This window comes from Hibiscus syriacus, unplaced genomic scaffold (assembly GCF_006381635.1).
Source record: "Hibiscus syriacus cultivar Baekdansim isolate YM2019G1 unplaced genomic scaffold, ASM638163v2 tig00015426_pilon, whole genome shotgun sequence".
In the NCBI taxonomy this organism is placed as follows: domain Eukaryota; kingdom Viridiplantae; phylum Streptophyta; class Magnoliopsida; order Malvales; family Malvaceae; genus Hibiscus; species Hibiscus syriacus.
The window spans coordinates 577,173-649,101 of record NW_024062362.1 but is presented as its reverse complement, the minus strand read 5'-3'; the positions used below and the strand labels follow the sequence as shown (position 1 = coordinate 649,101).

The 71,929-nt window shown below is 34.2% G+C and overlaps 6 protein-coding genes and 1 pseudogene across 9 annotated transcripts; 3 read left to right on the top strand and 4 right to left on the bottom strand.

Moving 5' to 3' along the window:
• The first annotated feature begins 1,875 nt into the window (after positions 1-1,875).
• LOC120207856 (NAC domain-containing protein 62-like) lies at positions 1,876-4,915 on the top strand. 2 transcript variants are annotated; one of them, XM_039207274.1, is made up of 4 exons: positions 1,876-2,475; positions 3,292-3,591; positions 3,667-4,017; positions 4,229-4,915. In XM_039207274.1, the coding sequence occupies exons 1-4, from the start codon at positions 2,029-2,031 to the stop codon at positions 4,808-4,810; spliced, it is 1,680 nt and encodes a 559-aa protein (XP_039063205.1). In that variant the 5' UTR covers positions 1,876-2,028; the 3' UTR covers positions 4,811-4,915. The 2 variants fall into 2 exon arrangements, with proteins under 2 accessions (XP_039063205.1, XP_039063206.1); XM_039207275.1 differs by having other exon boundaries at positions 1,877-2,475; positions 3,667-3,960; positions 4,271-4,915.
• A 20,117-nt stretch (positions 4,916-25,032) lies between these two features.
• Positions 25,033-32,888, bottom strand: LOC120207855 (protein DOWNY MILDEW RESISTANCE 6-like). The gene is made up of 4 exons (XM_039207273.1): positions 32,610-32,888; positions 31,410-31,657; positions 26,230-26,554; positions 25,033-25,318 (listed from the first exon to the last, which is right to left on the bottom strand). Exons 1-4 carry the CDS (start codon positions 32,805-32,807, stop codon positions 25,076-25,078), a joined length of 1,014 nt encoding a protein of 337 aa, XP_039063204.1. The 5' UTR covers positions 32,808-32,888; the 3' UTR covers positions 25,033-25,075.
• Positions 32,889-40,650: 7,762 nt separating this feature from the next.
• LOC120207853 lies at positions 40,651-41,803 on the top strand (annotated as a pseudogene).
• Positions 41,804-41,992: 189 nt separating this feature from the next.
• LOC120207852 lies at positions 41,993-44,117 on the bottom strand. Its single transcript, XM_039207270.1, has 7 exons — positions 44,046-44,117; positions 43,849-43,959; positions 43,473-43,775; positions 43,287-43,385; positions 42,746-43,206; positions 42,609-42,641; positions 41,993-42,184 (listed from the first exon to the last, which is right to left on the bottom strand). Coding segments are annotated over exons 3-7 (879 nt in total). The 5' UTR covers positions 43,758-43,775; positions 43,849-43,959; positions 44,046-44,117; the 3' UTR covers positions 41,993-42,183.
• LOC120207820 lies at positions 43,913-46,442 on the bottom strand. The gene is made up of 8 exons (XM_039207243.1): positions 46,364-46,442; positions 46,054-46,287; positions 45,584-45,682; positions 45,207-45,386; positions 44,832-45,098; positions 44,312-44,497; positions 44,046-44,232; positions 43,913-43,959 (listed from the first exon to the last, which is right to left on the bottom strand). The coding sequence occupies exons 1-8, from the start codon at positions 46,409-46,411 to the stop codon at positions 43,913-43,915; spliced, it is 1,248 nt and encodes a 415-aa protein (XP_039063174.1). The 5' UTR covers positions 46,412-46,442.
• A 2,731-nt stretch (positions 46,443-49,173) lies between these two features.
• Positions 49,174-52,042, top strand: LOC120207851 (pyridoxal reductase, chloroplastic-like). Of its 2 annotated transcripts, none has more exons than XM_039207269.1 (8): positions 49,174-49,398; positions 49,486-49,714; positions 49,813-49,906; positions 50,009-50,132; positions 50,813-50,914; positions 51,054-51,205; positions 51,323-51,429; positions 51,494-51,612. In XM_039207269.1, coding segments are annotated over exons 1-8 (930 nt in total). In that variant the 5' UTR covers positions 49,174-49,278; the 3' UTR covers positions 51,496-51,612. The 2 variants fall into 2 exon arrangements, with proteins under 2 accessions (XP_039063200.1, XP_039063199.1); XM_039207268.1 differs by having other exon boundaries at positions 49,177-49,398; positions 51,323-51,416; positions 51,510-52,042.
• Positions 50,643-55,767, bottom strand: LOC120207854. 2 transcript variants are annotated; one of them, XR_005524245.1, is made up of 3 exons: positions 55,188-55,767; positions 54,051-54,211; positions 50,643-50,652 (listed from the first exon to the last, which is right to left on the bottom strand). XR_005524245.1 is itself a non-coding variant. In XM_039207272.1 (2 exons), exons 1-2 carry the CDS (start codon positions 55,559-55,561, stop codon positions 54,106-54,108), a joined length of 480 nt encoding a protein of 159 aa, XP_039063203.1. In that variant the 5' UTR covers positions 55,562-55,765; the 3' UTR covers positions 53,922-54,105. The 2 variants fall into 2 exon arrangements, 1 of the variants encoding a protein (XP_039063203.1); XM_039207272.1 differs by lacking the exon at positions 50,643-50,652 and having other exon boundaries at positions 53,922-54,211; positions 55,188-55,765.
• Positions 55,768-71,929: the final 16,162 nt, after the last annotated feature.

Sequence of the window (71,929 nt, the reverse complement as noted above, 5' to 3'; positions counted from 1 at the left end):
GTAAGAGCCAGGCCCAACCCAATATATGTGTCTGATGGGCTTTAGCCTAGGGCAGCATGTTTGAGGGGGGCATCAGTTTCTAGTGCTTATAGTGTGTATATATATATTTGACAAAAAAAAAAGCCCAAAACACCTGATCGGTCGATGGAAGGGTTGTAACCTTGTAGGTTTTAGTTTATATTAGTATTGATATTGTTTGACTATAATTTCTGTTACATTTTTGTTTTAAAAAAATTATTTATGTTTTGTCTATTATACGGTATAAGTATAGGGGCATAAAATTATTATCTCGCTCAGGGTATTAAAACTCATTGGACCGGTCCTGGTAAGGGCGACATCGATAAATTTTTTTGGTTGAATTTAAGAGTTAAAATTGATATTTTATTTAAAATTTAAGGTTTAAAATGATATTTTATCTAAATTTTAAGGTCTAATTAGTATTCTATCTAAAGTTCATAGATAGTATTAAAAATTAATATCTTTTGATTAATGTTTCACATCATCAAACTAATGAGAATTAACGAATCAATGATTAAAATATAGGGTAAATTACATAATTCCTCTCTGAATTTTACTTTCTATTATTTTACTCATTGTACTTTCAATTTTTCTAATTTATTCACCGAACTTTAGAATTGCTCTTGTTTTGATAATTTAGAATTATTTTTATTATTATTTAATATAAAATATTTAAAATATAAAATAAAAATAAAAGGTGATCAGACGCCACCGTTAGCCGCCGTCGATCGTCGTAAATAGTGGTCGTTCAGTCTCAAATTTCATGTGTCACTTCGCCTTGACACCTCAAGTCTAAATTCGACCTCCATTTTGTCAGAACTTATTCTGAAGTCTATGAATTGGAGAACGAAAGTGAGGAAGTCGAAATGTTTAAGCCGAGATTCACTGGTTTTGGGATATTTTTTGGTGAAACAACTATTAAATTCATTCAGGAGGTTGAGATGAATCGACCTATGAAATTTGGGATCGAACGGTCACCATCTACGGTGATGACGTACAACCACCTTTTTTTTATTTTATATTTTAAATTATTTTATGTTAAACACATCATATGAAAATAATAATAAAATAACTTAGAATGATCAAAATAAGAATAATTCGAAAGTTTAATGAGTAAATTAAAAAAATTAAAGTACAATAAATAATATAGGAGAGAGAGAGAATAAAATTTAGTGATAAATAATATATTTTACCCTAAAATGTAATAATTAATAATATATATAATTAAAATTTAATAAATCGATAATATAAATTATTTATATTTAATTTTTTTAAGTTGAGTGATTAAAAATATATAAGAAAATTTATAAATACAATAGTTTACCCTTATAATAAACGTAAGAGGAAATCTTGTATTTAGAGACATAATGGTAAAAGCATAAATAAATAATACGTGGAATATTAGGAAAAGCAGTCTTAATATACAATTAAAAAAATGTTACTGGTTTTGTTATTATTTTTTAATATTTTTGATAAAAAAATAGCTGAAAACATTATTATTTCTATCGGTTTTGTTATTATTGGACGCTTTATCGGTTTTGTTAACATATCCGATAAAACACTACCTAAAACGTTATTTTTTCTACTGATTTTGTTATTATTAGTAACTTATCGGAAATGTTAAAAAATATTAATATTTTAGAAAGAAATAATAATATTTCTACTTATACATATATATATATATATATATATTTCTAATAATTTTTTACCGAAAATATTAAAAAAATAATAATAAAATTAATAACGTCTTTTTTTTAATTATATATTAAAGTAAATGAAAATAAAAAATAAATAAAAGAATCGACGACGTACTTTCTATGCTCTTTCCTCCCTATCTACTCTGAACTGAGTCAGTGAATCGGCCATCTTCTTTCTTAATCCAAACTAATAATTCCCTTTTTGAATCTTCTCTTTTCCCCTTTTCTTTAATTCTTAGGGTTACCTGTTTAAAAAAACAATATTTTTTCTAAAAAATCTCGATTTTATATTCTTCTGTTAGCAACATTTGTCATGGCTGTTCTGTCACTGAATTCTCTACCCATCGGATTACGTTTCCGACCAACCGACGAGGAACTGATCGATTTTTATCTACGCTCCAAGATCAACGGGGAACGAAGCGATGAAGTTTGGGTCATTCGTGAAATCGATGTTTGTAAATGTGAGCCCTGGGATTTGCCTGATTTGTCTGCTATACAAAGTCGTGATCCTGAGTGGTTTTTCTTCTGTCCGCTCGACCGAAAGTACCCGAGCGGAAATAGGCTCAATAGGGCCACCGAGGCCGGTTACTGGAAGGCTACGGGTAAGGATCGCAAGATCAAGTCTGGGTCCAGCTTGATCGGCATGAAGAAAACTCTCGTCTTTTATACCGGCCGGGCTCCAAGGGGAAAGCGAACTAACTGGGTTATGCATGAGTATCGTACTACGCTCACTCAACTTGACGGCACCAAGCCTGGACAGGTTCTTCTTTCGAATCCAGTTTCCGTTTAGTGAACCCTGTTTTTTATTATGAGAATTGAAGATGAAAGGTCAATTTTGAATATGGGTAGTGGAATTTAGTTGAAATCATGAATTCCTTGACGTGGTTGATAGTCTGGTGCAAGATTTTCCGAGTCCGTTTGCATCGATTTCCCTTTCTAATTTGGTCGATGGCCTATTTTTCTCTTTTTAAAGTACACGATTATTTGTGTTAATGTATTTCTTTGGCCAGGTCAATTGTGATGATATGTTGAAGTAGTTGCTTTATTTGAATGTAGTGCTCATTAGGCTATAGTTAGGCAAATTTGATGATTTTGGGGGGAAAAGAACGGGGTGTTGGAATTTTTTTTTTAATTAGGGTGGAATGTACAGTGAGTGCATTGGAAGACGGTTGGACCACCTGCCGTTGTTTGGAAGACACGACGTCTTCCCAGGCTGCATGTAGTCTGAACGTCAACCTTAGCAGAGTATCAACTCAGAAGACCGAGTCTTTCAGGCATCTTTCTAAAGACGTCAGGTATCCCGACGGTCTTCCCAAAGATACGGCTTCTTTTAGGTTGATACTATGCTAAGGTTGGTGTTCAGACTACATGCAGCCTGGGGAAGGCCATGCCTTCCATACGTCGCCAGATTATCCGGCTGTCTTCCCCCTTATATTATTTATTCTACCCCTAGTTGAGAAAATAATTTTCCCTGCACCTATATGAGCCATTCCTTTTTCCCACTACATTATCTAAAAATTTTGCCGTTATAGTTATTTTCACATATTCGTTGATCTTGCATTCCCTCCTTGTGCAGAATCCATTTGTGATTTGTCGTCTATTTAAGAAACAAGATGATAGCATTGAAGATATAAATGAAGTTGATCCTGTTGCATCTTCTCCTACTGAAGATATGCAGTCTGAGTTAGAAGGGCCTCAAGACTCGCCTGCAGTGGAAGGGGTGGCCCAAAAATTTCCTAATAGCAATGGAACTTGTCCTGGGAGCCTGCCAAATGAAGTGATTTCTAGCACAGTTGCACCTACATTAGAGTGCGATATCAATGGCTCGAAAGCTTATGGCGTGTTGAGTCAAGGGAGGGGATTAGTGCCTGCAGAGGTTAGAAAAGGAAGCTGAATATGGATTTCAGATTTTTGTAATAATTGCTGTAGAACTTATGTTGTCCAATTTCAGGTTGATCCACTGGAAGAAGCTTTAAATCATTTTTATGTTCCCGTGGTGGAGCCACTGGATTTCGAACTCTTTTCTCCGTTGCACTCACAGATTGAAGCAGAGGGAGCACCTTGGATGTTAGGTCATGTTGGGAACAATTTCAGTGAAACGGAGTTGGAGCATGATATAAATGAAAATGAGGCCTCTATTTCTGATTTCTTGGATTCTATCCTAAACAATTCTGATGACAACTACAGTGTTGACTCTGGCAATCAGAAAAATTCAGCTCTTCAAAGTGAAATCCCCAAAGCCTTGGCCACTGTTATGGATGGAATATCATGCAGTAAATCAGAAGCTGAAGCCCAAATATTGGTGAGTGGCAGCCTTGGTCGTATCGTACTTGCTTCGCATTAAACCTCGTATGGTGTCGTGATTCATGCCAGTGTGGTTCACAATGGCTTACGAATTATGATGGCATGCATTACATGCATAATTTAATATTTTCATGTTCATGCATTAGGTCCAATTTTCATTCCGATTAATCTGTTATTTTCCTAAAATCGAGAGTTTTCCCTTGGAACAGCTTGGGACAGAAACTGCCAACGGAGCTCCTTTAGAGATTAAAGCCACTGCACAAGATTGCACGACCCCAACAAGCGAAGACGTTAGCTTTTCTGGTACTCTGCCATTGCAAAATGTGTTAAACCGTAAAGAAGAATCGAGCAATCATGCAAATGCAGATTGTAATCTTGATAATGCTATCACTGGAATCAGGATAAGGCCTCGTCCTGCTCGAAGTCGGCCAAACATTGAGAATTCTGTGATGCAGGGCAATGCCCCGAGAAGAATACGCCTGCAATGTAAACTTCAAGTTGGCACTCTTTACCCTCCTAATGCAATGAATAACTTTAGTGAAGGAAAAGATGAAGATTCAAAGCCAGTTGTGTCCATGGACAAACCCCAGGAAACATTCCTTTCTGAGTCGAGCGAAAAAAGTGTATTGAAGTCGAAAACCATTGTTTCAGTTTTTGAAGAGATTCCATCTCGTTGCTCGAAGAAGTTTTCCGCCAGTCGCCGGCATACGCCCTTTGGTGTTATCTTTTGGGTAACTGTGATATTCATCTTGCTTATAGTTTTGGTTAGCAAAATGAATCTTGCAGTTTGATGACCCCATATTTCGTCGTGTATAGTTGACATGCTTCATAGAATCCTATTTTTAAGAACCGAGGTGATGATTTTTAATAGTAACAATTATGTATGTAATAACACGAGTATATATGTTCAGTGTAATAGACAGAGCATCTGTTTATGCAGTATATATGACATTTGTTTCAGAGTTTTTGCATATTGCTTCAGAAAAGGCTGCCATTGAGGAACACTACTGGTAATATGATTTCATTGAGTACATAGTTTTATACTTTGCCTAAAACCATTCGTTTTCGAAGATTTACAGGAACATAAACTGACAGTTCTGAAACACAGATGGGAAAATAGTGAATTTGCAAGGGTATACTTCAGTGGAACGAGATTTAAAATTTAGAATTTAAAATTGTGAATTTGCAAAAGGAGAAAGAAATTTGTTACACCCTGAGATATACTTCGAAAATAGTATCTTCGTTTACTATTCATTTGAGGTCCCATACTTCTCAGATGGCCATAGTCCCACAATTAAACCTCTGTCAGTCTTACGTGTTGTATCAGAGTCGATCATGTTTTAACAACTATAAGCATCTTGTTTAAATCAACCTATAGATAGACATCGTCATCATAGGTCTGACACTAGCCATCCTATAGCCAAGGTATTTATACATTGAGAAAAAGCTTGAAGAGGGCCTCTCCACTTTCTTCTCTTGCTTAACCCTACATCTCCACCACCATATACTTTCAACTCTTTCATAAAGAAATATCGATGCGTTTGTTATTTAATCGGGTACTGTTTTTCGTTCAAATCAGAATAGATGAATTGCTAACAGTTAATGAGATAAACTTGTTACCATCAACAATTGGTACAATGAACATGTGATACCTTTTGACAGAAAAAAATCAATCGAGATGAAACCTTCCATCTCTCCCTCGACATCTAAAAGAATACAAACTGGTAAGAAGTTTATATACAAATTTATCATACAAGATCAACGGCAGAAAACTAACTTAGCTAATAATGTAACTAACCCGTAACTGCTCAACTAAAATACTAACTATAATAGCCCCCTCTCACCCGTAACTGCTTAACTAAAATACTAACTATAATAGCCCCCTCTCAAGATGGAGACTGGTGGATGTTGAGAAGTCCCATCTTGCTAATGAGAGAAGAAAACGTAGGCGAGTTAAGAGCCTTCGTAAAAATGTCGGCCAGCTGATTTTCAGATCGAACATGAAACAGTTTTAAGAAGCCTTGTCGAACTTTATCTCGAATGAAATGACAGTTGACCTCAATGTGTTTAGTCCACTCATGAAAATCTTGAATTGAAGCTAAATGGATGCTGTAAACACTAATTTTTTTATTTTTGTTTTTATTATTATTATTTTTATTATTATTAAATATTATTATATTATTTACAAACAGTTACAAACAAAACTGGACCGGCCTAGTTACAAACAAAACAGAATCGGCCCAGACCAACCAGAAACCCTAAACATTTGGGGGTTTCAGCTAGGGTTTCTAAACCCTAGCCCCCAGCCGCCTCCAAGATTCCAGAAGGCCACATGGCCGCCGTTTATCTGCCAACCGACACCTTCAATGCCAGGTGACCCAACCAGCAGCCGATGACGCCTTGCTGCCACGACACCACCATCGCCGAAGTCTCCAGAAGGCCAGATGGCCACCCACGTTGCTGCTCTAGGAGTGAGTCACCACATAGTTCGGTGACTCACCGAACTTCCCCCTCTAGACCGGTCCGAGCATGGCTCGGTGGTGGCTATAAAAGCCACCGGATCCTGCAAAAGAAAAAGGGGGACAGAAATGAAGAAAGGGCAAGCAAAGCAGCAACCACACACAGCCACAGAGAGCAAGAAAAAAAAAGATACGAACATCAACCAAGAAGTCAGAGGAAAATAACACAATAACCATCAAAATCCATAAAACAGAAAGAAAGAAAAAGGAGAAAAGCTTACCAATAGAGATGCGATCATCGGAGCCTTCTCATCTTGTCGGAGAACCGAAAATACCGAAGGTATTTTCTTAGATTTAAGAAAATCTAAGGGTTTTTAGGATAAAATGATGCTAGATTCGGGTTCGTGGCAAGTAGATCTTTAAGATTAGGGTATTTTTTGCATATTCCGGCCACCGTGGGTGGTGGCCGGCAGTGGTGTCGGTGCCGGAGTATGGCTATCAGCCGGTGGCCGACCAACCTCCGTTTGGAGGATTGAAGAGAGAGGCGAGAGGATTCTGGCTCTCTCTCAGTGTTGAGAGAGAAGGAAGAAAGGAGAATGAGAGAGCTGGCCCTTCGGGCCAGTCGTTTGGGGATTTATACCCCTTCCCGAACGACGTCGTTTTGGGAAGGAGTATATGCGTAATTTACATGTATGGCTAAACCCCTTCCGTAGCCATCCGAGTTTTATAATTATTCATTTTAGTCACTAAAACTAACTTCTGAATGTTCTAATTCAGTCTTCAAATTTTATTTTATTATGTTTTAATCCTTACCAGTATTAAATAATATATTTAGGACAAATATCACATTTAGTCCCTATTAATTTTAATATTTCTATTTTAATCACTGATTAAATAAATAATGGTTAATTACACTACTAGTATTTATATTTTATGATAATTCTAACCATGTCTCTTAAATATTTATATTTTATAATTTGATCATTAAATTTTATATAATCTTAATTTTAACCATAAGTTTTATTATTTTTACATTTTTAAGTTCATATATTTATGAATATGATCCATTAGTTTTTAATATTATTACTTTTAATTTCTTTCATTTTAATTATTATTATTTTATTTTATTATTACGTTTGATATATGTTTAAATTATTATCTTCATGATTATTATTATTATTATTAAGTTATATAAACATATTTATATAATATTTATTTATTTATTCTATTCGTTTATTAAATAAAAATCCTATTTATAAATTTAATTTTATAAATTACTTTTAAAAATAAACATATTTTGATATGTATTTATTTTTTAATATCTAAGAAAATAGCTGTCTTAAAATACCTAGAAGTCCTTTTCTGATATTCTTAAATAAATAAATGTCCTATTTTTATAAATCATATATTAATATATTTTAATTATTTTAAGATAAATGTTTTATTAACATTTATTTATTAATATTAAGAAAAGAACTGTCTTAAGGCACCTAGAAGTCATTTTCTGATATTTCTAAATAAATAAATATTTTTATAAATTAATATATTTTCTTAAAAATTATATTAATAAAATTTGAAATAACATAATTATAAATTACATATATTTTGAATTTTTAAATTTCTAATAATAGAGACAATTTATAATTAAAAAGTACCAATTTTGGGCGTTGTATGGGTGCTAATCCTTCCCTAAACGTAACCGACCACGAATCCCTTTTTATTATTAAAAAGAACGAATTTTTGGTTAAAACGCAGATCAGTTCATCTTTTAGCTAATGTTTTCTTAAAAACTCTGTTAAAAGATAATTTTTAGGTATTCGACCTACCTGACCCAAAAGGCCGATGGCGACTCCCAAATTATTTTCAAAACCATTTATTCACATCAATTTTCTCGCCAAGTAAAATTTCGTGCCCGGACGAAAACCGATTACGACAGCTTGGCGACTCCACTGGGAACTGGTCAAACTTTAAAACCAATTATTACTTGTCTCTATCAATTAGAAAATTAAAAATTCATATATTTAATTTTTAATTCTTTCTTTTCAAAATTTTTATATATATACTTATTATTTTCATAATATTTATATGTTATTTAATGCTTTATTTTCAAATATTAAATTTTATTATTTATTTGTTAGAGGTTTGAACATTTCTCCTCACACACAACACTTGCATTGCATAACATAAAGCTCTATAATTGAGTTTGTCCCTTTTAAGTGGGAGAGAAAGCGACGTCTTCGTGAGAATTTATTCTCCGTGTCAGACCTAGCAAGTAACTTTCGGGGTTCATACGCTCTATGTCTTCGTGAGAATTTATTCTCCGTGTTAGTTATAGAGAAATGTATCCCCTCGAATTGAACTCGATCCGCTTAAGTCTGTAATGGACTAGGATTGAGGGTTTGATAGCCCAAGGGGGCACTAACAAGGACAATTCGAGTACCTTTACTCCTAGAACTAAAACCCTACATGTAATAAACCTTATAACTTCTCCTGATCTAAGACAGTACTGAAACTCTGTCCTTAGGTGTACACAAAGGAGAAATAAGCTTTAGCTTTTAATTTTTTAATTTATTATTTTTTCTAAATAAATGCCTACGAACTAAAAATCATGCGGTTAGGTTAAATTTTCCAAACAAAGCATGGAACTAGAAAGCATGAGGTTAAGATTTATACCTTGATAGATAGATTTTTTTCATTAGTTGGTACTAACTATTTTATTTTTTCTCATTTCTTTTGTTTGCATTGCATGATCATAGCATAACCAAAAGGTGTTTACTTGAAAGACTGTTCATCATATTGGAAAGAAATTGTAAATGGACAAAAAGTTTTGTGATCAAACAAAATATGATGCAGCCAAAGAAAGACATCCTGAGGAAACTCTGAGGATAGAAGCAAGCTATGCACCCAAAGATCGTATGACCATTGAAGAGCAAAAGGAGATACGAGAAATAAGAGAGCAGATGACCAAGATGATGGATAGAATATCTGTTTTGGCCAAAGAAAAAGAGATTCCAGCACAGAAAGAGAGAGAGCTCAATGAACCTAACTCTGCAGTTTCAGATACGCAAGGGACTTCGATTCTTAACCAATTTGAGAAATTACAGACAGTCATCATTCGTATTCACAAATCGTCTGGAGATACCAAAGAAATGGTGACGACTGTACAAGCTCCCAGAGAAGAGAAGAAATCATGTAATCAGAAATCATCAAAGTTTGGTCTACTCCTGATGTCTAAAACTCAGGTCCAATCCAAGACAAAAGGTGGTTCTCATCTTGATACTATCCCCATATCATATAAAGAGTTGTATGAGAAGCTACTTGAAGCACGAGAAGTGGATCCATATTATATAAAACCGTTCCAACCTCCGTATCCAAATTGGTATGACATCAACGTTCATTGTGAATATCATACCGGAGCTCAAGGACATACTATCGAGAATTGTCTTGCCTTCAAACGCCGAGTCCAAAGTCTTTTGGATCATGGAACCTTACAATTTATGGTAAATGATCGACCTAGTTTGGTAACCGAGGGTCCTGATAGATTAATACCAAAAGTCTTCAAAGGTAAGAATATCAGTAGGAGCGCCCAGAGAGAAGAAGATTTGCTGAGGTTTGAAGCTCAAATACGTCATTTGAAGACTGAAAACGATAAATTGAGCACCAAAATGGAAACCATACATGAAGACTTCCAGAAGGTCAGTCAAGCCTTTCAAAATGCTGGTATAGGAAACACCCCAGAAGAGTGGATAGCAGGGGTCACCAAACTGAAAAAGAGTTGCAACATACATGAAGATCTTGTCCAAAAACTTTTTGAACACAAATGTTTTCTCACAAAGGAAAATGATCAACTCCGAGAATTGACATAGGAGATGAAAGAACACCAGAATGTCATGGAAGAAGCTGTAGTCCAGACAAGCAATATGACCCATAAGCTGATAAACTAACTTGGTTTTAGAGAAGAAAATGGGAAAGTTATTCCCTATATGTAAAGTTTTGTTGAAGATAGGACTGAAAGTTGTCCCCTGCATGTAAAAGTTTTGTTTGATGTACTGAAGCTTTTGTGTTCAATGAAATCTGTTCTAAGATGATCACTCTTGAGTAACACCTTTTCATACATGCATTTACATTCTTATTCTTACTTTTTACATCTTTGCATTTCCATTTTGTATTCTTACTTTTTATATCTTTGAATTGCACATTTTGCATTTTTATTTTTGGCATTTATGCATTTTCGCATTTATATTACATTTTTTTAGTATTGTTATACACATTAAGTATAAAAACATGTTAATAATTAATGAAAGGTTTTGTAACAGTAAAACCAAGGTCATTCATTCATTTTACTTTACCATCATCATGAAAACAATGGAGCAATCTTATGAGGGACTACAAGATCAGTGGCCAGAACAATTGACAGGGTTACCTCCGGATATAAGGAAAGAAACATCAGATTCAGTACCAGAGGGATCAAATCAAATTATTCAGTATGTGACATCTGATAAAGAAGAGATAATTGATAAAGAGTAACCATGCTATCAGAATGAAGAGTCAAGAAGAATATACTCTGGGGCATCCCACTTGAACCCAAAGAATAGCCTAGTTCATTATTCACAATATGAGGAAAGATTTAAGAGGATTGATGAAGCAATCAAAAATATGAAATATGTTGATACTTCCCACAAAGAACTAGAAGCAAGAAAACTCAGTTTGGTTCCAGATTTGATTATTCCCCATGAATTCAAAATGCCTGATTTTGAGAAATATGATGGCACCAGTTGTCCCTTAATCCATTTGAGAATGTTTTGCAGAAAATGGAAGGATATTTGAGTTCTGATGATCTATTAATTCACTCTTTCCATGACAGTCTTGTTGGCCCAACAGTAGTTTGGTACAATCAGTTGACCCAAGAACAGATCAAGAGATGGGTAGATCTAGCTGATGCATTTTTGAGACAATATCGGTATGTTAAAGGCTTAGCTCCAACACGTATGGATCTTCGAAGAGTAAAGAAGAAAACCAATGAAAGATTTCAAGAATATGCCCTAAGATGGAGAGGAGTGGCAGCACAAGTTCAACCTCCTATGTTAGAAGAAGAGATATCACATATGTTTCGGGATTCCATTCCTGCTCCTTTCTGCGAGTTAATGCAGGCAAATCCGACGAAGGAATTCAAGAATCTTATGACAAGTGGAGATTTAATTGAGAATGTAATCAGTGAAGGAAACTCAAAAGTCACATCCAATAACCCGATTGATCAGAGAGCTAAAGTTGGTAATGTGAATGAGTATCACATCCAAAGTCCCCGCAATTGCAAAAGAAAAGGAGCAAATAGTTGTTCGGATCGACCAAAGAAAGTCATGCGATCAAGAAAAACTTTGGAAGTATTCCAAACTTCCATTTCAGACTTGTATCCTCATTTGGTTAAAGGTCAATACATCACACCAAGACCAACTAAAGTGATATCAAACCCTTCTGCTCATAGCTATGATCAAGATAGTGTTTGTAATTTCCACTTGGGGGTAAAGGGACATTCTACAGGCAATTGTAGGCCACTGTTAAAAGAAATTGAGATGCTTATTGACAAAGGGGTTTTGACACAAGAAATGATCAAGAAATGGGGGGCAAATGAAGAAAAGAACCCTGATCTTATTACATACTATTATATGAGTAATGAGGCATAATAAAATAAATAAGTGTTATCTACCACTGTAGTACTTTCTACTTTCAGCATCTTGTTTGAATATGTTTTTTGTTCATTTCTCTGCCTTTTGTGCAATAAATAAATATGTGTTTTTTTTATGGTTATGAGCAAGGAGTCAAATTTTAATCTTGAGATTATTGAGTATCAAGTAGATTAAATATTCTTTTAAATTTTTCAAGAGTTATAGATCTATTGGCAAGTGGTAAAATTATATCTTCAATATCCCATCCAACACCAATTACTCGACCTTTACCAAAACCAAATCCTGACACTACATTTATCTGAGACTCTGAAGAAATGTCTCCACTTGTTTTTGAGACATCAACTCTAGATGTTTACCTTCTCGGATAGAGTTGGTTGGTTTATGATATTACCCCTTCCACCATATACATGACTTTAAGAGTTACACATTTATCCTTCCAAACACAAAACCATCATAAACCAAAAGACCTCAAAAGAACCAAACTTTCAATTATCCGTGAATTTTACTACAAGAAGAGACGAGATGAGACATCATGGACCAACTCATTGATGATAATTTCGAGTGATTAGGGCATACTCAAAGAAGAAGGGGAAAGTGATTGATTAAAATAAATATATAATGCATTAATTACATTTTTCATGTAAGTAAAATTAATCTTGAATATTCATCCCCCTGGAGATACCACTTTTTACAAAGGTTTCTGTGTATGAGATGACGAACGACATTGTTTCATTTATCCTTTAATATATATATATATATCATTTGTTATCCCCACTTGAGCCTGAATGATTTTTCTTCTGATTCAACCCTAACCAAGGATCACCCTCCACATTATGGGGCAAGGTGAAATATATTTGCTCACAAGAATAAAGATTGTCAATACATTTTTATTACGAAGACAAGTTTCCATGAAGTCATGAAAATTTTGAACTACAAAGTATGTCAAATACAGAGTGCTTGAAGATCAATCCAATCAAGAATAATGGAAAACCTCCAAAATGCAAAAGGAAAAGGAGGTGCTCAAAGCAATTGAAGTATTATACTCATCCAGCAAAAAAAAAAGAGAGAAGAAAAAAAAAGAAAAAAAGGAAAATTGAATCAAGATGAGTGACTTATTGAGCCTCAAGTTACAAGGTTGATCAAGTACAAACAAGAAGAGAAAGAAATATTGGAGATATGAGAAAATGGAAACGAATCCAAAATTTTGCAGTCTAGAGGGATCCAGATGATGGAAAAATCCCCAACAAAGCAGATCCAAGTTAAGCAAGGCAAAGTGAAGGCATCATAATGAATTGATCATTGGTTTGATTACCTTTAAACACTTATTTGGGCCTTTTTATCCCTTTCTTTAATAACTATAAGCCATGGCCTACGTTACGTACCTGAAAAGTCCATTTTAATCATACATGGATTTCTAAGTAAAAGAGAATATCTTTAGAATTCATTCCGCCTCTCAAGATTGATTTTTATTTGCAAAAATTGGTTTTTAAAATCTTTAATGCATGATATAATAAAAAAATGATAAAAGGGGGTTCAAGATATAAATTTTTAAATAACATCTTGAAACTAAAGGAGGATTCGTGTTGAAAACCTGTAAAGGCGGCTCGAATATTGAATGGTGCAACAAACGACATAAGAGATGATCTTAAATGAAGCACCGCACATCCCAAAAGACGCTCCTGAGATTCTGGAATCGAGAAGCATCTCTACAAGATGAACATAACAACCATTTCTTCAAGTTAGTGGAAGCCGAAGCGACATACTGAACCAACTTGAAAGAACCTACTTTACCAGAATCCACCTACACCTTAAATCAGTCAATAGTTTTGACACTTGCTATAGGACTATGATTTTTGAATGATTTAAAAGTGTAGTTGATTTATTTGATATTCATTAAACTCATTGTTTATAATTTGATTATATTGTGAACCTGAAAGGGGTAATACTTTGCAAAATTCTTTCATTCTTCAATAAAGAAAGGAGAAAAAACATTTTCAAACACGACTGTCTCAAATGGAGAAGGTCCTTGAAGCAAATTGTTGCTTATTCTAACTCTGTTGAAGAAAAAGAATGAATGAGGCTAGAATGATGAAACACTTCACATTTTTGAAGGCAAGTGGTCCAAGAAGCCAGAAAGTATGGATAATTAAACTTATGACACTCTCATATGACATTATTAGTAGCTCATCAAGAAAGATTATCGTTTATCCCATGCTGAGGACGATAAGAATCACCAGAAAGATTATTTTCCCCAACCATTAATTCATGTTCTCTAGAAGATTACATCATAGAGCTATGAACAAGTCACTACCTGCACTCTGGTTATACCGTGATGCTGGCTCAAGTCTTGATACATCATTGCTACTTCTTCTATGCCGATCATTTTCTTTGTCAAGATGATATCCATTATGTCCTTCAGAAGATTGCTGAATTTGAATTTGAGGACTTATGGCACATAACAAGACATTGGAACAGAATATACCCTTATAGGCCTTTTTATATAGGGTAACATTGGTTACAGGATTCCAAAAGTTGAAAATGACCTGTTTTACTGTTAACTAAACTGTTCCATGATTCGAAAAGAGTGGGATATATTGAAACAACAGAAGAGACAGTCACTGTAGCAATCATTGCAAGAAAATGCACCAATCTTTTAGTTCATCCTGATGATGTTTATTTCTTCCAGTAAGGTTGTTACGCTGGATACCACCGACAACAAAGTCGAATTCGACAAATCTACTCATCAATTGCTCCAACTGATCATCATTCAGTTCTTGCACATCTATTTTCAAAAGTATGCCAAGACAGTAAAAGGCAACTTCTGCATCATTGATCCCAGAGAAAAAGAAAGACATGACATGGGTATCACCGGAGAACGTGTCTCTAGCAGCTCTTCGTGTATGATTTTTAGGGAAATCTAGAAGCATTTCCACCTCATCAGGTTCAATTGGAATAACTTTATTCCTTCTAACACATACCAGATTCCATTTTCAGCACTCATCAAGAACATACTTCTGGACACTCGAAGGTGGCTCATCGTCATAAGCTTCAAGAGCCTTACAGATCCTTTCTGTCAATTTGGCAATTCTTGTACTTGTTTGTAAACAGTTCAACTTTGTTCTTGGATCCCAGGAAGGCCATCATTTCTTTGTCAAATGGAAAAATATTATGTATAGTGCATGAAGAAAACAATATAAGAGGAAATCTGTTCTCAATTGACAGATTATGAATATAGCCCCTTTTCAGTGTAGCAGCATGAAAATACTTCGAATCTACAAATTCTGGCTTTACATCGAATAAATACTTTGATATTCCAGTCCAAACATTAACTGGAGCAAGTGCTACGTTCTCGTAGTAGAAATAAGAAGACCCAATAGCATCTTCTGGAAGTGATCTTTGAGTTATCTGATCTGGTTTGGTAGGAACCACAGAACCAATCATTGGAATTAAAAGATTAACTGCATGATCGTCTTCATTAAGAAGCTTCTTTTCAAGCTTCCTTTGCTTCTTCCTTTTCAAAAATCATAGCCCAAGTTTCGCCTTTGCTTGTAATTGGGATCATTGCATAATGGCTTCCTATCTTCTACCATAAGAAGTGCATCAGTAGCCTTAGCCATTTGATAAACACATATAAAATCTGTCAATTCTGTAATTGATGAATCTGAACCATATCTCTCTATGGCTATTGAAGCCTCAGCCTTTGAGAATCTCATTTTTGTCAAGTATAACAGTTTATTCTCCTCATCAGAATCAGAATTCAGGATTTCCTCGGTATCAGAAAGAACTATCAATATCTGTGAAATCATCCTGAAAGATCACTTCATAATCAGATGAGTTGTTATCAGAATCAACATGTTGCATGGGTGTGGATTTTTCAAGAGCATTGTATATGTAGTCTTGCTATTGCATCATATTACTGTTTACATAAATTGGTTTCTCTCCTATGGAAAAGTATACTTCAAAGATGGCCTTCACTGAAAGATGATAAGCCACTGTGTCAGCCTGGAACGGATTACCAAGTAATTTATACTACTCTGTCTGACTAGATCCCTCCAGATACAGAAAATGGTCACCTCATTCAGAAGACACATATCTCAGACGTTTCTGTCAGAATGATTGAGTACTTCTTAAATTTGTGAAAACATGAAGAGAATTTCTCCAGTTACTTGACAATACTACTGTTTAGTGACACCAGAATGAGATTATTCAAGATAAACAGATTTGGGGCACAAATAAAGCTACAAGTACCTACAACAGTTCATTGTCAAAATTGGACCTCGTGGGGATCATGACATTCAAGTCAAACAGACGTCGAGAGTAAACCAGAAATAGAAAATTGAGGCATCTAGAAAGCCCAATTCAGACAGATCTAGAGGGACATATTGAAGGCCAATTTCAACCAGAAATAGAATATTGGGGCATTTTGAAGGTTCACATCAATATGAATATTTGGGCATTCTTGGAGGCTCATCTCAACAAGAAATAATGTGAACACACTTTTAACATCTATATCAGCAAATGTTGGAGCATTTTGAAGGCTCAGATTAGCAAGAAGCAAATGCTGGGGCATACTGAAAGCTCCTTTCAATCAGAATCAAGACTGTTGATGCATTTTGAACACTTGTATTAGCTAATGTTGGGGCATGCTGAAGGCCCATATCATCCTGTGTCAAGATCATTGACTTGAATAAATATTTCCAATAAGACATAAAGATATGAAGAATGAAAATGGTGAAACAGTGACAGTCGAGCTGACTATACATAATTGCTTCATTCATCAGGCAGTTACATTATGATCATGTTGTTGAACAAATATCTACTTAGCAAGTATGGTTTCAAATACCCAATCTTTTTGAACCATGTGTCACATGACAGTGTGTTCTTTGTTAAGCTACATCATGGTAGCATGAATAAAGAAGATGATCCCTTTTTAGACCATTTGATCCAAGGATCAGTTCCTCGAGACCTCGAACTCTGAATTTGTCCTTTTGTGTGTCGGTGATAATTGAAAATATTTCTTTGAGATTCCTGTCAGTTAGTTTCAACCATACTGTTGAGGTTACGAAGCTGTTTGTTTTTCATATCAGTTTTGTTTACTTGATGACATTGAAGAGAGAAACTCATGTATATTGCTCTTTTCCGTAGTTATTGGGGTTATCATGCTAGACAGTAGGAATTGAGTTTTCATCTATTTTGTGTTTTATCATATGTGTTTCATCCCCAGCAGCAAGAATTTCACGGATATCTTTCTATGCATATATCATATAGCTGAAGTGTTTCTACTTTCTACCATGCTCATTACAGAAGAAAATATGATCAGTATTACACTTGCCCTTGCCAGAGATGATATCTAAATCAATTAGTGTCTCCTATTCAATTCGACACCAGCACATTTTGTGAATTTGACCAACTTTTTGGTCATACCAGTATTTCACTTGTATTCCCATTGAGTTTTATTCTCAAATGGTCTTGTGACATCATACAAAAACTTTGAACACCATGCAAAGAGCAGAAGCCACATGAGATGATGAATGTATTGACAAATGTTTTACGAACCAGCTATTCTGATGTTGAACCAATGTTGCGATCATATGGTTTCCATTTATTGATCCAAGATGAAGTTTGTCTTCTTCAACCCCAAGATTTAAAGTGAGATACGATGAAGATTTCTTTCCACAGAAAGAGAGTTGAAATTTTAAACAAGAAACTAATGGGGTCAACTAAGGTTGAACTACATGTTGTTGTTAAGCATCTCGACATGATATTGGTCCAAGTTGCCTTATTCGAGATCTGATTATATGTGGAGACATAAAAGGAATTGGAATAAATCTTCCTTGTGATATGTTTCAAGAGTTAAATTGGAACAGACTCTACTCTCCTAATTAATCCCTGCTGAGTCAGGCATATCTACATCTACACTCTTCAAAGATGATAAATTCTCTTTTTAAAGATGATAGATTCTCTTTTCAAAGATGAAAGCTTTATGGGATTTCTACACAAGTCCAAGCAAATAAAGTTGGTTTTATCCAAGACAAAATGGGGCATCAGGGTCATAATTTTGACTACGACAAGAGTTCCACAAGTGAAACATTTCTTCGAAGACCTTCATGAAGCAAAGAAGACAGCAAAGATACAAGTTGATCAGATGATTCTGCAGAAATGCAAGCTTGATAGCATAAGTTGCTACATTGATATCCAGAGGTAACCCTGGCAATAAATGATGAACTAGAGGAAGACCAAGTTCACCACTTTGAAGTCAAATGAAGATTGCATCAACATTCATGCATTCATAAGAATATCATTTACACAATAGACAATGCATTACATTGATACATCTGAGTGCATTCAAACATGAAGTTTTACAGATCTTCTGAAGAACAAGAAGATTCAGGGTAAAAAAAATACCTTACACGAAGAAGGTATTCAAAACCACAAATACAAGAATCATGCAAACATCTGAAGAAGAGATGGACGCAATCCACAAAAATGAGCATTATCTTGAGATTGGGGCATGTTACCTAATCAACATGTTATTTTGAAAAAAAATGAGAAAACGATTTTCATAGTTTCTCATTCAATCTTTTCTAAAAATGAAATTGATGAAAAGTAAGAAAACGATTTCCTTAGTTTTTTTACTTAGTAAACTATTTCCCACATCTGTAAGCCCTTCAGTGCATGATGTTTCCCAAAAGCCTTCGGGAGGTTTTTGATGTTTTCAAAACCTTCGGGTCATCTGTAAGCCCTTCAGTGCATGATGTTTCCAAAAAGCCTTCGGGAGCTTTTTGATGTTTTCAAAGCCTTCGGGTCATCTGTAAGCCCTTCAGTGCATGATGTTTCCAAAAAGCCTTCGGGAGCTTTTTGATGTTTTCAAAGCCTTCGGGTCATCTGTAAGTCCTTCAGTGCATGATGTTTCCAAAAAGCCTTCGGGAGCTTTTTGATGTTTTCAAAACCTTCGGGTCATCTGTAAGCCCTTCAGTGCATGATGTTTCCAAAAAGCCTTCGGGAGCTTTTTGATGTTTTCAAAACCTTCGGGTCATCTGTAAGCCCTTCAGTGCATGATGTTTCCAAAAAGCCTTCGGGAGCTTTTTGATGTTTTCAAAACCTTCGGGTCATCTGTAAGTCCTTCAGTGCATGATGTTTCCAAAAAGCCTTCGGGAGCTTTTGATGTTTTCAAAACCTTCGGGTCATCTGTAAGCCCTTCAGTGCATGATGTTTCCAAAAAGCCTTCGGGAGCTTTTTGATGTTTTCAAAGCCTTCGGGTCATCTGTAAGTCCTTCAGTGCATGATGTTTCCAAAAGCCTTCGGGAGCTTTTTGATGTTTTCAAAACCGTCGGGTCATCTGTAAGCCCTTCAGTGCATGATGTTTCCAAAAAGCCTTCAGGAGCTTTTTGATGTTTTCAAAGCCTTCGGGTCATCTGTAAGTCCTTCAGTGCATGATGTTTCCAAAAAGCCTTCGGGAGCTTTTTGATGTTTTCAAAGCCTTCGGGTCATCTGTAAGTCCTTCAGTGCATGATGTTTCCAAAAAGCCTTCGGGAGCTTTTTGATGTTTTCAAAACCTTCGGGTCATCTGTAAGCCCTTCATGCATGATGTTTCCAAAAAGCCTTCGGGAGCTTTTTGATGTTTTCAAAACCTTCGGGTCATCTGTAAGCCCTTCAGTGCATGATGTTTCCAAAAAGCCTTCGGGAGCTTTTTGATGTTTTCAAAGCCTTCGGGTCATCTGTAAGTCCTTCAGTGCATGATGTTTCCAAAAAGCCTTCGGGAGCTTTTGATGTTTTCAAAACCTTCGGGTCATCTGTAAGCCCTTCAGTGCATGATGTTTCCAAAAAGCCTTCGGGAGCTTTTTGATGTTTTCAAAGCCTTCGGGTCATCTGTAAGTCCTTCAGTGCATGATGTTTCCAAAAAGCCTTCGGGAGCTTTTTGATGTTTTCAAAACCGTCGGGTCATCTGTAAGCCCTTCAGTGCATGATGTTTCCAAAAAGCCTTCGGGAGCTTTTTGATGTTTTCAAAGCCTTCGGGTCATCTGTAAGTCCTTCAGTGCATGATGTTTCCAAAAAGCCTTCGGGAGCTTTTTGATGTTTTCAAAACCGTCGGGTCATCTGTAAGCCCTTCAGTGCATGATGTTTCCAAAAAGCCTTCGGGAGCTTTTTGATGTTTTCAAAACCTTAGGGTCATCTGTAAGTCCTGCAGTGCATGATGTTTTTAAGACCTCTGGAATGATGTTTTCAACATTTCAGTCTTACTCAAAAAAAATGAAAAAATTATTGTTTTTCCGTCTTTGCTCTATTCTTGTTAACACAAGAATAAGCTAAGAGGGGCATCTGTAAACACTAATTTTTTTATTTTGGTTTTTATTATTATTATTTTTTATTATTTTTATTATTATTAAATATTATTATTATATTATTTACAAACAGTTACAAACAAAACTGGACCGGCCCAGTTACAAACAAAACAGAACCAGCCCAGACCAACCAGAAACCCTAAACATTTAAGGGTTTCAGCTAGGGTTTCTAAACCCTAGCCCCCAGCCGCCTCCAAGATTCCAGAAGGCCACATGGCCGCCGTTTATCTGCCAACCGACACTTTCAATGCCAGGTGACCCAACTAGCAGCCGATGACGCCTTGCTGCCACGACACCACCATCGCCGAAGTCTCCAAAAGGCCAAATGGCCACCCACATTGCTGCTCTAGGAGTGAGTCACCACATAGTTCGGTGACTCACCGAACTTCCCCCTCTAGACCGGTCCGAGCATGGCTCGGTGGTGGCTATAAAAGCCACCGGATCCTGCAAAAGAAAAAGGGGGACAGAAACGAAGAAAGGGCAAGCAAAGCAGCAACCACACACAGCCACAGAGAGCAAGAAAAAAAAAAGAGATACGAACATCAACCAAGAAGTCAGAGGAAAATAACACAATAACCATCAAAATCCATAAAACAGAAAGAAAGAAAAAGGAGAAAAGCTTACCAATAGAGACGCGATCATCGGAGCCTTCTCATCTTGCCGGAGAACCGAAAATACCGAAGGTATTTTCTTAGATTTAAGAAAATATAAGGGTTTTTAGGATAAAATGAGGCTAGATTCGGGTTCATGGCAAGTAGATCTTTAAGATTAGGGTATTTTTTGCATATTCCGGCCACCGTGGATGGTGGCCGGCGGTGGTGTCGGTGCCGGAGTATGGCTATCAGCCGGTGGCCGGCCAACCTCCGTTTGGAGGATTGAAGAGAGAGGCGAGAGGATTCTGGCTCTCTCTCAGTGTTGAGAGAGAAGGAAGAAAGGAGAATGAGAGAGCTGGCCCTTCGGGCCAGCCGTTTGGGGATTTATACCCCTTCCCGAATGACGTCGTTTTGGGAAGGGGTATATGCGTAATTTACATGTATGGCTAAACCCCTTCCGTAGCCATCCAAGTTTTGTAATTATTCATTTTAGTCACTAAAACTAACTTCTGAATGTTCTAATTCAGTCTTCGAATTTTATTATGTTTTAATCCTTACCAGTATTAAATAATATATTTAGGACAAATATCACATTTAGTCCCTATTAATTTTAATATTTCTATTTTAATCACTGATTAAATATATAATGGTTAATTACACTACTAGTATTTATATTTTATGATAATTCTAACAATGTCTCTTAAATATTTATATTTTATAATTTGATCATTAAATTTTATATAATCTTAATTTTAACCATAAGTTTTATTATTTTTACATTTTTAAGTTCATATATTTATGAATATGATCCATTAGTTTTTAATATTATTACTTTTAATTTCTTTCATTTTAATTATTATTATTTTATTTTATTATTACGTTTGATATATGTTTAAATTATTATCTTCATGATTATTATTATTATTATTAAGTTATATAACATATTTATATAATATTTATTTATTTATTCTATTCGTTTATTAAATAAAAATCCTATTTATAAATTTAATTTTATAAATTACTTTTAAAAATAAACATATTTTGATATGTATTTATTTTTTAATATCTAAGAAAATAGCTGTCTTAAAATACCTAGAAGTCATTTTCTGATATTCTTAAATAAATAAATGTCCTATTTTATAAATCATATATTAATATATTTTAATTATTTTAAGATAAATGTTTTATTAACATTTATTTATTAATATTAAGAAAAGAACTGTCTTAAGGCACCTAGAAGTCCTTTTCTGATATTTCTAAATAAATAAATATTTTTATAAATTAATATATTTTCTTAAAAATTATATTAATAAAATTTGAAATAACATAATTATAAATTAAATATATTTTGAATTTTTGAATTTCTAATAATAGAGACAATTTATAATTAAAAAGTACCAATTTTGGGCGTTGTAGGGGTGCTAATCCTTCTCTAAACGTAACCGACCACGAATCCCTTTTTATTATTAAAAAGAACGAATTTTTGGTTAAAACGCAGATCAGTTCATCTTTTAGCTAATGTTTTCTTAAAAACTCTGTTAAAAGATAATTTTTAGGTATTCGACCTACCTGACCCAAAAGGCCGATGGCGACTCTCAAATTATTTTCAAAACCATTTATTCACATCAATTTTCTCGCCAAGTAAAATTTCGTGCCCGGACGAAAACCGGTTACGACAGATGCAATCTTGATTGTCACAGTACAGGGAAGCTTGAGAAATCGAGATCTGAAATGAAGATAAGAGAGAAACAAGCCACACTAATTCACAAGTAGTTGATGTCATAGCCCGATATTCAGCCTCACAGAAGGAACGGCTCACAGTGTGTTGCTTCTTGGAGTTCCATGAAATCAAGTTACTACCAAGGTAAGTGCAGAAACCAGTGGTAGAACAACGAGTATCAGAACAAGAGCTATAATTCGAGTCGACTAAATTGGTCAACCGCAAACTAGATAATGAAGAACAAAACAAACAAAGTCTATGATTCTTCTTTGGTGAGCAGACATAAGATGAGGCTGTCGAGGTGAAGAGACAAAGTGGCTTAATCGGTGAACGGTGTATGTGATATCAGGCTTGGTGTGCGTAAGGTACAACAACCGTCCAATCAATCATCGATAAAGCTCAGGATCTGGCAATAGTTCACCATCATGCAAACTCAACCCGTGAGGAGAAACAAAGGGCAACGACACAAGCTTTTTGCCAAGAGAAATCGTGTCCTCTAATAACTGCAAGACATATCCCCTTTGGGACAAAGAGATCCCAGTTGATTTTTTGAGCAATCTCAAACCCGAGGAAGTATCGTAAGGGCCTCAAGTCCTTAAGTTTAAAATGTTGCTGAAGAAATTCACAAACCTCTGCAAGTAATTCTAAACATTTTCCAGCAAGAACAATATCATCAACGTAAACCAAAAGAGCCACAAGATTATCTCCTGAACCTTTAACAAATAATGAATGCTCTGAAAGAGATTGCTTAAAACCAAACTTCAAAATCACCTGAGAAAAACGTGGAACCATTGGTGTGAGGCCTGCTTTAGCCCATAAATTGACTTGTGGAGCTTAATGTGCAAATTTATTTATTAGAATTATGGTACTCAAATCCAATGTTATCAAAATCGGTTGCCTGTCCTGTCCGGTCCGGTCAGCCTCTAAAACCAGTTTTGCAATGAACCGGTAGAACCGGTTGGGAACCGGTAAAACCGGTGTAAACCGGCGATTCAACCGGTTCACACGGTTCTATTTTTTAAATTAAATCAAACAACGTCGTTTGACCTCCCAAATATTTCTAAAATTAGCATTTGACCTCCCAATTTTTATTTTTTTAATTTGTTCCCTTTAAAATTTTTAAAATTATCAGTTTTAATTCATTTGAATATTTTTAATTAAGTTTCGTTATAATTTTTTTCTTTGAAATTCTCATAATTCTTAAATTTTTTTGAAAATTTTAGCTTAAGCTTCTACAATTTAGAGAAAAGAAAATTGTAGGTAGGGGTGTAAACGAGCAAAGTCGAGCTCGAGTATTGTTGAGCTCGACTCGACTCGAAAACCCTGAAATGGAGCTCGACTCAACTCAAAAACTCGCGAGCTTAAATTTTTCAAGTTCAACTCGAACTCAAAATCCTAAACTGAAATTCGTGAGCAGCTCGAAAAAGGCTCGAAATGAAAAAAAAAAATCTTAAACTTAACTCGATTGAAGCCTCAAACTCAAACTCAAACATGAACCTTAAATACAAGAAAATCTTACAATATTTAAAAAAAAATCAATACATAAATGTTAATATTATTACTAATTTATTTTAAAAAAATAAAATCTTAATATATTATATTTTCGAGCTGCTTACGAGCTTTTCGATTCGAATATCAAGTAGCTCGTTTCGGCTCGTTAAGAACTCGAGTCGACCTCGAGTCGAGTCCATTCGATCTGAGTATTTATCGAATCTTGATCTAGTCAATCTCGAGTAGCTCGTGATCTGTCTCGTCTCATTTACAGCGCTAATTGTAGGTATGTCCTCTCAAATTGTTTTGCCAATATATCTACTACCATGAGCAAATATCATAACTTAAATTAATGGAAGAGCAACCTAAAGACGACACAAGTTGCATGGTATTATAAATACCATGCATACATAAAAATAGTAAGATATCATTTTGAGATAATGCAAAGTTGCCGGTGGCAAATTAAACTCAAATTCATGACAACATTCACAAACACCAAGCTAGAATATAACAAAGGGAACTGCAATATTATCGGTACAAAAATAATCCCATCCTTATTTATGGACCAACAATCAAACCACAAGCAAATATTTAAATAATGGTATGTTATCGGAATAACGAGCGTAACCGAAAACAAAACTGCAACTGCAATTTAAATCTCTGCCCACAAGCGTCAGCAGTTTGGGATGTTCTACAAATGGATAAGTACTAAATGGCACATTGCCTTTTATTTAGGGGTGTCGTATACCAGGACAAGCAGCAGCAAATCAGTTCTTGAAAAGTTCCAAACAGTGTTGTTGGTCCAGGTTCCTGCTCCAGAACTTACCGTAGTACTCGGCATAGGTGAAATCCCTGTACACAGCTCCACATCCATCTAGAGTGAGAGGTTTAGCAGGGCTGATCAAGGCATGGTCGTAAGGGCAAAGGAAAGAAGCAACGGACATCCTTTCCTTATCGGCATTTACGATCGCCCGATGCCACACGCTCTTGTACCTCCCATTACTCAGTGCCTGCAACATTTTGGAATCTCATCATCAACGTGAGTAATGCAAATAGTTAAATAAACTTGGGGTTGGGGGGTTTGAGGTTATCCATATTTAGGGAATGGATGGAGTGGATAATAGTTATTCGACAATTTTGTTCTTCTATTATTTTTATAAAAGGGATAGCCCCTCTCCCTAATTGGTACATAACTAGATGGTTCCTTTCTTTCCTTCTAGGAAATTTTTTGTTGAATAGAGCAATATAAGCCGACTTCGTCATTTCGAGTGTACTAAGTTTGGAAGTCTGTGTTAACTAAGGATGGACATGGATCGGGTTAGATTAGGTTTTCGGTCAACCCTATCCAATCTAGAAAATATACACCCTCCACTTGAAAGTCAAAACCCGACCCAAATTCAGGATGATTTCACCCGACCCAAAATTCGACACGTCTTTTGAGACAACTCGAATTTGACCCGATACAAATATATTTATAAAAAATCTTAATTTTATTCTATGAAATAAGGATCTAATTGGAAAAAAATAATATAGAGATGAGAATTATTGTAATTATCCTTAAATATATAAGATATAATTACACTACTTTTCGGGTTAAGTCAGATATTTTTCACCCTAAACCAGAACTGTACCCGATCTAAACTTTTCCTACAAAAAATTTGACTCGAACTTAATTTAAAAAAAAACTCAACCCATTATGGTAAGATCAGATTCAAGTCTCATGTTCATTATCCCTAGCGTTAATCTTGAAGGAGTAACATCCACTTTCAAGATTACACCGGACGAAATTGCTTCTAAAGCAATGGCATATTATTTTATTATTTATTAATTAATACTAACATTTTTGTTTTGCATCAGTATTATTCACATACAATAAATAACCTCACATTGTCCACCAGGTAAAAGTGTTGTAATCGCGTACCTGTAACTGATCACCGATGTTAATGACAAATGCATCGGGGTGGGGATTAACAGCGAGCCATTTGCCATCTTTGAGAACCTGAAGACCCGCAACTTGGAGGTCCTGAAGCAAAATAGTAAGAGCATTGGGGTCTGTATGACCAGGCAAGCCATAGGTGAGCTCTGGTTTGGGACATGGTGGGTAATAGTTCACTGCCATGTGCTGCCCTTGCTCCCCCAAAACCTTCTTTATGTCATCTTTTTCCAGGCCTAAGCTCTCTGATATTAGTTCCTGTAATCTGTAACCAAGCTCTCGAACTTCCACACAGTAATCACTCACAATTTCCCTATCAACGTCAAACGTACGGAGCCACATTAGTTCTTTTAAAATCAAAATAAATCAAAATTTAAATAAATAATCATCCCTATAATGATAAAAAAAATTGAAGGGGACTGTGGCCCTAAGCTCCTACATAGTTCCGTCATTGATCGAAGTTATATAGCTTATTAATACCAAAACTAAACCTATGTTATATATCGAGAAAATATATTCGAAAACATTGATGTTGAGATCATCATCAATAATTTTGCATCAAGAAATATTCGAAGTAATTTTTTTGTAAGTATTTATATTTTTAAATATATTTTTTGACATTTTTATATTGTAATGAATTATTATTTGTTTAATTTAAAAAAATTCTAAAAAGAATTTTATATTACATATTTCTTAATTTTTTTAAATTACGGGCTCATTTTCTTATTTTCGCCCTGAGTAAAAAAAAATAGTCTGAATCGTCCCTGTATAGAGTGTTGGTGAAATTATTTTCTAAGATAGTGTAAATGTTACAATATTGGTCTAAAGTTGTTTAGATTATTTAACGTCTTTAGAAAGTCGCATGAAAAATATGATGTCTTCTCTAGGAGTCCTAAATGAGTTAAGCAGCTAGTAAAATGTCTGAATTTGACTTGGATTGACACGATTAAAAACCTTAACGAGTTGTTTTGAGCAATATCGAACTCGACTTAATAAGTTAATGACCAGCTCATTAATTTTTTTACAAAGTTTTAATAATTATCTTAAAAAATTATTTCATTAAAAAAATCTAAATAATAATTACTAAGTTACTTTTTCTTTTTGGTACAATAATCATTAAGTTTCTAATAGATAATAAAAAAATACTAAATTAATAATTACTACTAATTTTATTAATCTATTAATTTTCTAAAAAACAATAAAAAATATTAAACTATTAAATACTAAATTAATAATTAATAATTACTACTAATTTTATTAATCTATTAATTTTCTAATAAACAATAAAAAATATTAAACTATTAATTTAATACACCAAAAAATTAAATCCTAATTACTATACCTAAAAATTTTGATAAGCTTTAATGAACAACGAGTCGAGTTGAATAATAATTTTTTAACGAGCACAAGTTGAATAAAATTTTAACAAGCTTAATAAGTAACAAGTCAATTTAAACGAGTCAAGTTGAACTATAAAATTTTCCTAACTCAAACATATCATGCATTTACACTTAGCGATGAGCATGAGACTCGAATCTGACCTGATTAGGTCAAAAAAAATTAAATATGGTTCAGGTCGAGTCGAGTTTTTAGGGTTATATTCAGGTTTAGAGTGAAAATACCTAACCCAACCAGAACTAGAAAAATTATAATTTTACCTTATATATTTAGGGATAATTACAATATTAACCTCTCTATATATTATTTTTTTCAATTAAATCCCTATTTTTATTGAATAAGAATAATTTTTTAATAAATATATTATTTCAATTTAGGTCGGGTCATATTTAGATTTTATCTCAAAAAAATAAGTTGAATTCAGGTCGGGCGAAAAATATATATTTTACGAATCGCGTTAAGATTTTATAACTTTCAGGTTAAGTGGATCAAAAATCGATCCGATCCACGCCCATCCCGACGACCCCTTAGGATTAAAATCCCCTTTTTTTCTCATATATATTATTGGCAAATTATGATTATTTATTGAGTTATATTATGATAAAAATAATCCATGAACAGTGACGTGACAGTTGCATAAAATTAAAATACTAATAGAACCGAGTTTGTAATTACTTCATAGCCTCCTCTGTGGGCCCCAAATATCAATTCAACACTAATTACCTTATCCCATATGATTACGTCAACACGGCATTGTTCCTATGACGTCATTCTTCTTCCTCACGTGTCCCTGCAATCCTCTACGTATGTGACCCATCTTACCTACTTAACCAACGGTTCTGATTTTAACAGTGAGAGTATAAAATTTTATGTTTAAAAACGAATTTATAAAATTTTAAAATAAATGAGAAAATATTATCGATGGAGAAAATATAAATAAAAACATCTGAAATATATATGAATTTAAAATTTCACTCGTGCCCCCTTAGACCATCTCCAGCGTATCGCCAGAGCAGAAAAAATCTTCACTTTGAAGATGAATTTTAACTTCAATCCATCTCCACTTTCAACGCTAGAGTAGAGAAAAGCTACAGTGATACTCTACATCTAGAGTTGCACTGTAATTACGCTACATTTTTTTTATGATTTTTGATTTTTGTTATTTTTAATTTCTTTTTCTTTTCTTTATTATATTATTTGTTCTTATTCTATCTTTTATGTTTTTTATTGTAATTTCTACACAATAAAAATTAAACATAATATAATAAATTCAAATAGATTAAATTGCATGATAGATAAAAATACATTGAAATTAGATAAATAAGCATACTAATAGTTAAATATTGTGAATAAAGTAGAGTTGATGGTAATGTAGAGATGTTGCTCGAGATGAATTAATGTTTCATCTTTAGAGTAGAGATAGAGATGTTGTAGAATAGAGATGAGGGCTGGAGATGGCCTTAGATCCATACATGGATTTCAAATTTTGTTACGTCATTAACGTTAATTAGAGATGGATCTAAAAGACTGACATATTGTTGTCTTTCTGAAAAATTAAAATTTACATATATTTTAGATATTTTTTTATATTTTTATTAATAATTTGATGTAGTCTCTCTAATTTTATAAGTATGTTATTTAACATAAAATTATGTCACTTTTTGTAGTTAATTACATCATAACTGTTAAATCTTACTATTCATTTTTAATAGTTTGAGGTGATCATAATATAATATGTGTTTATAATTTTCCTTAATTTATTGACAAAACAAATACCTTAAAGACTCAACTAGGGATGGACTAAAGGAGGACTAGGGGCAATTATCCCTCCTAAAAATTTTAAATTATCATATTTATTTTAATTAATAATATTTTTATAAATTCATACCATCCTAAAAGTTTAGAAGTTTATTATCCCTAATTTAAAATTATATATTTATCTTTAAACAACTCAAACAAAAAATTCTTTAAAGAAGATAACATACTTTACTATCAATGAGATCCCAATATATATATTCTAAATACTCTTAACTATTTGATAATGAACGCTCAATCACCCTTGATGCAGTCGTTGGTGGTCAAACCTAAGACTTTTCAAAATAACAATTATTCTTTTAATCACTAAGATAATTTAATTCATGCTATCCCAATATATTAAAACCATACTAGAGTGAGAAGATACTCATTATTAACTAAAAAACCTCAGTTTACAATTTTATTGGAAAGATAACCCCAAATATTATTAATTGAAAAAAACCCTTAAATTGTACACGTATGATAACCTTACATTTTGCAAAACGCGACATCTAACTTCATTTAATTTTTTGATAAATGATACAATAAATACATGAAACTCGATTTTCGTAAAACATAAAATTTGATAGCGTTTTCACATAACACAAAATCATCTTACGTAAACATCTTGAGGGTGTGTTTGGTTGGGGGAATGTGAGATTCTCATGGGAATAAATCCACATTCTCCCGTTTGGTTGGCCGGGAATATCATTCCAGGTAATCTTATATTACCAATATTAGATTTTTTAGGGTATATTACCGAGAATGTCATTACCTCCCTTTCCTTAGGTATTGTTGGATTACCGGCGTTTTGGACTAAAATGTCCTTAAATTTTTTTTCTTCAAAAATATTATTGTTCTATCATTGAATAATAAAAATTCTACGAATGTTAAATTATAAATTTTACTTAAAATATTTTAAATTTACAAAAAAAATCTATAATTAAAATTTTATATATAGTTCACGGGTTAAAATAAAACTTTACCCTTTCATTGAACATTTTTATATTTTCAATTTTGTAAAAAAAGTTATATAAATTTTATGATTTTAAATTTTTTAAAGAAAATATATAAATATTTTTCAATTTGTTAAAAAAACAAATATATAACAAGGATAATTTAATCAAATATATTCAAATATTCTTTTATTCTTTTAACCAAATACGATAATCTTACATTACTAAACCAACCAAATACAAAATATAATATTCTTGGTAATCTTATTTCTTGGTAAACTTTTATTCCCACTGATAATCTTACATTTCGTGAACCAAACGCACCATTAGAGTTATTTTTCAACTAATACTGATTAGGGATTTTTTTCAATAAAATAATAAATAGAGTTTTTTTATTTAATAATATCGAAAAGAAAAAGGATAACGTGGTAGGACCAATCGAATAAAATATCTCTGACTAGTTATTCAAGTGACTGGTCTCCTTCTTGTCCGTTAGTTACGAATAAGCCATCGACATCTGGCCCACGGCATACGTATCCCCATAAAAACACTACAACTGCCAGTGTTACTAGTACCGTCCATGCTGCCACGAAAGAGCATGTCGGTTTCTAAAGCTCACGTATAATATAAAATTCTCTGTATCTATCAATTAATTGATTATTTTAAATTAAATTTTATAAAAATTTATTACGAGAATAACTCTTTTAATTTAGTTTAATCTATTTATAAATATTAAAATTTTAATTTTTGATATTACTTAAAAGATTTAGTGTCTCTGATACTTAACCGTGAGATCTTTTAATTAAACATCAGATCCGAAGATCACAAGACGCACATGCGGTGCAGTATGCATCATTAGATTACTTTTGATTCCATTCAAAATATTAAAAAAAAACATGTTTTGTTTCGCTGAACCATCCATGATCATTAGAACATGCATGACGCATAGACTGAAAATGGGTGACGTTAGGCAAATTACGTATGTATGACAGAAAAAGAGAGAGGAAGAGAAGACTTTACTTGAAGGGAGGAGGATTGGAAGGCCACTCGGGAACATACTTGTGGAGTGGATGACAGTGTAAGCGTAGATAGTCCCTCCAGTTATGGACAGACTCTTTTTTCACATTGAAACTGGTGGAGAGTCTCGTGGTTTTTGAAGGGTCATCGGAGTAAAGCTTCATCTTCTCCTCCAACGGCAGCCGGAAGAAGCCGTGCGCCACTTCTAACATCCCCTCCACCGCCTCTTTCGAAACTCCATGATTAATAACCTCATGTCATATGTATTACAACATCTTTAGTACTGGCTATTAATAATCAAATAAGAAAGAGAATAGAACGATTTATTGTGTCTAGTTAGGAGTGATTATCGAGCGAGACGATTGCGAGTTAGACAGTGCTCGACTCGTGTTCGTTAAAAAATTTTGTTGCTCGATTCGTTGCTCGATTCGTTGCTCGTTAAGCTCGTTAAATTTGTGCTTGATTCGTGCTCGTTAAAAAAATTTATTGATCGACTCATTGCTCGTTAAACTCGATGTTCGTTAAGTTCACCGAAATTTTTAACTTATTTTCTTAATTATAGATAAAATCTACTAATACTATACAGAACTTAATATAAACATAAATTAATAAATTTAACCAAAAATATTATCAAAGAAGGTATGAAACAATTTCAAAGTATAAATTTTAAACCAACAATCTACAAATATATTAAAATAATAAATATGATTTGATTTTTGAGTTTAGTAAAATATTAATTAATAATTTAATATTTTTTTATTTATTAGAAAATCAATAGATTAGTAATTTAACATATTTTTTATTATCTATTAGTAAATTAGTATTTTTTTAATGAAATAATTTTTTAAGATAATCACCGAAAAATTATATAAAAAAATTAACGAGCTGTTCGTGAATATATTAAGCCGAGTTAGACTTTGTTCGAATCAATTCATTAAGGTCTCGAGTTGATCTCGAACTCGAATTTGAGTCATTCCAAAACGAGTTTTTATCGAATTTTAATTTAATCGAGTTCGAACTGTTCTATAACTTGTAGTGAAAGTTTTTGTTTTAGAACTTAAAAGTAACCTTGTTTGGATCGGTGTACTCTGGATATCGTCCTAAGATAAACACAAACTTCCAAACTTCATGTACTTAAAGTGAAGTGGATAAGAAATTTTCTGAGAAGGAAGGTAGCAGGATTTGAGGGACAAGTAGTAGTACCTGAAAAAAGCCATAGTTGATGCAGGCAAGAGAAATTTGCTGAACGACATGGCTCCTGTCCGGACACCCCAGGTCGATGACCGGGACGTTTTCGCATTCCGAGACTTCGGACAATCGGGGACGATCGGATTCGGGTCTCACATAACTTTCTGGCAAATCGGAGTATCTGACTCCGGAAGAAAGAACCTTTGCATCCATGGCAACGCCCAAAAGGAAAGCAAATAAGGGTGTTGCTTTAGCTTCGATGATGATACTATCTTAGGACTTGAGAATCTTTGTACGTTTATTTTTAGGGGTCCATTAGATTGAATGACTTCTCTTCTCGTATTAAATTATTTTTTTTAAATGAAATATATTTATAGGGGTCCATTTGATATTCATTAATATTATTTTAAACCTCAAATTTGGTTTTTAGAAGCAATAGATAGAATAAGACATCAATTTGAGTTTCTACATGATTTTTATTTCTCTAGGTGATCCTTTTATTTTTTTTTTGCCTAAGGGACACATTTGTCTACGTAGTAGGTTCGATTTATCATTTTTACCCCTATTGTATTTTCGCATCAATTTAATCCTAAAAGTTATTTAGTTGTATAATTCTATACCCTTCTCCTAACTTAAAACCCTAAATCATAAACTTCAAGTTAGTGTTTGGATTTTGGGGTATAGAGGTAATATGATTATGGTTTAGGATTTTGGGTTTATAATTTAGGGTTTTAAGTTGGGGTAGGGTATAGAATGATGTAATTGAGCAACTTTGAGGGTTAAATTGATGAGAAAATACGATAGGGGCGAAAGTGATAAATTGGGTCTACTACAGGAGTAGAAGTTACCCTTCTACCTAATTTTTTTATATAACTCGAAAATATTCATATTTACCTAAACAAATAATTTATTTTTAAAATTTTAAATCCAAGGTTGCTCATCAAAATCCCTCCCCAAACACACTAATTTTGTTATTTTAGTTCAATATTAAATTTTGCTTATAGGATTCATGTTTTGTGATTTTTATAGCTAAAAATAAACGTTTTATACAATTAAAACATGAAAGAAAAAGCTATAACTATTTAATAAGACTAAAGAAAGCAACTCTTAGAGTTCATGGATGGTATTGTATTTGAAGCAGGATTTTCACACTTGCGAAACGTAACCAACCTCAGTTAACATCAAGACAAGAACGAGATTACTTTTTTGATACTACTGTGGTGAGTATCTCAAGTTTAATTGCATGATTTTTATTTAAAAAAATATAAACGATAATATATATATATATATATATATATATTACATAAAATAAATAGGATTAATTAAAAAACTATATAGAAATTATACCTTCGGGTGTGTGATGTTTCTAATGTTTCATTTTTAAGTGCCTACTCCGTGCCGCTCGAATAAGCATGTAAATGAGGACACGTGTTAGAAAATGAGTTTTTTTAATGGGCGTTGCATCGACTTAGGCACTTAAAAGAGTATTATTATAAACGTTAGGTACTCACTTTGAGCGAACAATATTTTAGACATAAAATTAGCAAATGATATAACTTGAGCACCTATTTTATTTTCATTAAGCGAAATAAATATTAGGCAAAAGGGTACATGAGGCTCCTGTACTTATCCGAAAAAATCAATGTGGCCATCGACATTTTTTTACACTCAATGTGACCCTCAAACTTATAAAAAGAACCTAATGTGTCTGTTTGACCAACGGTTTCCATCATTGACCGTTACGATGCTGACTCGTCACTTCACGGTGCTAATGTGGCGATCCACAGTGCTGACGTGGTAGTCTACATTGGTTGGTGATGTGGCAGATGGGCTAAATTATTTTTTAAGTTCGAGGGCTAAATTGATTTTTTTAAGTTTAAGGGATTATTTTACTTATAAAAAATAACATTTCAAAATTATAAAATTAAAATTTATTTATAAATTACATGAAACTATATAATTAAAAAAATAATAGTTATCAGAGGAATATTTTTAGTGAATGTAACATGAAATAGGGAAGTAAACTTCACATAAACTTGATCTTATGAAAAAGTGGCAATATCGACTTATGCCAGAAATTTCTATCATATACAACTTTATAAAGTCAAGGTAGATATGAAATTCACATGTTCTAGGGTTTTTTTATTCCAATATTTATTTTTTTAAATCAAGAAATAGTAAATATGTCTTAAGTCTTGACAAATAAAAATAAAATTCAAATTAGAATTTAGAGGAAAATTCTTATATGAGTTTTATTTTATTTTTATTTTTAGAAAAAAATAATATATATTTTTAAATATTTTAGTAATTTAATTTTTATTTTTAGTATTATTATATTTAAATTTTTGAATATTTTTATATTTTGAATTTAAAATATTTTATCTTTAAAAAAATCAAATAAACCCTTAAACTTAAAAAAATAATTTAGCCCTCGAACTTGAAAAAAACAATTTAGCCCATCAATCAAGTCACCAGCATCGTGGATCGTCACATCAACACCGTGAAATATCACGTCAACATCGTAACGATTAACGACGAAAATCGTTGGACAAAAGATCACATTGAATTCTTTTTATAAATTCGAGGGTCACGTTGAGTTTAAAAAAATGACAAGAGCCACGTTGATTTTTTGAACAAATACAAATGCCTCATATACCATTTTGCCTAAATATTATATTAATATGATTAGGAGAGAAATATAATTTTAACTTTAAACATTATTTTTTATAGTTTTAACAACTCATTTGAGATTACTTGTATTTTATAAATGTTGTTGAATGTCACTTGTATTCGGGGATAGACGCAAATTTTTATATAAAAAGTGGATTTTATATTTAGTAACTCATATTATAAATTTAAAGTTAGAAATCATAAAATTTTAAGAAGATAGAACTTAATTATTAACAAACAAATATAAAAATTAACTAAATTATATGAAAACTAAATTTTTTCAAAAGAATTATATTTTATAAAAACGTTCCTATAGAACATTAAAATATAATTGAAATTGCAATAATTTATATAATTTCTATAAGTGTATAATTTTATAATTTGTTGAATAACTTTAACTTTAACTTTAAATTTATCTTTAAATTACCAATAGGGATCGGTTCAAGTCGTAAGTAATTTGATATCGTTTTAGCAAAGTCCAGAGTTCGAGTCCTTGTGTATGCAAAAAATCCTGCTGGGAGACTCACCTACCAAAACCAGGTGTGCGACGTGGGTCTGTTCGAATTAGTCAGTACAAAGCTTTGGAATCGGGAGGATGATAATAAATTTTATTTTTGTTTCTTTAAAGAAAATGAAAGTTAAAATTTTTCATATTAGAATTGCAAGCCAAATATAAGATAAGATCGATGATGGAAAAAAAATGCAAGTAGTTGAATTATGGCGTTAACGACACATGGTTTATATGTATAATTCCATCAAAAAGACGAAAGTTTGTGGGCTATGAAAATTATTCAATGGTAAGCACATATCTTTACTTTTGATGTTGATATTAGGTCGAAAATAAGTGTCTAAATTATAATTAAAATTGATTTTTGGTGTTTAAAGATTTTTTATTAAAAATAAGTGTCTAATATTTTATCGTTACACTTTTAAGTGTCTATTGTTAAAAAAATCATTAAGTGACATGTGTCACGTTTATATTTTTTTTGGATTTTAAAGATATTTTTAAAAATCTAAACGTGGTCCGTGTTACTTAATGATAAATACCTAAAATTATAACAAAAAAATATTAAATACTTATTTTTAATAAAAATATATTAAAAATTAATTTTAAATATTATTCAGGTATTTGCTTTTATATTAAGGCTTGATCTTGGGGATAAAGAAACAAGCAATTATTTTCTTATAATATTTTCATATTTTTTTTTGAAGAAAAAAACTAGGAATTCGCCTCGTACAAGGCAACGCTTTATGGTGGCTGATTACGAGCTTATTTATTATAAAGTTAGCATAGGACTGGTCGGATTATATTTTTTTTATCTATTTGATTTGAAAATTATATTACTTCATTCGATTTGAATTTGATTCGAAAAATATACACGTTGCACCCTATCCGAATTCGACCCACTTTATTGAGATAAAATTCAAAGTTGATCTGACTCAAAATAATATATTTATTAAAAAATATTATTTTTGTTAAATAAAAATAGGAATTTAATTGAAAGAAAATAATATATATATATATATATATTATTACAATTATCTCTAAATATATAAAGTAAAATTATAATTTTTTTTGGGTTAATATCATGTCGATTATTTTTTACCCTAAACCTGAATCTGACCCGACCTGAACATAACATTAAAAAACCCAACCCGAACATGAATTTTTTTATAAAAAATATGACATGAACGAGTCAGGTCAAGTCAAAACTCGTCGGATTCGAGTGTCATGTTCATCCTTAATTCCGGAATAGTTTTTATGATTGTGGTGACCTTTTGGTTGAATGCTAGAAAAATTTAATAAGGATTAAAATACAAAAAAAGAAAATAGGTCACCACAATCATAAAAACTATTCCGGAATTAAACCAAAACTTCTAAATATGATTTTAATCCTTAAAATATTAATGTTTTAATAGAATTAATTGCATCATACATCCTCAAAATATGATTTTTGTTCTTAATTAGTCCCTAAACTTCTAAATGTTACAATTTCATCTTTAAACTATGACTATCATTCTAAATTAGTCCTCAAATTTTAGTTTCATTCCCAAACTATATCATTCATTCTAAATTGGTCTGCAAACATTTTAACATTTCAATTTCATCCTAAATTATATGTATATATTAATTGCATTTCACGATAATAAAATTTTTAGGTCAAGTTATTTTATTATATGTTTGAAAAAATAAGGGTAAATTATACGTTTAGTACTTAAACTACTTTGGTCTGTTTTAGTATCTAAACTTTTGATTTTTTTAAAATTCATACCTAAAGTTTAGTTTTTGTTTCATTTTAGTACCCATTCAAAATTTAATGTTAAATTTTGAATTTTTTTGAAAGTTTAAGTACTAAAACGACTAAATTAATAATTTAGGTGCTAAATGCGTTAAATTTTTAATGGAACGGTACTAAAATGAAAAAAAAAGACTAAACGCTAATATGATTTTGAAAAAATTGAAAATTTAGGTACCAAAATGGACCAGAAGTGATAGTTTAGGTACTAAATGCATAGTTTAACCCAAAAAAAATAAAGTTCAGGTTAAATTATAGTTAAAATTAATTACATATTTGGATGAATTTAAGGATGAAATTGGAAGGTTTAAAAGTTTAGGGACTGATTTAGAATAAGGGTCAAAGATTGAGAATAAAATTAGAATATTCAAAAGTTTATAGACCAATTTAGAATGAGGGTTCTATATTGAGGAAATATGATGCGATTAACTCTTTTTTACTATTATGCCTTTATAAAACCCATCGAACCTTTACCTTTAAGTTAGGCTTTTTATTTGGGCTGCAAAATATAGCATTACTATTTGGGGACAGCGTATAGGGTTCAATGGACCATCACTTGCCCAAAACCAATGAGAAAGACATAGCCGCAATGGCAAAAGCCCATTGCTAGAGGAAGTTGTTATAATCAAAGGAAGGCGACCAAGACAAAGTTATGACTAGGGATGGGCACTCAATCCGAACCCGACGGGTTCTGATCTAATCTGAATCGAACGGGCCGGATTATTTTTTTTTTAAAAAAATCAGGTTCGGGTCGGATCGAGTTTTTTTAAGTGTGATATTCGGGTCGGGTCGAGTTCTGGTTTAAGGTGAAAATACCCGACCCGACCAGACTCGAAAAAATATATAATTTTACCTTATATATTTAGGAATAATTACAATAATATCCCTCTATATATAATTTTTTTCAATTACGTCATTGTTTTTATTGAATAAAAATAAATTTTTTATTATTTCGGGTCGGGTCGGGTTTCTAAGTCATATATTCGGGTCGGGTCGGGTCGGGTGAAACCTTGTTTTGGTCGGGTGAACCAAAAACCCGACCCATACCCATCCCTAGTTATGACGGCCAATGAAGTTGAATAGAGAGTAAAACCGTGAGTTGCATCCGAACATAAAGAAGCCTCGTAACGTTAACCGTAGAACTTTTAGTTGCCTTCGTACCTGTAGAATCTTGAGTTACTTCTGAGGGCATTGAGTTGCATTTACCTTAGTTTATGATTACGGATCTACTCAAGGGGTCGAGATGCCTCTGTCACAGTGTCCATATATCTTTTGTCTTGTTTTTACCACGACAAAAAGGCCTCAATTTTACCTATCATGTATGGTACACGTTGAGATGTCTCTGCACTCACAGCAGTGCATTGTTGCAGACTGAGTACCCTCTTATACCTAGTCGAAAAATGTTGAGATGCCTCACGCAAATTACAAGATTACGTCCTAAAACTCGACCGAAAGAGTTGAGAGCCTCCACTCTAACGAGTGTCGAGATGCCTCCACCCAGAATCATTGAGATTTCTCTAGAAGTTCGACTGATGTAGGGATGTCTCTCACTCTTGCTGATATAGCTTGGAGTTGCCTCCAAAGAGTGCCGAGATGCCTCTGTTGTGGCATTGATATGTCTTTTCCCTGATAAAGGGAGAGTTGATCTTTCCCCTTTGGTTTCACCAAGGAAAATATGCCTCCACTAGACAACCGGATCTCTCCAAGAGTGACGATATGCTTCCTCTTTGGCCGAGGGCTTAGAGAAACCTCTACTCAAACCTTTTGCTACAATAACATTATTGATGCTCAATGATCGGACAAAAAGGGATGAGAAGCCTTCGACGACCCTATGCAACATCAAAATGTTGATATCTCTCGAATCCTTCACGTGAGACATAACCTCACCACGAGAGAGATTACATGGAACATCGAGAAAAATAAATAAAAAAGAATCCGCCTTCCTTTGATGTGCTCCTCCCGCTACATGATTAATACCTTCCAGTAACACAACGTAGAGAGCTCTCCGCTTTATCATATCGTCGAGACCCTCTACTACTAAACAAGGACCATTGTCCTATGCTTTCGCAAGCCTTAAAATGCTCTTAACAGTTTATTGACATAAAGATGTCTTTGTTTATTATCTAGACATCTATGAAATATGATGGATTATCTCTTTTTTGGTTAAAAGAGTCGAGATGTCTGCTTCTGAACAATAAGAAATTGTCCACTACCATTATAAGATGTTAAGACGTAAACATGTCCTTAACCATCCCAATAAGGATTGTAATCTTCCACTTGAACGTGAACATTGAGATTCCTTAACCAACACAAAATAGAATCAACCTATAAGGATCGTCTAAAAAGATGCTTTTGTTATTGAACAAATCTAGAGGTGTCCATTATACTTTTCACCATAAGTTTCGAACTAAGCCATTTTATGACATTCCTTCAACTAGAGGGACAACTTGTTATACCATCAAAGATAATCTCTGAAAATTACAAACTCTCCGATAGTCGAGATCTTCATAGAGACCCTTCCACTTACCGGAGCCTCCAAGAAACCTCTATCCTCCATACACAAGTATCATGGCCTCCAACCAACCACATTGCATAGGCAAGACAAGACCTCTAATAGATCAACATGATCTATTAGAGCAAAATCTAAGATTTGAAAGCCATATTCATTTAGTCTGATGACCTACAATAGTCATAATGATCCTAAGTTTAATATCATTAGCTAGAATCACTATAAATACCTCTTAATCATGATTGAGGATCTCTCTCTCTCATACTTTTTATCTCTAATGTAGAACAATATCCTCTCACATGTCGTCTTTATATCTGTTAACGATTATATTTACATCAGTAACATTTTTTGTCCAAACCAAAAGGAATAAACCGTCAAGGATCGAAACAACTTATTTGTTTCCACCAACAATTATAAAATGTAAGAAAAATATAGATGTAGGTGTTCCGCAAAATGTTTCTATTCATGGCTAACTATTGGCTCATAAACAGGAGCAACGCGAGTTGAACCGTGATGGTGAGGTCTTAGGAATGATGCCACAAAATATGTAGCGGACAAAGAATAATCTGATCCACCTGAAATTCTTCCACCATTTCCAACCGCTTATTTTCCAAGGCAAAACCCAAGCCTTCCCTTTGTTTCTTTTGTTCCAATTTTGTTCCTTGTAATGGAAATGCTCATTGATCATCATCTTCAAGCCATTGCAGCTCATCTTTCTCGTACATAAACACATCATTATCATGTCAAGAACGCCAGAATCATTGAAAATTCCCCAAAATAACATTAAACCAAACTTGGGTCTTACCAAATCAACGCCTACTCTCCCTGACCTGTTCTTAACAGCGATTTCCCTTCTTTTTCTCTTCTCTTCCCCCAAAACGAACCATACTTTCTTCCCGAAGTTCCTTCCTTTTCCCCCGAACCCACGGCGGTTCCTCAAAACACCCACCATGTCTAACTCCAGGTCCGCCTTTCCAACCCCACGGGCTCTATCCGATTGGCTCAAGCCACGGTTGCCCTCTGAGTCTCTGACTTCATGGGGGGTCAAACCCGGAACAAAAAACGTCCATAATCTCTGGCTGGAACTCTCCGAAGGCGAGATTTCGCTTCTGGATTCGTCCCCTCCACTTCGTACTGTTAACGTCGTTACGGTTCGTATACTCGGTAAAGATAACCTCGTCCTCGTCGAATCTCGACAGGAATTGTCGGATGGTAGCGTTAGGGATCGGTTCAGACCATTGTCCGAGAAAATGAGGCCCCATGAAACCACCGAAGAAGCCGTTGTTCGTGCTGTGAAAAGAGGAGCTTGGTTCGGTTGTTGTTGATTCTGGGGCCGTGAGGATTGCGCCGGGATCTTATAGGAAGAAGCTGGAGGAGCGGAATTCGGTGTCGTATCCGGGTTTGCCGGCGCGTTATGTTTTGCACTCGGTGGACGCGTGGGTGGAAGGCTTGCCTGAGGGAGATTTTGTTACTGAAGAGAAGGAAGAGTATGAGGATTTTGATGGGGCAAAAGGATTGGAGAAAGCTTTGTCTGTAAGGAAGCATTACTGGAAATGGGTTAGTTCTGATTCTCTTAGTTCCTGAAAATCCACTGATGGATGCGAAATCTTGGTTGAAATTACTTGGATTTAAGTAAAGATTATAGTTTCACTTGAAATGTGAATTGTTAAGCATGAAATGCAACATTGAAATATAAAGTATTGGGTAATATTAAGCACAGGTTTTCAAGAGCAGCTTAATCCTTGTGACTTGGTTTCAGCTGTGTGTACTCCTGAGTGTGGATAAAATGTCTCTGTGTTAGCTTCATAATGGATGATCTAGAGATGAATGCTATTCTCATGTGTGATATTGGCTGGTAAGTGCTGGATGATCTATGTCAAGTCGAGTTTATGAAATTGTAACTTGAAGTCAATTCAGTATGACAACAAAATGCAGTGTTTTTCTAATCAGACGGCGCAAAACAATTTAAATAGGCTCCTCTTGATCCAATCCCACATTTTTCTCGGATGCAAAAGATTTGGCTGATCACCAATACCAAAAACATACATTCAACTACATATCATGTCCCAATATGCTTGCAGTATCCCACAACTTGGCATTGCAAATCGGTAATCCTGTCGGAACAAAGCGAAATCTGTAAATCTTCAAGTCACTACGGTTGAATGATTATTACAAAAGCTATGAAACTCCTCTAATAATGCTACAAGGACAGGACTATTTTTTACTTTATCATGGTTCTGACTTGAATATTTCACGAATATTTCACAAACCACTACGAATGTAGAACTGCTTAGTGCAACATCATATATTACTCATATTTCAGACCACCCCATACACCTCAGACATGCAATCAATCCCACAAAGCTGAAACATAAAATTTAATGCTATGGTGCACAATAACAGTTTCTTCATTACATTAGATGCTTCAAATTTAGCTTGTTGCAATCGATAATTACTGGTTAAAGGGCATTACTAGAACAGAAACTGCACATATGATGCAACCACCAAATGATAATTAAATTGAGGTAATGGACTCGCTATCTACTAGAAGACAATGCTGCCCCAGTTGCCCTGTCATGGAACAAGACAATTAAGCTTAATAAGTAGAGGCATAAAAACATACACTTTTAAATGACCATCAGATTCAGCTGTCTGCATGTTTTTATGCCACATACCTGCCCCGTTGTTTTCCCGAAAAATTAGAATTAGACCTTCCAAGACCAGAGGCCTTGCTTTCAACATTAGTCGCACTCGATCTCTCAAAATTTGCCCCATTAGGTTTTCTCAATATTTTTACATCTGAAAGATTTCCAGCCACACCAGAAGAGATTCCATTTGGATGTTGATTCTTCGTCCCTAATAGCTGTGAATGATCATCAGCTGAATTTTTGGAGATGACTGCATACCCCTTGAAAGCAGCATTCTCATTCTTGGCATGGTTGGAATCAGCTGATAGGAGACCCTTCTTTAGTCGATTAGGCTGTGCCATTGGAGTAACAGCAACAGAAGGCAAAACTGGGGAGTAAGGAGATGAGGCTGCAGCTGCTGCAGCAACTTTGGCAACAGCAGCAGTGGCTGCTATTATCTCTTGTGCTCCCTCTCGAAGCTGAATATAATCGCCCTCAATCAAAAACAACTGGAATCACAATTTCAGATCTTCAGAAAGAATAAACCGCATGCCTATAAAAAGAAACGCAAACACTGCAAGAAACAAACCTCAGGGTGAGCGGCTACGAAGTCATCCAGCTTTCCATACAGCTTTTTGTAATCATGCCAGTGTAAAGGTGCGAGCATTTTCCCGAGCCTATTCGGTAGCTGCAATTCACAGATACTAGTCAAATCCCATTCGTGCTGGACCTAATACCAGTAAGTTGATCTGTGAAAAATTATTAGCAGACCAACCGTGGAACTGGTCCGAATTCTGTGACCATTTGGAATCGTGAGAACAATGCATGCCAACAATGACCTTTCATCAAGCAGAGCTGTCTCTGAAGTCTTAGCTGATATCAAGTAATTAGACTGCCCAGTTGACACCAGATTTTCAGGCAAAAAAGCAACAGTTCTATTTTTTACTGTTGTATCACAGAAATCAACAGAATGGACTGTATCATGAGACGGGCTGGCAGCAGCAGCAGTACTTGTTTCCTCTGTTGTTGGAATTTGGTCCTCCAACACATGATTATTCATGTTCAGAATATTCTGTTCCTGTCCAAGTACAATGTTTAGAGGTTAGAACAGAAAGATTCCCAATGCTTGAAGACTAATCAAATTGGCAAACCTTGGGTTCAGAGTTCAATCTTAATGTCTCATGAAATTGTGAAGAAACTTGTGGCAAGGTTGGTTCAGGCTAGGGGTCCACAGGGTAACTTGCATTTACCGACTGAACAACCTGAAAAGAAATGGTCTCAGTAAGTTGCAATAACTGATAAAAACAACACCAAGTTCACTGAGTGGAATGGTTTTGATTTAAAGAACCTGTGCTTTCCCAGAAGATGATGATATCACAGAACAGAGCTCTGATCCTTTGCTTACATGCTCTAGATAGCATGTACGAATGGTTTGCCCACGTGTCATATTCATTCGATACATCTGAGCTGCCAAGTTTTTGTTCAGATGTTGGAATATGATCCTGTGCGGACACCTGTAAACCCTCTGAAGAAGTCTGGAAAACAGATGAAAACCCATTACATATAATAAAGAATACCTTGTGAAAAATTGATAATGTACAGGTTTGACCATACCATTTGGTTTTGCCACTGTTGGATGGATGACGAATCTGGCATTGTGTAGTGTCCAACATGAGATGCCACAGAATGCCGAACTCCCTGTTGTTTCGTAATAAAAGAATGCAGGGCAGACACCTGCCCAGGTGGGAAGTATGTAGACATACCAACTGGAGCAGTTGGAACACTTGGAACATGGTCATTCTGATTATGGACATTCACAAGGAACAAAAAGATAAAGCAAGTTATAGACGAGACAAAAAGATCACAAATTGACCATTAAATAAAAGCCTAAGCATTACAACTAAAAACTTCCAAAAATCTCAAACCATAAGTTAGATAAAATGTAGAGGGAGGGAGGGAGGTAGGGGAGATGACAACTAAAAAAACTAAAGAAATAGTTGTATCAAATTTTGGTAATGAAATAAATTATCATATGAAGAAAGATGTATACCTATAATATGGATAGTTATAAATATTAAATTTCAGATTCCAACACCATTCAGCAATGACACTTCAGAAAAGCCAGCAATCTTACCGGATTTGGTGCATTGCTAGCTGAAACTAACGATTGAACATTGTCTGAAGCTCCAGTAGAAATGACTGCAGTATTAGCATTTTCTGCACCACTTCCATTAGATTCCACTTGTTGTTCCTTATTTTGAACAAATTGAGATAAATCTTTTGATTTTCTTTGGGACACATGTGATTCATCAGTACAGGAACCATTCCTCTCTCTAACATCAGCCAACTCAAGTTGAAGCTGATGTATTGTATGTAAATGAAGTCTCTCCATCTCTGCAAACTAACATTAACAACCACAAACAAGGGAAACTTAAATTGCTGAAAATGACACCAAATCTATTCATTCAAGGAAAGAAACATGTAAACAAGAAACTAACAGCTCACATACCTGTCTCTGACAGCCATGCCAGAGCTGGTTATATTGTTCTGTACGTTCTCGCAACTCAACCTGTAAGGAATGGTTTGTACTTGACTGCAAAGCATCCATCTCCTGGACACGTGAAATCCAAGTCTGGGCTTCTCTCAACTGTTCATCCCTATAGAGGATGGCTTCTTGAGCAGCCCTATACTGAATATTTAGAAAATGCAACTTGATGTCTTCTAGCAATCAACAGTATACTTAATTGAAATTGTTACATGGCATAAATTTCCAGGACTGCCAAGATAACCAAGAATCGCTAATTTATACACGACTTGCTAAACCTCGCACTTCAATTTAAACGAAAACCAAATCTAGACCAAAAGCAGAATAAGAAAATGAATAACCTCTTCTTTATCCACTTTGATGGCATGCAGTTCTCTATCATTCTCTTCCATTTTCCTTTCCAAGTCATGTATGGTCTGTTCTCTCTCATGGAGTTGCTCCTATTCAACCAAATATAGAAAAAAAAATACAGATTGCAAGTTACAAAAGGAAGCAACCTTAAAGAACCTAGTTGTAGCATTTCCAAGGGTCAGCAGATGTGATTGGTATTTTATAGACCATTCAAATCAGATATTCAATATGTGAATTCAAATAAATAACAATATGCCTTGAAAACAATTCCTGGAAAATTCAACAGTCAACACGTGATGACATAAATTACTTGATGTTTATAATCTGAAATTCTATATTTGATTTCTTGTTCATAAATCAAGATCATATTATCATTCATAAAAGCAATTAAAGCTATCTTTTTTTCTCTGAAAGTTGAATTGCAGAACAAACATACTTTCAATCACATTTTAATTCAAACCTCAAGCTTGGCAACAGCATTGGCATGTGCAGCTATTTTAGCATCACAGCTGCTCTGCATTTCCAGGACCCTTGACCTCGCAATTGCCTGTGCTCGGAATTTAACCTCCATCTGCAGGAGCTCTTCTCTTTGTCTCGTAATATTGTGAATTTGCTGCTGTAATATGTCATCATCTAAACTCCCATCAGCCGTGATAGAGAAGTTAACATCAGCAAGCTGTCTTCCATGCTGCACCTTGATAAGTATTCAACAATGTCCACTTCTCATCATTCTCAGAATAGAATTCAAATTTAAGATTAGAAAGACTTACCTCATATATGGTTCTCTCATTTGATTGTCCCATCTTTGATCTGTCCATTTCCTGCAGATTGCAAGAAAACTGAATAAACCAAAAAATGAACAGCAATGTTCTATGAATAATATCAATAATAATATTCCACAGTTTGATAGGAACCAAATTGATTCATACAATACATTTAAAAACAAAAAAGTTACATGCTCACATATTGGACGTCTAGTTAGTAAGAGATCATCAAGTTTATGGACTCCGACTTATTGAAATATGGATGCAAAATTTTTGCCACATGAACTGTTAATTGTGGATTGATAAGAATGACCACTTGAGTTATTTTTGTGACAACTAAGTTGCAGTCCTTTATTCCATATATAACAGAAACACCTTAAGTAGAAGCATATAGACATTATGTTTCTGGTCGTTAAAGAAAATTTAGAGTGATTATATGTTTATAAAGCATATTAGTACAAACTCGTAATTGTGCCCTTACTAAAGAATTGTCGCTCAAGGACTTTCATGAGCACACTACTCATGTGGGTGTAATATCACCTAATGATATTCAGTTTTAGTGGGAGTTTGTAACTTTAAAATTGCTCGTTTGTTTTAAACACAATTTCAGTTATTTAGATTTAAGGATATTTATTTAAGGTTATTTTTAGCAAAAATAAAGTTTATTTTGGGTTATTCACTCTGATTTTGGTAAAATTTGATCTCACTAATGTTAAAGAGGACCAGATGGAAATAGACATGTGTGGTTCACATTGCATATAATTTTCATGATGCACTCCATGTTTGATCTATGTCATTTGACTATGTTTGTATATGTGTCATTGATGGGTCTAGTCATGATAGATATGGCAAAGGTCTCTTTGATCCTATATGGATATAGTTGATGGACGAGATTGTTATAAAATACTTATTTATGATAGCAAATTTTGAGCTCTTAAGGTTGTACATTTTTCAAGAAACATATGTTGCCTCAGTGAGAGATTGTTGGAGTAAAATCCATATTTGTGGGCACATATGTATAATGTACAATGTTATCATAAAATATGACACAAAATTAAGTGACCAATTATGTTACATGTGTTATATGTATTAAGGTGTCATGGAATCAAAGTATAGGTACCATAAGTTGTATTTATAATTTGATAAGGGGCAAAATTATAAATATTTAAAAGATTGACCTAATATTCAATCTATATAAAGAGGTAGTGGTCCCCCAAGAAATATGTTTTCTTTTATTACTCTTATCCCCGTCAGAGAGTTTTTACGGCAAGAGCAAACCTATCTTCTTGGAATATCACAACCAAAGAAAAACTCAAAGATTTCAACCTATCAATTAATTCAGGTACGCTTCCGTAAATATAGTATTTATTTTATTCTTGATTGTTTAACATGATTAGATCCTGGTTAGTTTTCATATTTATTATGATTTGGTTCTTACAGAAATAATGAAAAAGATTTATTTTTTAAGCCATGCATGTTTCCCATCCATTTTGTGAAGTAGAAAGCAGAGATGACGATCACAAGAGGTGGAGGGACGGTGGGGTTGAAGAGGTGATCGATGAATGATCAAGATAAGCGATTAATGGTCTAATTCAGCTTTCTGTCACCCACATTAATGGTTGTTAACATCGAGTGACTAATTTGTTACAAATCTTTAACGTTAGCGACCAATTTATTACAAATCGTTAATGTTAGTGACCAATTTGTTAGCTTTAAAATTTCAATGGGGAAAATGAAAATTTAATCAAACATTAGTGACTGTTTTTGTAGTTTAACCTATAATTTATGATTCCATCATATTTTAATTTTTTTTTATAATTATATAGAACGCTCTAATAACTTATTCTCTTCTTAGTTTTAGTCAAAAAAGACGTTCGAATGATTAATTTTTTTTGTTAATTAGCCGAGTTACAACAACTTAGCTGATTTAATTTAGATCTTATATCTTCTAAACATGTTCTTAGATTATTTTACAATTTGTATTAACTCCTGCCCACAATTACAAATGAGAAAATTTCAATCAACCACAAAAGATTTAAAAAATAACATAAAAATAAGAGTCTAAACAATATTCAAAATTAACTTTCGGTGCCAAAAGAATTTTTCTTTAAAATTAGGTGTTTAAAGTTTTCTTCATTACACTTTTAGATGCCTACCGTAAAAAAAAACCGTAAGTGACACGTGTCACATTTAGATTTTTTTTTTAATTTTTTTTAAAAAAACATGGACTAACACATATCACTTAACGGTAAACACTTATGTAACGGAGAAAACTTTAGACACTTAATTTTAGCGAAAAATTATGTAGACACTAAAACGTTTTTCGATGTATCATTTATGCATTTATTTTTGTATTAAGCTAAAATTTAGTAAATTGTAGAGTGATCAGTTCAAACAAATCATAAATTGATAATAAACAAAAAAAAATATATATAAGATTGTGATAAGCATAAGGTTTAATACAAAATAAGTGTTTAAACGATACCCAATTTAGACCCGATCCAAAATTTTAATGTATAAATTCAACTAGACCCGATCTAGTATAAGATAACGACTTAATTAAAAAAATAAAATTTTTAAAAAAACTATATTATTATCTCTGGATAGAACAAGATCGAGTCGAAATTTTTTCACCTTCCACCGGAGCCAAATCCCTTAAAAAAAAACTTAATATGGTCCACCCGAATACATATTCAATTTTTTTTTTTTAATTTCGATCTTATCGAATCGGATATCCATCCTTAAATCGCCATCCCTAACTGTGGGGCAACGCGTGATCTTTACAAGTTCCAATTCCAACCGCAAAAAATGCATTACTAACGCTGCACTCTTCCATTGAACCGAAAAAGAAAGCAGTTTTCGGACTCTAGGCTATAGCACCATACTCTTATTCATCTTCCTCAACTGGACTGTGTGGAAACATGGCCATGGCCATGGCGCTCTCAGACACCATCATTTGTCTCACTGCTTCCAATCAGTTGCCTCCACCGGCTTCACCTTTCAACTCTCTCAAGCCCCCTCTTTTCTGGCCCTGGCAAAAGGTACTCTCTTTAACCATGTCTACAGATTCTCAATAACAAAACATGGAAAAATCAGCTTCTCTGTCGGTATGTTCTCATGTTTTGCAGGTGAAAATGGGTCCTTTGAGTGTGTCCCCGATGGGGTTTGGGACGTGGGCATGGGGAAACCAGCTTCTCTGGGGGTACCAGCCATCCATGGATTCTCAACTTCAACAGGTCTTCAATCTTGCTGTGGACAGTGGCATTAATCTTTTTGATACTGCTGATTCATATGGGACTGGAAGACTCAATGGACAGAGTGAGAAGCTCCTAGGGAAGTTCATACGAGAATTCACAGGTTGGTCAATTTCTTTTCCCAATCCAAGTTGAATTTCCCCTTTCTCTTGTCAATAGTTTTTCGATACTTAAGCTTGTATATATTGTGTGCAATCACAGGGGGGAAACGGATACAGGATGATATTGTGATTGCTACAAAGTTTGCGGCTTACCCATGGCGTCTAACACCAGGGCAATTTGTTCAAGCTTGCAGGTTTTTTATTCAATAGCTTCTATATAAGTGATCCCCTTTATCACCTCAATTAGATTAAATCTTTTGAATAATGAGTAATTTGATTAACAAGTGCTTTTCCAGGGCGTCTCGGGATCGAATGCAGGTCGAGAAAATCGGAATCGGACAGTTACACTGGTCTACTGCAAACTATGCTCCCCCACAAGAGTTAGCACTTTGGAATGGTTTAGTGGCAATGTATGAGAAGGTTAACCATGAATTACTTTGTACATTGTTATATGTATCCTTTCAGTTGCATTTAAAATGAAAGACATCATTTGCCTTTGGTATGTGTGTTATATCTCCGGAGGTCATCACCGAAAACAACATCTATCTATCCTTTAAAACCTCTAATATAAACATCTTTGTTCATCAGAGTTTTTAAGGAATTCATGTCCTCTGGAGATTAGTCTCTGAATAAGCTACTATATATGAACAAGATCCCTGGATAAGATTTCTAACAGCCCAAGTAATCTATTAGGGCAAATCCAAGATCTAGCGATTAGATCTATTTAGGCTATTGACCTATAAATACCTATGATGACCCTATACCTAGCAGACTAGCACCATTAGATAAAGTCATTATAAATATCTCTTAGCCGCGATTGAGAGAGGTTTTTTTCCCCTTCTCCTCCAATGTTCATCTACACCAATCATCTTCTTGAACCAGCTAATGGTTACCATCTCACCGGTTGCAGCTTTCCATCCAAACCAAAAGAAGTGAACTGCTAACTGCCTACGAGACTAATTTTTCCCGTCAGCATTGTCAAATCTTGTCCTAGAATTAGCTTGATTCTAAGAAGAATATCTTGTATTTGCATATCATAGTTCTTGTTTTGTAGTTTAGATGGAATAGCTTCCGTTCTTGAACCGGATAAAAACTTGCAGGGCTTAGTCAAAGGTGTTGGAGTTAGCAATTATGGACCCAAGCAGCTTGTAAAGATTCACGATTACCTTAAAGCCCGAGGAGTCCCACTATGTTCAGCTCAGGTAGAGATAGGAGGAATTTTGGATTTTGTTATGTTTGTCTTTCGTGCAGTGAACACCAGGAATAGCAAATGCTATTACGGTCATTGTGGGTATCGTATTTTGGTAGTTCCTGTGATTTGAAGGTTTTTCTGGATTGCAGGTTCAATTCTCTCTTCTAAGCATGGGAGAAGAACAGATGGAGATTAAGAATATTTGCGACTCTCTTGATATCCGCTTGATTTCCTACAGTCCGCTAGGTCTCGGAATGCTTACCGGAAAATATACGCCGTCCAAACTTCCACAAGGGCCCAGGTAATAGAGATGATTCAGTTCATTACTTTCAGGGATACATGGTAAAGAGATTTGAAGGCTCCTTTCAGTGCATAGGTGAGTGCTTACTTCATGATAACCTTTGTTATTTCCTCACAGGAGCCTTCTGTTTAAGCAAATCCTTCCAGGACTAGAGCCCTTGCTCGTTTCGTTACGAGAAATTGCACGAAAACGAGGCAAAACCATGCCTCAGGTACTTCTAATGTCAACTTTGTTTCAAAACTGTTGATATGTAAGCCAGTAGATCTATGGAATATATTGGTTTTCATCAAATTGCCATTTGCAGGTAGCAATAAACTGGTGCATCTGTAAAGGTACGGTTCCGATACCTGGAGTTAAAACGGTGAAACAAGCGGAGGAAAATTTGGGTGCTCTCGGATGGCGCCTGAGTTCTAATGAGTTGCTTCAGTTAGATTATGCAGCGCAGGAATCACCTCGGAGGATGATCCAAAACATTTTCCAGACGAAGTAAACGGTACAGAATCGCAGCAGTTTCGCCTATATAACAGACGGAAATTTTAACACTGCCAAAGAGATTAGACATGGTGGGATCGAATTCGATCGACTCGACTAGCAGGGGTGCACACAAATCCTGCATCTGCAAACATACAGAAAAGAGATGAAGATTGGATTGTGGAGCAATATGCACAACCAGTTTTGAAGCTGACAAGCAGGAAAAAGGGCATGCTTTGTACAAGCAAAAAGATTGCAGATAAAAGCACAATTCTCTCCAAACAAATTAGTCCCTAGAATTTTTGTTCTTTCAACCATAATCCTATTACGAGTAATCATCTTTTTTCACTGTCCTTGATTAACCAACTCCTGGAAATGGTGATGGACAACAACCTGCTTTGTTGTTGGAAAATAAGATTGCTGCAAAATAAAGATTTAGCATTGACTCGAAAAATAATTCGAGAGGAATCAAAATCAAATTTAGTTGTGTCGGGCTATAAACCAATGTAAAGTTGTCCTAATTGGTATAATCGTGAAATGAAATGAACTTGGCTCCTAAGGTTAACACAGCTCGTATAAACCAATGTAAAGCTGTCCTAATTGGTATAAACGTGAGATGAACGTGACTCCTAAGTAGAGGTACACAAAAAATCCGAATATCCGATTTTACGTAAAAAATATCCGAAACTGGATTTGAGAAAAATCGATTTTTTTAAACCGGATCGGATATTTTAAAACCGGATAGTATAACCGGTTTGGGAAAAAATTGGACGACCGGATTTTTTATCGGATTAAAAACCGGTTTGAAAAAAACCGGATAAAAAACTGGTTTTTTATCCGGAAAAAAATCCTGTCTGGGGTTTAAAAATCCGGTCTGGGGTTAAAAAAATTGGATGACCGGATTTTTTACCGGATTAAAAACCGGATTTTTTCAAATCGAAACCGGTTAAACCGGTTACATCATCCGGCCCTCCAAACCGGTTATGATCCGAACCGGTTTTTTTATAAACCGATTTTTTGGTTTGGTGAAAAAACCGGATCGGTTTTTATCCGATCCGGATCGGATTTAAATCCGGCTATGTGCATCTCTACTCCTAAGGTTAACACAACTCATATAAACTAATGTAAAAAATTAACTGACCCTATTCTCATATGTAATGGGGTAAGGGAGAGGTAGGATAATAACTGCCCCCAACGTCAGGTCGAGAGCAGATTCCGTGGGAGACTTCCGGCAGTTAGAATTATGAATTGCCCACCATGAGACTCGATCCCACAACCACAAGGTTAAGAACTTTGCGTTCTACCAACTGAGCTAATTATATAAAAAATCAAAAATTCAAAAAATCATTATAATATAATATCCCAATAATCATTTAAAGGAAGATTTTTCAGTGTTTTCTAACTAAAATAATATCCTATAATGATTGTATTTATAAGTACAAGGCTAGTGTACAATCCAAGTCCAAGCACAACAAAAGTTGAGACAACAATTGCACAATGCATTTTGCAGTCACATCTGTCACTCGATATCCGATATCACACAAGGAAAATATATTTAATCAAAACAAAATAGCATACAAATATATATATATATATATATATATATATATATATATTATATATATATATATAAAAACATTAAAATTCTGTGAAGGGGGTTCGGGGTACAAAATAAAAATGGTTCGTCCCCAAAATATTAACCTCATAATGTTAAAAAAAGAATTTGGAGACTTGAAATCATAACTAGATGTATAACACCTTCAACTCGGTCTAGTTATGAATTAGATCGACGGTATTGTACTAGTGCAATCGACCGAGTAAGTCTCACCTGCAGGGGATCTGAACAACTTCTATTACTTATTGGCTCTGGAGGAAAACTCTGGCAAGAAGAGAGAACGAAATGGGAAAACTATTATATATGCATGATACTCTCTTGATTTCTTTGAAGATTTAAATTGGGAACTTCGATACAGCTGCATTCTTAAAGCTAAGCAATGAGAAAAACCCCATATTTACTCGAGTGCAGAATCCGAATCTCGACACTTACGGTACTATTCACCGAATGAACCTCAAGTTGAATGTTGAGGCATTGTAAAGAAAAACAGAGTACAAAAAGATAACGTTTGTTGAAGGATGAGCTTACCTTCAGGCCTTTTCTGAAATGGATGTACATAACTCTGACTAACACTCGAGCTGTTTTGGAACAGATGACTAAATGTACAGTATGTTTGCTGGAATTATCACAAAACAGAATTTAAACATAAAATATAACTAGGAAGATAGGGAAACAAGCATCACAATATCATTAGATTGCAAATTTGCAGTGCTATGATATCCTCAAAGTTCAGGAAGTGGATAAACTGACATCTTAAACACTATGCAACTGCTTGATTGAAAGTTATACATGAGGAGGAACTAACTCAACGTCTTTATGGTCCTCCAAGTATTGCATTTTCGATATCCTCTCTACTCAATGCATAACTGAATCGCCTTTCGATGTCTCTTTCAAGATTCCCAGGTCCATTCTTCAAGTACCTGCAGCATATAACACAATCTTCTTAGCCAAATAAAAGATAAAAATTCGGATAAAGTTGAGAAGAACGATGTGCAACACTTTTCACTCATTTTTTATTCATTTCCTTCCAACTTTCCCCCACCGAGATCATCAAGCAACCAAATGCAATAAATTTGAATGCGTTTACAGGTCTTAATGAATTTCAGTAAATAGAAATGGTTCTTTATAACAGATTGTATCAGAAGAAGATATGGCTAGATCGAACCCGAGAACCAATGTACACAAGAAAAAGAATTCGATTTTCACCAAGGTGGCAAGGTCTGGAAAGAATTAAGCCTCCTCTAAAAGCTTCATATAGTTACTAGTTAACATCCAAAATCTTTTGCTCACTCTCTATAACTAATAGCACCGATTTTCCAACATATCTTCTTTTCTGGACTTCTATCCCGCTCTCTTAATTTATGCTTAAAACGAGACATTCAAGATTTTTTTCGCTTCATAAGTCGAACTCTAAGATGGATTTGCAACCAAGAAGCATGATTGTGATCACCAATCCAGGTAACACTTGTAGGTGGAAATGACTATACCTTCCAAACTTTGTCCCAATCATTCTCGATTCGGCACGGCATTCGAATGCCATTCTGTCTAACTCAATGGAACTTGATCAAGTCAACTAAATTTTGTAATTATCAACCCCGTTTGCTAGTAGTTCACATCAATCACCACAATTATTTAAAGGAATCTTCTTAGTGTAATTAGAGATGCAATACCTACAGTTTAGAAACTTATATGCTAACTCATCTTAATCCCTAGAAATGACATAATGTTTGTAATTCAATCGTACCAACGAAATTTCTTCCCTTTCTTTTTAATGTACTCTAATTTAGCAGAAGTACCAATTTTACACCATCTAAAAGTATTCTCAAAACCCAGTTAACAATCGATCTAAATAAAGAAACCCATCTCAAATCAAACAGCTAAAATCCATCGGTTTACCTTACGTAAAGATCAGTGACATCGAGAGATAACTGGGCATGCCAATCAGGTTTTTCAATCAACCAAACAGCACGCTCCTCTCTGCTTTGATAAAACCCTAAGCTCCCAAGCCATGCTTCAATGCAGGGCAAGCCGTGAGAGTACAGGGGTTTGTTCCTCTCCGGGAGCCTGCTGAGCCAGTCATCTTCCGCCGTAGGCAACTCTCCGGCTTCCGACGATTTCGAAGAAACAAAGGTTGCGATTCTCCTTTGAGATCGAGGAACTGAGTTGGGAAACGATAGGGATTTCCGGAAAAGTGAAAAACAGGGGAATTTCGTATGAGTCGATGAGGCATGCGTAGTGATGATTAACTTTGAGACATGAAAAGCAGACATTTTCTTGTTCTTCGGGTTTTAATTCGCAAATACTTTCTATTCAATTGTTGTTTGGTTGATAATTTGATAAAAATGGAGTTTTTATTTTCTTGAAGATGATGGCTGTGGAGGTGAACTGGAAAAAAATGATTTCCACTGTAAACTGAAACTCCATACCATTATCTTCTTCGTGTTTGTACGGTTCAACGGCGGGACGTAATGGGAACTAAAGGGGCATCTTGACTAGGGACGGACATGTGTCGGGTTTTAGTCCACCCGACCTGTCTGAAAAATTTATATTTCTCATCTGATCTAATTCGATTCGAAAAATATATATCTTCCACTAGATACGAACCTAACCCTATAACATTTGAAATAATAAAAATATTATTTTTATTCAGTAAAAACTGTGATTTAATTGAAACAAATAATATATTGAGAGGTATTATTGTAATTATTCATAAATATATAAGGTAAAAAAAATTCTGGGTCGGGTCAGATATTTTTCACCCTAAACCCGAACATCACCTTTAAAAACCTAGACTTGACACGAACCTGTTTTTTTTTAAAAAAACCCGATCCGATCAGGTAGGGACGGGTCGGAACCTGTTGGGTTTAGGTCCCATGCCCATCCCTAATCATGACCCCCTCAAAACTTGGAAATTTGTTATTAGGTCCTTGAAATGTTTTTAAAATTTATTTTAATCCTTTTAAAATATTGCTTGGGTTAAATTACGTGTTTAGTACCGAAACTATCAGTTTTAGTCCATTTTAGTATTTAAACTTTCATTTTTTTCAAAATCATATCTAAAGTTTAGTTTTTATTTCATTTTAGTACCCCGTCGTTGAAAATTTAGTTTTTGATTCATTTTAGTACCCGCTCAAAATATAACGTTAAGTTTTGAAAAGAATTAAAAGTTTAGGTACTAAAATGAACTAAAATTGATAGTTTAGGTATTAAACGCTTTAAGTTTTTAACAACGGATACTAAAGCGAAATAAAAGTTAAACGTTAGGTATGATTTAAAAAAAATGAAAGTTTAAGTACTAAAACAGACAAAAACTGATAATTTAGGTACTAAATATATAATTTACGTTATTGATAGAAAACATTTTATCAAAAACATTAATGTTCATTAGATATTATATAAGTTTGATGTTATTAATTATCATATAATAAAATAATTAAATAGCATAGTAAGTCCATCCCGAAATAGAAAGTTGAAAGTTACGTATCCAATTATTACATATTTATCAAACTGTTACAAGTCACGTAATATATGATTCAGGTGTATTCTGTGGTCATAATAACCATGCATAAAATCAATCTTATATGCAGATCAACGGTCATAATTTTATTTACCTTAGTGCATGATTCTCTAAATTTTATATATTAATTCTCAAGCTTTCAATATAGAGAAAATAACCTCAGTGACCGAAAATGCATTGTAATATACGATTTTGACCAACGATTTTTGGATTTGCCAAAATGACCAAGTAAATCGCAATGCGATCGATAATTCGCAACGCGATCTCCGGTATCGTAAATCAATTTCCAGATTCGTAACGCGATAGTCGAAGTTCGCATTGCGATTTATTCCAAATTCGTTGCGATAGGCGAAGTTCGCGTTGCGATTCATTCCAAATCGTTGCGATAGTCGAAGTTCGTGTTGCGATTCATTCCAATTCGTTGCGATAGGCGAAGTTCGCGTTGCGATAGGCGAAGTTCACGTTGCGATTCATTCCAAATTCGTTGCGATAGGCGAAGTTCGCATTGCGATTCATTCCAAATTCGTTGCGATAGTCCAAATATTGCATTTGTTTCTTAAGAATTTTCTCTGAAAAGATAGAATTCGCGCGGACGTGTCAAAGACACGTATTACCACGACCACGACCACGACACGACACGACCTGACCCGAGACGGGACGGCGGCGACGGCAGCACGCGAGAGTCCCCTTTGTTCTCTATCACTCAACAAGGAAGTGGGAAAGCCAAGCCTTAAATACCATTCCCAATAGTGTTTCCAATACTATGTGGGATTGAGCATTACCAACACTTGTTTCCAATACCATTACCTTCATTGTCTGTAAGAGTTTAATTTTGAAACTAAAAAAATATTTATTCGAATAAATAACTTACCCTTTGAGGACTTTGATGGAAGAAAAATATTAACCAAATAAATGCAAAGGAGACAATGATGGAAGTTTTCAACTGAGGATGCTACGAAAACTAGCTGATAATGACACAAAGGAAACATATCGAGTTGTTTGGTCATCATCTACTCTTTGCAAGTAAGTCATTTGAACACTATAAGAACCCGAATCAGAGTTAGTTTTAGCAATTACTTCATTTATGATCACAGTCTTCAAAGGGTAAGTTATTTATTCGAATAAATATTTTTTTAGTTTCAAAATTAAACTCTTACAACAATGAAGGTAATGGTATTGGAAACAAGTGTTGTTAATGCTCAATCCCACATAGTATTGGAAACACTATTGGGAATGATATTTAAGACTTGGCTTTCCCACTTGTTGAGTGATAGAGAACAAGGGGGACTCTCGCGCGCCGTCGCTGCCGCCGTCCCGTCTCGGGTCGGGTCGGGTCGTGGTCGTGGTCGTGGTAATACGTGTATTCGACACGTCCGCGCGAATTCTATCTTTTTAGAGAAAATTCTTAAGAAACAAATGCAATATTTGGACTATCGCAACGAATTTGGAATGAATCGTAACGCGAACTTCGACTATCGCAACGATTTGGAATGAATCGCAACGCGAACTTCGCCTATCGCAACGAATTTGGAATAAATCGTAATGCGAACTTTGACTATCGCGTTACGAATTTGGAAACTGATTTGCGATACCGGAGATCGCGTTGCGAATTATCGATCGCATTGCGATTTACTTGGTCATTTTGGCAAATCCAAAAAAAGTTTGTCAAAATCGTATATTACAAGGCATTTTCGGTCACTGAGGTTATTTTCTCTTCAATATTTTAGCTCCGTATCTATTTCTCCTTGTCTCCATTCTGATAAATTTATTGTCTAGTTATTAATAATCCTTGTGTGTTCCTATGTCTCTATTTTAAAATATAGGGCAAATTACGTATTTAATACTTAGACTATTAATTTTGATCCGTTTTAGTATCTAATTTTTCAAAAACAAATCAAAACTATACCTAACAGTTAGTTTTTTTTCAATTTAGTACCCCACCATTAAAAAACTTAATGTGTTTTGTACCCAAATTATCAATTTTGGTCCGTTTTAGTACATAAACTTTTAATTTCTTTTCAAAACTTAACATTAAATTTTGAACAGGTACTAAAATGAAAAAAATAGGCTTTAGGCATGATTTTGAAAAAATTGAAAGTTTAAGTACTAAAACTAATAGTTTAGGTACTAAACGTATAATTTACCCTAGTATGTGTGTGTTGTCGACGTGTAATAAGTATTCCGGCATTATTATGTGTTTTCTCGTTGACGTCTTCGGTGTATTATTAAGATTCAATAATGATATTTGAAGTACACTCTTTTTTATTGTTCCTCAATTAGAGTGGTTCTGTTGTACGTCAGCTTAATATAAGGCTAAGGAAAGACACTATCAGAAATGTTAATATTTTTTTAACAATTCCAGTATAGCGCAACCTAAAATGTTATTTTTTTTTCTACAGAAAACGTTAATTTCGCTATCTAAAATGAATATTTCTGATATTAACATTTCCGGTAGAAAAAAAATAATATTTTAGGTAGCACCCGATATTAATATTTCCGGTAGAAAAAATAACATTTTAAGTAGTGTTCTACCGAAAATGTTAAAAAAATATTAACATTTCAAGGCTACATTCCTTAGACATCCCCTCAATTAAGTTTCTCTTTGATAATTAATTTGATATGTGTTGCATCTTGGTATTACATGTCACATGCATTGGAGATGAATGGAATAATGTAATTATTGAAGGGGATGTTATAGCCATTATTAACAGACTTGCAAACAACCAAGAAGACATTTATGTGATCGGATTGACGAAGCTCAACGAAGCTCGTGACACCCTCAAACACCCCATCTGAATATTCATGAGTACAATGATCTAACCACTGCTCTATACCTATTTTTCTGCTTCTTAATGGCAACAATTGATAGATATACTCTATTCATGAGTCTAATGATCTAACAACTGCTCTAACCACGCCCATGTCTCTTACTCACTAGGTTTGGCCAAGAACCAATCCATTTTGATTTTATTTCGGTTTTCGACGAACTAGAATGTATAAAAAATGATGTACTTCTTTGTAACACCCTAACCCGTACCCGACCCGGATACGAGTCTGAGGTGTCACATTGACTTTTCAAACTTTGACTCTTGATAAAATTCAAAGAATTTTTAAAACATTTCATTAAAGTAAAAGAGGTTTAGTTACATAAACTGACCACAATAACCAAAATCAATCAGAGCATATTTAATTCAACCAATTAGTACATGCCAACTATACTCAAAATAACCAAAAACATTTAAATCCTCTATTTTCTGATCTGAAATTTTGTAAGGGAGGTGCTGACCTGTCTTACTCTTCTTCTCTTCTCTTCTTGCTTATGTACCCTACGTGTGAAACAATCACACGCTAAGTCGAAGACTTAGTGAGGCATAAAAACTTATAATGCACTTTATAACATATATCAATACATGCATGTTCTGTTCTATCACGTTATACCAAATTACATGATTTCCTCGTATCATATAAAATCATATCAGATTAATTACAGTAAATACATACATACACATAACTCATCATTAACAGTTTATCATGTAATCACATACTTTTATGCTTAACCTTTTCAATCAAACACTATACACACACAACATCATATCATTTCTATAACATTTATCATATCACTAACATATATTTGTTTATATCTCTTGATTAGACCATGTACATATGTGAGAACTATAGATATGTGAGTCTATGGAGGGTTGTGCACTAATGCTGTCACCACAGCTCATATAAATGCACCGAAGTGCCACGTAGAATTGCACCGTAGTGCCGCATAGAATTGCACCGTAGTGCCGCATAATAATGTCCATAAGAACCACATATCATTCCTTAAGAATCATATACATATACTAGGGATCAAGTATGTGTCTCACCAGACTTCATACATGTTCCAAAGAATACATATATGTTCCGAAGGGCCACATATCATTCCTTAAGAATCATTTACATATGCCAAGGATCAAGTATGTGTCTCACCAGACTTCACACATGTTCCAAAGAATACATATATGTCCCGAAGGACCGCGTAGACCCTCGACTCTTGGCATGCCAACTATACCCCTAGCTCTCATGACACATAACATGGGCATTGTCATTTATATCATTTCATATTCACACATGCATATTAATTATCTTTTATCACATGTCTGATCTCTTATAATCATGTAATCACATAGCTCATGTCATTTCTTGTAAAATCACATATATCATGTAATACATATAACTTATACACTTTCTCATATGTTCACATGGTTCACATCACATGAATCATATATTTTCATATAGTTTATGTTTTATTCTCTTATATTCCCATACATGTAATACATATCAGGCATGGTTACACAACTCCTTCCGATATAACTTGCATGTACCTATATTCTTTTTCATATACTCACATAGTCATATAGTATAATATTTCATATAACCTCATGAAACAACTCACATGGATACATACTCAAATACTCATAGTTACATATCACTTAATTATTCATATTTACCTAATCCATGGTCATATAGCTTTATCACCAAGTCACTTATCTAATCTCTTATTCTCATATATCATATTATCATATAACACATAAGTTTTATTGCATATTATATCTCATTCCTACATCACTAATTCATAATATAATTTACATCATCATCTACCTTATTCTGTATTTCTTAGTATACACTTACATTACCTAACTACATTATACTTATAAACCTGAATATATTACTTATATTATTTATTTTATATACAATTTAATCTATTTACTTAATTCAATTCCGTACAACTCCTATAATCATTTCATATCACTCCATAGCTTCTATTATACAACTAATGTATCATAATTTTATTTAAGCATATGAATCTTCTCCTCTATCTTATCTTATATGCTCATAGTATCACTGAAGTTCAAGTCTCCTAGTTAATATATTTATGTAACCTTTGCTTACTTAGTTCATATCCTTTCTCATAAACTCACTTTTACCATATTCTCATATTATTACTTAAATTATCTCATAACATGTATTCACGTAGTAATATTTCATTTATATATATATATATATCAAAGATCTTATCACATAACTTATCTTTTATATTCATATAATTTATTATCATATCATATGGTTTATATCATCATAACATATCCCATATTCACATCAACCATATAATACATATATACAATAACATGTCAACACATATAAATCATACACATATATACTTCTATTTATGAATTCATGCATTTTACTATGGAAATAGACTTGTCGCAAGTCTTATTTCCATTTAACATCATATAATACTAATATGAACTCGCCTGGCCTCACTAGTCCATTCCAATCTCTTATCTTCCCTTTTTATCGATCTTACTTGTCAATGATTCCAGAACTCGTTTAGGCTTTGAATCTACATAATTATACATTTTAAGACAATTATTAGATACCTACACCTTGTAATTTGATACTAGCAACTTAAACGAACTTATTAAACCAATATTTACAATTTTCCTTTAGGGGGAATCGGTTCCCTCCTGTGGGGGTATCGGTTCCCCCTTGACATTCTGTAAATTCTGGTTCGTTTGAGGGGGTATCGGTTCCCCTTGAATGGGTACCGATTCCCCTTGCCCAGAAATCACATTTTGAACTCGAAAATCACTTCATTTTCAGCTCAACACTTCATACTTCACTCCCTTTAATATTCCTAACTTTCATACACATACTTAAACCAATAAATTTTCATTCAATATCTCTTCAACTTAAAAATTCACTCTTCCACATAGCATTCAAGAATCATACCAATTTTTCCATGTTATCCAAAATTAATTCTAACACTTATAACTTCTTACTCTTCCATATGACAAGTCAAATTCAACTTCAAAATCTATTAACTCATTCTATTTCACTAATTCACTTAAAAACTCTTCATATTTAATCCTTCATAACTCATCCATTTTAAAGTTTCAACCTACTTTAATCTCTAAATAATCTTTCTTAGCATCCCAAGAATCAAAACTAAGCTTAAAAATCAAGAATTAACCAACTGAAATTAAACTTACCTTTGCCATGGAGCTTACGGGAAGAGAGGAAGAAGGAGATGACCCAAGCTCCAGATCTTTCTTTTATTCTCACCCTTTCCACGTTTTTATCACCTTAAAAGAAAGATAAAATTCTTTCTGGTCAAATGACCATTTTACCCTTAATTTCCTTTAATAATTACTAAATAACCTTCATCATATATTTCCAATAATCATTAAATTATTTCATTCTTCTACTTTAGTCACCAAATTCTGAAACTTTTCAATTTAATCACTAACCCGGTATTGCGGATGTTACAAATCTCCCCTCATTTTTAAGAAAATTCGCCCTCAAATTTTCACTGAACATTTTGATAAAACATATATTCTAATATTCTCATGTTGCTTCATTTACTTACTCTTTCTTGTCATCATCAGGAAACATACTTTTCAATCCTTTAACTTTTCAATTACCTTTTTCCTTTATACATTCATATCATGTCACTTATCACTTAAACAACCAGCAACTTCAATCCATTTTCATCAATCAACATCATAAATCCATCTCTAATTACCTTATAATAATAACCAAATTCGTTTTCCATCATCATTTAACCAAGAACACGACCTTAAATCTTCTTTAAATATGATTCAACATACACTTTATAAAATCTTTTCACCTCACCAATCACTCTTTTCTCACTTGTATATCCAAAATTATCACCTACACTTCCATATAACCTTTATCGTGTCCGATCCTTTAACTCAATCCCATTTCATTTATTTATTCCATTCTTCCTTTATTTATTCCTTATACACAAATCATATATTTCCTTTCATGTTCACATACTCTTGTCTTATCACCTATATTCATCGTTATATACCAATCTTCATTGCATCCTCATAACTTTGATAAACCTATTTCTTATACTTGTATTTTCATTTCTTAAAATTCCAGGCAAATACTTATCTCCTTTTCTACATCATAGCTATCTGATCAGAATACCCAACTATATTCAGATTCACATCATAATTGATTAACTCAACTTTACCTTTTCTTCCAATCTTATAACTCTATCACTTTTACTCTGACAGTTAATCAATAACATCTGTCCAATCTAGAACACAACCCTAATCAACCAATCACATACATCTTTTCCAATCGAAATTATCTCAAAATTCGTTTACTTAACTTGTCAATTTCACCTCCATTCTCATACATCCTATAATTTCCATTGTTCAACTAAACATTCTGACTTACTTTGTCTTATAAACTGATCATCGATATACCCATTCCTAAACTCTTCTTATCAATCCTCAGCTTTACTCAAATATACAAATCCTTATTCCCTTTTCTATACCACAGTACTATGATCCAAATATAAAATTGTATCCAGATCTATTTCATATTTGGTTGTCTTATCATGACAACATCTCAAAATATTAAATTCTATACCTTTTCCATCACATAATCTGGTTAGCCAACGTTAACTCTTTCCATCCAAAATACAAACCCTTATTCTATCCATATTCTTATTAATACACAGTATTATTCCTTTATTTCAAACTCATCAACTCTGACTGTATATATATCTTATACGCTTGTCACTGATGCATTTATTCTCGAACTCTCCACAAATTCTAACCACATCCTTAGATCTTTTAACGTCCTTATGGTGACACTTGCTCACCATATTCTATCTTATTCACTTTATAACAAAACTTCTCCGTATCACTTTTTCGATTCGAAACAGTGAGAACCTTTTATAACTATTTGAATATAATTTTAATTTCTGAAATCAACCTTTAATCTTATAAGACACTTTCTGAGGTTTATGCTCTTCATCCTTCCTGGCCAGGGCAGGTGAATTGCTATCACCATCAGATTTATCAGCTATCGATTCACTTTGTCATTTCTTATAATCATATTTCTATTGTATTCTATTAAACTTATTCTATCAGCAAGACAACATATTCCTTACAATTTCATATCAGAATTTTTTTTCTCTATTTTGTTGGCATGTATACATTATACGACACTCTAGACTCCGGTTTATGCCGAGAATCGACTAAACCGTAGCTCTGATACCATTAAATGTAACACCCCAACCCGTACCCGACCCGGATACGACTCTGAGGTGTCACATTGACTTTTCAAACTTTGACTCTTGATAAAATTCAAAGAATTTTTAAAACATTTCATTAAAGTAAAAGAGGTTTAGTTACATAAACTGACCACAATAACCAAAATCAATCAGAGCATATTTAATTCAACCAATTAGTACATGCCAACTATACTCAAAATAACCAAAAACATTTAAATCCTCTATTTTCTGATCTGAAATTTTGTAAGGGAGGTGCTGACCTGTCTTACTCTTCTTCTCTTCTCTTCTTGCTTCTGTACCCTACGTATGAAACAATCACACGCTAAGTCGAAGACTTAGTGAGGCATAAAAACTTATAATGCACTTTATAACATATATCAATACATGCATGTTCTGTTCTATCATGTTATACCAAATTACATGATTTCCTCGTATCATATAAAATCATATCAGATTAATTACAGTAAATACATACATACACATAACTCATCATTAACAGTTTATCATGTAATCACATACTTTTATGCTTAACCTTTTCAATCAAACACTATACACATACAATATCATATCATTTCTATAACATTTATCATATCACTAACATATATTTGTTTATATCTCTTGATTAGCCTATGTACATATGTGAGAACTATAGATATGTGAGTCTATGGAGGTTGTGCACTAATGCTGTCACCACAGCTCATATAAATGCACCGAAGTGCCACGTAGAATTGCACCGTAGTGCCGCATAGAATTGCACCGTAACATATAACTTATAACTTATAAATCATGTAATCACATAGCTCATGTCATTTCTTGTAAAATCACATATATCATGTAATACATATAACTTATAGATTTTCTCATATGTTCACATGGTTCACATCACATGAATCATATCTTTTCATATAGTTTATGTTTTATTCTCTTATATTCCCATACATGTAATACATATCAGGCATGGTTACACAACTCCTCCCGATATAACTTGCATGTACCTATATTCTTTTTCATATACTCACATAGTCATATAGTATAATATTTCATATAACCTCATGAAACAACTCACATGGATACATACTCAAATACTCATAGTTACATATCACTTAAATTATTCATATTTACCTAATCCATGGTCATATAGCTTTTATCACTAAGTCACTTATCTAATCTCTTATTCTCATATGTTCATATTTATCATATAACACATAAGGTTTTATTGCATATTTATATCTCATTCCTACATCACTAATTCATAATATAATTTACATCATATCATCTACCTTATTCTGTATTTCTTAGTATACACTTACATTACCTAACCTACATTATACTTATAAACCTGAATATATTACTTCTATTATTTCTTTTATATACAATTTAATCTATTTACTTAATTCAATTCCGTACAACTCCTATAATCATTTCATATCACTCCATAGCTTCTATTATACAACTAATGTATCATAATTTTATTTAAGCATATGAATCTTTCTCCTCTATCTTATCTTATATGCTCATAGTATCACTGAAGTTCAAGTCTCCTAGTTAATATATTATTTATGTAACCTTTGCTTACTTAGTTCATATCCTTTCTCATAAACTCACTTTTACCATATTCTCATATTATTACTTAAATTATCTCATAACATGTATTCACGTAGTAATATTTCATTTATTTATATATATATATATATATATATATATATATATATATATATATCAAAGATCTTATCACATAACTTATCTTTTATATTCATATAATTTATTATCATATCATATGGTTTATATCATCATAACATATCCCATATTCACATCAACCATATAATACATATATACAATAACATGTCAATATATATAAATCATACACGTATATATACTTCTATTTATGAATTCATGCATTTTACTATGGAAATAGACTTGTCGTATGTCTTATTTCCATTTAACATCATAAAATACTAATATGCACTCGCCTGGCCTCACTAGTCCATTCCAATCTCTTATCTTCCATTTTTATCGATCTTACTTGTCAATGATTCCAGAACTCGTTTAGGCTCTGAATCTACATAATTATACATTTTAAGACAATTATTAGATACCTACACCTTGTAATTTGATACTAGCAACTTAAACGAACTTATTAAACCAATATTTACAATTTTCCTTTAGGGGGAATCGGTTCCCTCCTGTGGGGGTATCGGTTCCCCCTTGACATTCTGTAAATTCTGGTTCGTTTGAGGGGGTATCGGTTCCCCTTGAATGGGTACCGATTCCCCTTGCCTAGAAATCACATTTTGAGCTCGAAAATCACTTCATTTTCAGCTCAACACTTCATACTTCACTCCCTTTAATATTCCTAACTTTCATACACATACTTAAACCAATAAATTTTCATTCAATATCTCTTCAACTTAAAAATTCACTCTTCCACATAGCATTCAAGAATCATACCAATTTTTCCATGTTATCCAAAATTAATTCTAACACTTATAACTTCTTACTCTTCCATATGACAAGTCAAATTCAACTTCAAAATCTATTAAATCCTTCTATTTCACTAATTCACTTAAAAACTCTTCATATTTAATCCTTCATAACTCATCCATTTTGAAGTTTCAACATACTTTAATCTCTAAATAATCTTTCTTAGCATCCCAAGAATCAAAACTAAGCTTAAAACCCAAGAATTAACCAACTGAAATTAAACTTACCTTTGCCATGGAGCTTACGGGAAGAGAGAAGGAAGGAGATGACCCAAGCTCTAGATCTTTCTTTTCTTCTCACCCTTTCCACGTTTTTATCACCTTAAAAGAAACCTTAAAAGAAAGATAAAAATCTTTCTGGTCAAATGACCATTTTACCCTTAATTTCCTTTAATAATTACTAAATAACCTTCATCATATATTTCCAATAATCATTAAATTATTTCATTCTTCTACTTTAGTCACCAAATTCTGAAACTTTTCAATTTAATCACTAACCCTGTATTGCGGATGTTGCATCCTTGATGTCATTGCATACAAAATGAATTTACCTTCACTTACATTAATGTCAAACTAAGTGAGTTTTGAACATCTCTAAGTTCTTCTATAAGTTTTTATAGAGTTGATATTATAGCAATCCAACATCAAATTTACCATTAACAACAACAACAACAACAACAACAACAACAACAAAACCCTATTCCCATATACAATGGGGTAAGGGGAGGTAGGGGAGGTAGGGTAGTAGGCTGCCCCCAAAGCCAGGTTGAGAGCAGCTTCCGTGGAAGACCTCTGGCAATCAGAAAATTAAAAATAAAGATAAAATACAATGCATGTATAAATAAATAAATAAATAAATAAATACATAGTTGAACAATCTTCATATGCACGTCTGTAATGGGAAGTAATCCCTGCAAATAAATCCATGCGTAAAAATCTCTGCATATAGACAGAAACGTAAGACCGACTAAATTTATAAAGAGGAAAAGTGAAGAGAATGATACACAGAAGTCAGCGATAGCAAGCTATGAGAAGGAATAAAGTCAAACGGGTTAAAACCTAAACTGAGGCAACAGTACTCCGCTACCCTAGCTCTAAGCCTTCATAAATTTCAATGACAGAAACATATAACAAGTGGAATTCATGGAAATTACTAGAAAGGCATTAAAAAGAAGACAGAGAAGCTACACCCTATGGCTGTGACCCACACTACTCGTCTACCCTGGTCTTAAGTATCCATATTTTCCTATCAGAGGTCATGTCCTCAGTAAGGGCTAAATCCTTCAAATTAGATCTCAAGCAGTCTACCCACTTCCTCCTTGGTCGTCCTCTTCTTCTGGCACCGTCGACTGTAATCGATTCTACCCTCTTGACCGCATCCGACAGTTGTCACCTAAGGACATGTCCAAACCACCATAGTCTTTCATCCCTCAATTTTTCGGATACATGCACCATCTTCAAGGATATCCTAATTGCAGAGTTTGGTGTCATGTCCCACAGAGTCCTACTACATTCCCATCGAAGCATTCTCATTTCTGTGACCTCCATCCTCCTTATGTAATCCTTCTTGATTGCCCAATATTCTGATCCATACAGCAGCGCTGGTCTTATTGCCATTCTATAAAATTTTCCCTTAAGTTTTAGAGGTAACTTCTTGTCACACAAAACTCCAGTAGCAACCATCCACTTTAGCCATCCCGCCTTTATACGGTGTGTAACGTCATCATCTACACCCCCATCTTTATGTATCATAGACCCTAGGTACTTGAAACAATCATTTGAGAGGAGAACGTGTCATTCTGTGCATACTTCTACATCTTCATCGTTTTGGTTCCCACTGAAGTTTGAACATAAATACTCCGTCTTTTCAATATTGATCCTTAGGCCTTTTTCTTCCAAAACAGTCTTTCAGGTAGCCAGTATACTATTTAGCTCGGTTTTTGTTTCAACAACTAGGACAATGTCGTCAGCGAAAAGCATATAACATGGAACACCGTCTGGTGTCGCACAATAGATGTCGTCCATAATCAAGGCGAAGATGTAAGGGCTAAGAGATGACCCCTGGTGGAGTCCGATTTCCACCGGGAATGTCTCGGTGTCGCCAACTGTAGTCCTGACGTATGTAGTAGATCTACAATACATATCATGAATCGCCTAGATATAAGCAGTTGGGATATGTCTCGTTTCCAAGGTCTTCCAGATCGTATCGCGGGGGACGCTATCATACGCATTCTCAAGGTTAATGAACGCCATGTGAAGATCTCTGTTTTTCCCTATATTTCTCCATAAGTCGTCGAAGTAGATGAATCGCCTCCGTAATAGACCTGCCTGGCATAAAGCCAAATTGGTTTTCCGAAACCCTAGTAACATGTCTCAACCTAGCCTCTATCACCCTTTCCCATAGCTTCGTAGTATGACTAAGTAGTTTAATACCTCTGTAGTTACCACAACGTTGGGGGATCTCCTTTATTCTTATAGATTGGTATCACCGTAGACTCTCTCCACTTCTCTGACATCTTGGCAGACTCTAAAATAATATTAAAGATATTGGTCAACCACTTTACTCCCTCTTCTCCTAGGGCCAACCACACAGTGATAGGAATTTGATCTGGACCGATATCTTTGTCCCTCCTCATCTTTCTAAGAGTCATTTTGACTTCCTCAATACCAATCCTACTTGAAGGGCAGTCATTAGCTGTAGTATGATGGTCGGCTGACTCATCAACGGTACTATCTCTATAGGGAAAGGCACCGTCATTAAATAAGCCAAATAAATAACTACCCAAAACCCTCTTAATATCACGATCTTTCACTAAAAGAACACCATTGTTGTCCTCAATAAACCTAATGCTACCTATATCATTTTTCCTATTCTCCCTGGATTTTGCAAGCCTGAAGATGTCGTTTTGTCTTTCCTTTGTGTCTAATCTCTTGTACATTTCCTCGTATGCCTTATCCTTTGCTTTAGCCAATGTTTTCTTGGCTTTCCGCTTTGCCTCTTTGTATCTTTGTTTAGCTCTCGATCTTTCTTCGTCGTCATTGCTTTATAGAAACTCCTTGAAGCAAGTTTGCTTTGTCTTCACCTTAGTTTGGACTTCGTCGTTCCACCACCACGATTCTTTATGTTCCTTGACCTTCCATGTCGACAAACCGAGGGTGTTTTTGCCCACCTCTCTGATGGAATTTGCCATATTTTCCCATAACATATATGCATTTTTTGAGTTTGTAGTTCCAAAACCTGTATGAGACAAAACCTTACTCCTAAAGTCATCAGCTGTCACTCTATGTAAGTTCTTCCAAAGGATCTTAGGTTTACCAAGTTTAGCCCTCCTATGAGTGCTCCGCTCGTGGCGTACTCGGAATACCAAAACCAACAATCTGTATTGTGATGCATATGCCTCTTCAGGGAACACCTTACAGTCAATGCAAGCCCACCGATCTCAATTTTGAACCATAATATAGTCGATTTGGGTACAATGTCCCCCCGCTATGGAACATAATCAAGTTCACATCTCTCTTGTTAAAGAAGGAGTTAGTGACCATCATATCGTGTGCAGTAGCTAATTCAAGCAACGTACGTCCCTTCTCGTTCCTACTACCAAAACCCCCATGAACACCGTCATAACCGTCGATTGCACTACCTATATGGCCATTGAAGTCTCCCCCTATGAAAACTCTTTGGTCCTCCGGAATGCTCCTAAGTACATCATCTAACGAATCCCAGAAGTAACGTTTCTCCCCCTCCCCTAGGCCAATGTGTGGGGCGTACACTGAAAGGACATTCACCACTTTCGCTTCTATAATAACCTTAATCATCATGATCCTATCACAGTATATACAAATTTCAACTACATTTTCCTTGTGCCTAGAGGATACCAAGATACCCACCCCATTTCTAGCGTTATCTACGCCTGAATACCACAACTTGTACCCATTACACTCTGTGGCGCGAGCCCCTTTCCACCTAGTCTCTTGAATACATGCAAAATCTATTTTCCTATTACTTAGTACGTCGGTCAGCTCCAGCAGCCTAGCATTTAATGTGCATACATTCAACGTACAAACTCTAAGTCTAGTCTCATTGACACCACTCCGTCGAGCCCTCCCCCTATATGCCCTATGGGCTCTAAAAGAAGGATATGACATCAAGTAATCATCAAGGATATGCCCTATGAAAATCGCATTGCGATTTTCATTTCGCGTTGCGATTCTCTCGTTGCGATTTTCATTTCGCGTTGCGATTCTCTCGTTGCGATTTTCATTTCTCTCGTTGCGACAGTCATTCTCTCGTTGCGATTTTCATTTCAACCAAAAGACAAAACAGTGTTGCAAATTTTAGTTTCAAGAATAAACTACTACTTTTTATGTTTATTGTTTTTGGTATATCTAACTTGGTATGTTTATTGTTTTTGTAGAAATTTTTTTCGGCTTCATTGACATTAAGGAATAAAGTCAGCCTAGCCACTACAATTGCTTCGAAGCTTTCACCTGCACAAAGACAATTGTTTGAGGAAACCTGCTTCGGGCCATGGCTGAGAGT

What these genes read in the sequence shown, in the direction of transcription:
- LOC120207856 (XM_039207274.1), top strand. Translation starts at nt 2,029, where the DNA reads ATGGCTGTTCTGTCACTGAATTCTCTACCCATCGGATTACGTTTCCGA. An exon ending in ACGGCACCAAGCCTGGACAG is followed by an intron (nt 2,476 to 3,291) that starts GTTCTTCTTTCG and finishes CTCCTTGTGCAG; the next exon opens with AATCCATTTGTGATTTGTCG. An exon ending in GGGGATTAGTGCCTGCAGAG is followed by an intron (nt 3,592 to 3,666) that starts GTTAGAAAAGGA and finishes GTCCAATTTCAG; the next exon opens with GTTGATCCACTGGAAGAAGC.
- LOC120207855 (XM_039207273.1), bottom strand. Translation starts at nt 32,807, where the DNA reads ATGGATGCAAAGGTTCTTTCTTCCGGAGTCAGATACTCCGATTTGCCA. An exon ending in TCAACTATGGCTTTTTTCAG is followed by an intron (nt 31,658 to 32,609) that starts GTACTACTACTT and finishes ATATGACATGAG; the next exon opens with GTTATTAATCATGGAGTTTC. An exon ending in TCCAATCCTCCTCCCTTCAA is followed by an intron (nt 26,555 to 31,409) that starts GTAAAGTCTTCT and finishes TGACGTTGATAG; the next exon opens with GGAAATTGTGAGTGATTACT.
- LOC120207852 (XM_039207270.1), bottom strand. Translation starts at nt 43,757, where the DNA reads ATGAATAATCATGTGTTGGAGGACCAAATTCCAACAACAGAGGAAACA. An exon ending in GAATTCGGACCAGTTCCACG is followed by an intron (nt 43,386 to 43,472) that starts GTTGGTCTGCTA and finishes TGTGAATTGCAG; the next exon opens with CTACCGAATAGGCTCGGGAA. An exon ending in TCGGGAAAACAACGGGGCAG is followed by an intron (nt 42,642 to 42,745) that starts GTATGTGGCATA and finishes GTTCCATGACAG; the next exon opens with GGCAACTGGGGCAGCATTGT.
- LOC120207820 (XM_039207243.1), bottom strand. Translation starts at nt 46,411, where the DNA reads ATGGACAGATCAAAGATGGGACAATCAAATGAGAGAACCATATATGAG. An exon ending in ATGCTGTTGCCAAGCTTGAG is followed by an intron (nt 45,683 to 46,053) that starts GTTTGAATTAAA and finishes TTGGTTGAATAG; the next exon opens with GAGCAACTCCATGAGAGAGA. An exon ending in CTAGCAATGCACCAAATCCG is followed by an intron (nt 44,498 to 44,831) that starts GTAAGATTGCTG and finishes GTCCATAATCAG; the next exon opens with AATGACCATGTTCCAAGTGT.
- LOC120207851 (XM_039207268.1), top strand. Translation starts at nt 49,279, where the DNA reads ATGGCCATGGCCATGGCGCTCTCAGACACCATCATTTGTCTCACTGCT. An exon ending in TTTTCTGGCCCTGGCAAAAG is followed by an intron (nt 49,399 to 49,485) that starts GTACTCTCTTTA and finishes CATGTTTTGCAG; the next exon opens with GTGAAAATGGGTCCTTTGAG. An exon ending in AAACTTCCACAAGGGCCCAG is followed by an intron (nt 51,206 to 51,322) that starts GTAATAGAGATG and finishes ATTTCCTCACAG; the next exon opens with GAGCCTTCTGTTTAAGCAAA.
- LOC120207854 (XM_039207272.1), bottom strand. Translation starts at nt 55,561, where the DNA reads ATGTCTGCTTTTCATGTCTCAAAGTTAATCATCACTACGCATGCCTCA. An exon ending in GTCACTGATCTTTACGTAAG is followed by an intron (nt 54,212 to 55,187) that starts GTAAACCGATGG and finishes TATATGCTGCAG; the next exon opens with GTACTTGAAGAATGGACCTG.